The 72,089-nt window shown below is 35.0% G+C and overlaps 1 protein-coding gene across 1 annotated transcript; it reads left to right on the top strand.

Moving 5' to 3' along the window:
• Positions 1-14,451: 14,451 nt before the first annotated feature.
• ZBTB41 (zinc finger and BTB domain containing 41) lies at positions 14,452-67,392 on the top strand. Its single transcript, XM_023203391.2, has 11 exons — positions 14,452-14,535; positions 15,168-16,404; positions 24,048-24,255; positions 25,188-25,257; positions 27,922-28,069; positions 35,212-35,341; positions 40,196-40,291; positions 42,054-42,160; positions 43,597-43,702; positions 48,715-48,803; positions 61,001-67,392. Exons 2-11 carry the CDS (start codon positions 15,285-15,287, stop codon positions 61,654-61,656), a joined length of 2,730 nt encoding a protein of 909 aa, XP_023059159.1. The 5' UTR covers positions 14,452-14,535; positions 15,168-15,284; the 3' UTR covers positions 61,657-67,392.
• The last annotated feature ends 4,697 nt before the right edge of the window (positions 67,393-72,089 follow it).

The following is a 72,089-nucleotide window of genomic DNA, read 5'->3' as shown; positions in this document are numbered from 1 at the left end:
GAGTTCTGAGATGCAATAACCTCTGGGGTCCTTTCAGCTTTTATTCAGAAAGAAGGTTTAATTGACTCACAGTTCTGCATGGCTAGGAAGGCCTCAGGAAACGTACAATCATGGTGGAAAGGAAGCAAACACGTTCTTCTTTACATGGTGGCAGGAGAAAGAAGTGCTGTGTAAAAGGGGGAAAAGTCCCTTATAAAATCATCAGATATCATGAGAACTCATTCACAATCAGGAAAGCAGCAGGGAGGTAACTGCCTTGCTGATTAAATTACCTCCCACCGGGCACAGTGGCTCATACCTGTAATTCTAGCACTTTGGGAGGCCACGGCCGGTGATCACTTGAGGTTGGGGCTTTGAGACCAGCCTGACCAACATGGAGAAACTGTCTCTTTCTACAAAATTAGACAGCATGGTGGCACATGCCTGTAATCCCAGCTACTCAGGAGGCTGAGGCAGGAAGACTGCTTGAACCCGGGAGGCAGAGGTTGTGGTGAGCCAAGATCACGCCATTGCACTACAGCCCGGGCAACAAGAGTGAAACTGTGTCTCAAAAAAACAAACAAACAAATAATTATCTCCTGCTGGGTCCCTCCCATGACACTTGGGGATTACGGGAACTACAATTCAAGATGAGATTTTGGTAGGCACACAACCAAACTATACACTATACCAATGGCCATTATTATGCTGATGTACATTCCTTCTGTACCTAATTTGTTGACAGTTTTTTTATCATTGCAGAATGTTGAGTTTTGTCAAATACTTTTTCTGCCTCTATTGAAATGATCATGCTTTTTCCTTCATTCTGTTAATGTATCACTTTTATGTTGAGCCATTCTTGAATCCCAGGAATAAATATCACTTGATCAAGGCTTGTGATCCTTTTAACATGTTTTTGAATTCAATTTGCCAGTCTTTTTGTTTTGTTTTTAGGATTTTTGTATCTATGTTCATCAGGGATATTAGCCTGTTACTGATTTTTTTTTTTTTTTTTTTTTTTTTCCTGCTGTATCCTGCCTGGTCTGGCTTTGGTATCAGGGTAATTTGGGCTCATGAAAAGAGTTCGGAGGTATTCCTTTCTCTTTGAGTTTTTGGAAGAATTTGAGAAGGATTAGTATTAATTGTTCTTTAAATATTGGTAGTATTTACTAGTGAAAGTTCTGGTCCTGGACTTTTCTTTGTTGTGAGGTTTTTCATTACTAATTCAACTCCTTACTTGTTTTTTATTTTAGTTCAGATCAGACTTTTTTACATGATTCAGCTTTGATTGGTTGTATGCTTATAGAAGTTTATCCATTTCTTCTAAGCTATCCAACTTATCAGTGTATAGTTGTTCACAGTATAGTCATCCCTCAGGATCCACAGGGGATTTGTTCCAGGACCACCCATGGATACCAAAATCCACACATACTCAAGTTCCGGAGTAGGCCGCGTGAACTTGTGAATATTAAAATTTGGTCCTTCATAAAAGAAGGTTTTGCATCCCATGAATGCTCTTATTTTAAATTCATGTGTGGTTTCAGATGCTGAACTCATGCATATGGAGGGCAGACTGTATTTATTGAAAAAAAAATCCACATGTAAGTGGACTCACGCAGTTCAAAGCCATGTTGTTTAAGGATCAACTGTAGTCTCTTGCAATCTTTTGTTTTTCTGTGGTGTCAAATGTAACGTTTCCTGTTTCATTTCTGGTTTTGAGTCTTCTCTATTGTTTTCTTAGTCTAGCTAAAGGTTTGCCAACTTTGTTTTTTGTCCCTCGGAAAAAAAAACAACAACAACAACAACAACAACAAAAAACACAACTTTTAGTTTCATTGCTTTTTTTCTAGCATCTATTTCATTTATTTTGGCTCTTATCTTTATCATCTTCTTCCTTCTGCTAGCCCAAACAATAACTTTAGGCTTAGCTTGTTCTTTCTTTTCTACTTCTTTGAGGTGGAAAGTTAGGTTGTTTGAGAGTTTTCTTTTTTCTTAATGTAGGTGTTTATAAGTTTTACTTTTAGAACTGCTTTTGCTGTATTCTGTAAGTTTTGGTGTGTTGTGTTTCCATTTTAGTTTGCATCAATATATTTTTAAATTTCCCTTTTGACTTTTCTTTTTTGAACCATTGGTTGTTCAGGAGTGTGTTGCTTAATCTCCATATGTTTGTAAATTTTTCAATATTCTCCCTGTTATTGATTTCTAGTTTCATACCATTTCAGTTGGAAAAAATACCTGGTATAACATCAAGCTTTTCAAATTTTAGAAGATTTGTTTGTGGCCAAATGTATGATCTATCCTAGAAAATGTTTTTAAAAAAGAGCTTCAGTCTTGTGGTTGGTGATTGAATTCTGGTATGCTTTTACTCAAGGCCAAGGCTTTCTGAGTCACATGAGATTTTTATTAGGACCCCTCCTTTTTTGAGGTCCTTATGACTTTAATTTTTATGTTTCTGTCTCATAAGTCTAGGGATCTGTTCTGCTCGTCTTATCAGCCTTTCAGCAGCTGCTTTCTAAGCAATAACTATTTTTAGGTAGAAGCTCGCCCAAATACCAGGATATCTTTTTGTGACTCTTTCTTCTTGCAGATCATGTCAACACAATTCCTTACACATAGACTTTGTAGTTCTTCTGTGAGGAGAGTTGGGTTGAATCACTTAATACACTATTACTTATACTGGAACTTCTCCATGCAAATTTATAAATTTTTTATATTGTTGATTTAACTTTTTTTTTGCCTTAATTACTTGTGAATTCTGATTCGTGAGAAATGCTATTTCCCATTTTACTGTTATTTAGAAGTCTGTTTGCATTTTCGAATAGTACTTACATAGTTTCAATTTTTACACTGAAACCTTTGATCCATTTGGAATTTCTCTAGATCTGTTAAGTTTATATGAAAATTTTATTTGTGATGTTCACCTCTTTATCCATTCTCATTTTCAGGATTGTCTATCTTTTTGCCATGGACTTGAAATTTTATCTTTTTATATAGTAAATTTGCATGTAAATTTGTATCAATTTCTGAATTTTCTATTGTTTTGTTTCATTGTGTGTCTCTGTTCATGTGTCTGGGTGACACTCTTTTTTAATGGCTTTATTTAGGCTTGTCATACAGTACTCTGTGTACATTTAAAGTGTATAATGTGTATAACTTGATCAGTTATGACATATGTACACCCTGATGAAACCATCACTATAATCAAAGTAATGAACAAAAGTTTTCTTGTGCCCTTTTGTAATTTATCACTCTTCCCCTACCCTTGTCCTCCAGCTATCTCCATACAACAAACTGATTTGCTTTCTGCTATTACAACTTGCAGTTTTTAGAATTTTGATCAGATAGAAGAGTCCTTTTGTATTTTACTCAACAAGTTATTTTGTGACTCACCTATGTTGTTACTTTTATCATCAATTTGCTCTATTTGTGTAGTAGTAATATTTTATTATACAAATATACAAATTATTTATCCATTTATCTGTTTTTGGACATTTGGGTTGTTTTCAATGTTTGGCTATTACAAGTAAATCTGTCATGATCTTTTGTGTATATAAGACTGTACAGATATACACTTTCATTTCTCTTCAGTAAGGATGGAATGGTTTGTATGTATGTGCAAGTTTAATGTTTTTGGAAATTGCTCAACTATTTTCCGAAGTGCTATAACAGTTTCCACTCCCACCAGAAATGTATAAGATTTTCAGTTTATCTATGCCCTCATAAACACTTGATATTGTTTGTCTTTATACTTTCAGTTATTCTAATGGATGTAGAGTGGTATCTCATTATGGTTTTAATTTACATTTTCCTTAAAATGCAAATTAAAGATAAAAAAGATCTTTCCCTGTGCTCATCTTCTTTGATGAAGTATCGATTTAAATATTTTGTCCATTTTATATTAGTATATATGTTTTGTCACATTGATTAGTTAAGAGTTCTTTTTATATTCTAGATACAAGTTCTTTGCCAGATATATGCTTGCCAAATGTCTTTTACCAATGTGTGGCTTGCCTTTTTATTTTCTTAACATTGTCTTTTGAAAAGAAAAAAATTTTAACATTGATGAATTTCAATTTACTGATGTCTTTAGATGTCTTTAAATCTACAGATTAATTTGATAACAATTAACATATTCATAATACTGATTTTTCCAATCTATGAATATGGTATACTATTGTCTGAAATGACCACCAAATTTGATGAGTTGAAACCTAATCCCCTTTGTGGTGGCATTAAGAGGCAGGGTCTTTTGGGAAGTGATTTTCATGAGAGGTCCACCTTATAAAAGAACCAGAGGTAACTAGTTTAGCCCTTCTGCCTTCTGCCACATGAGCACACAGTGTTCACCTCTTCTGCCATGTGAGGAAACAGCAAGAAAGCCCTCACCAGACACTGAATGCTGGCCCCTTGATCTTGGACTTCCCAGACTTCAGAACTGTGAGGAATAAATTTCTATTGTATGTAAGTTACCCATTTTGTGGTGTTTTGTTACAGTGGCACAGGAAGCACATTTCTTCAATTATTAAGTCTTCTTAATTTCTCTGAAGTCTGTTTTAGAGGTGGTGGTTAGGAAACAATGGCTGTTCATATGCCAAATCCAACCCATGGTTTATTTGGTGTGGTTCACAAAATAAGAATAATTTTTACGGTTTTAATGCATTGTTAGAATGCAGAAGAAAGTGGGATAAACACTAAAATATTTCATAGTTGCTTCTTATAAAAAGTTTTCCAGTTTCTGTCATAGAGAATTGTATATAAATCTTGAATATAATTCATCAGATTCATTTCCAGGTATCCTACATTTCTGATGCTACTGAAAAACATCTGTTTATGATTAAGCTTATTTAAAATGTAATATTTCTGGTACAAAGTATTTGCTCAATATATATTCTATTGAATAAATGAAGAAAAACATTTTCATCTTTAGAAATAAACTTGTGAAACAGCTTGTTAAAGATGTTAAGGCCATGAGAGATCAGCAAAAGGAAGACACTGGAAAGAGATTCTAGAGTATGTAGCTCCCCTTTCTTTCTTGACCTTCTGCAGACTATACTCTCTCCTATTGGCTCTTGTCTCATCTGTTACTTTCTCTGACAAAAACTTCTGGCATCTTAGAGACATGGTTGTTGGTGCTACATGAATGAAGAAATCCTATGACATTGTTTTCAAGTTTTATTTTCTTAATTTTCATTGCTGTTTTCTTAGTCATGTTTTTCCAGAGAAGCAGAAGCAATAGGCTAGATAGGTAGACTGATTGTTTGATAGACTGGAAGGAATTGGCTCACATGATTGTGGGGGTTGGCCAGTCTGAAATCCATGGGACAGGTCCACAGATGGGAAATCCTCGTAAGAGTTGATGTTCCAGTCTTGAGACTGAATTCCACAGGACAGCAAGCTGAAAACTCAGGTAGGGTTTCTACCTTGAATTCCTGGAGAGAATTTCTTTTTCTTCATGAAAACTGTGTTGCTCTTAAGACCTTCAACTGATTGAATGAGGTCTACCACATTATGGAGGGTAATTTTCTTTACTCAAAGTCTACTTATTTGCCTGTTAATCACATATAAAACACCCCTCCACAGCAACATACTCAGGATGTTTGACCCCATAATTGGGTACCACAGCCTAGCCAAGTTGACAAAATGAACCATCACAGTTGTTATAGGTAAATACTATTTTATTTTGTACTTCAATATTATATCCTGCAACTTCATTAACTAATAATTTCTCCATACGGAAAAAAAAATGGTGAATGGGGGCAGGACTAACTTACAGCTCCCACTTGGATAGACAGAGCAGTGTGTGGAGGCTCACATAGTGAACTTTTGCTCCAAGAACTACTATAGGAACATGCCAGGAAAGCTGAGAGAATCCACAGACCCTTTGAAGGAAGCAGATAGCTGCCCTGGGAGACAGTGGAAAAACTGTGAATCCCCAAAGTGCGAACGTGTAAAAGCGGGATCATCTGCCTCCAAATACCTATCCCTACTGGGGAACCTGAAGGTCCAGATCACAGGAGAAGGATTTGGACTTACATGGAGCTGAGACAAACTTAGAGAGCTGAGCAAAATACAGGAGTAGAAGACGCAGCCCTATGCACACTCTTGGTCCCCAGGGAAGCCATTTCTGACTTTGTCTCACAGGGGTTTTTGGAAAGGGCTGCCAGGGGGACTGGGAAAAGACCACAGGAGAAGTCAGGTGTTGTGGTTCACACCTGTAATCCCAGCACTTTGGGAGGCTGGGGCAGGCAGATAACCTGAGGTAAGGAGTTCAAGACTAGCCTGGCAAACATGGGGAAACCCTGTCCCTCCTAAAAATACAAAAAATTAGCCAGGCATTGTGGCACTTGCCTGTAGTCCCAGCTACTCAGGAGGCTGAAGCAGGAGAACTGCTTGAGCCTGGGAGGTGGAAGTTGCAGTGAGTCAAGATCGCCACCACTGTACTCCAGTCTGGGCGACAAAGCGAGACTCTGTCTCAAAAAAACCAAACCAAACCAAACCAAAACAAACCAAAACAAAAATTGCAAGAGAAGGAAACTTCCAGCTGAACAATTTTGATTGAATGCAAAGTTTCTGGACAGAACTTGGGAGAGGGAGCAAATCAGGAGTCTAGACACAGCACAGAAGCTGAGGCATGTGGGGAGGCATGAAACCTGAAAGCTCTGCTTGCTTTCTCAGTTGGGAGGCTGGTAGCCTAGGGCAAGTTCTCAGCCCTGCTCACATGCCGTCTGGAAATAAATTCAGTGCTGTTAGTGGGGCATGGTGGGAGTGAGACTGGCCTTTTGGGCTGTGTGGGAGCCGGGTAAGGTCTGTAAGTGCTGGCTTTCCCCCACTTTCTTGGTGACCTACATGCAGCAAAGGCAGCCATAATCCCCCTGGGAACGTAACTCCATAGGTGTGAGAACCACACCCCCATCCCTACAGCAGCCATGGCAAACCCTGCCCAAGGAGAGTCTGAGTTCAGACACACCTAACCCTGTACCCACCTGATAGTCTTTCTCTACCTGCCCTGGTAGCCAAAGACAAAGGACATAGTTCCTGAGGAACTCTATGGCCCCACCTAATACCTGAGTCTAGGGCAAGTTTATATCCTTCCTACACAACCGGAGGTGATGTAGTCTTGAAAGCATTATCTCCTGGCTAGAGGCCAACCAACAGAAAACCAGCACATTTAACAAAAATACAACCAAGTACCCTCACAGAATCCACTTCACTCCCCTGCTACTTACACTGGAGCAGGTGCTGGTATCCACAGCTGAGAAACCTGAAGAGAGTTCACATCACAGGACTCTGTGCAGACACTTCTGGAGCCTGGTAGCTCCACTGCGTGGCTCCATCCAGAAGAAAAATAAAAATCATTGCAGTCTGGCTCTCAGGAAACCACAAACCTAGGGGAAGGGGGAGAGCACCACATTAAGGGAGCAATCCATGGGATGGAGGAATCTGAACAGTAGCCTTTGAGCCCCAGATCTTCTCTCTAATGTAGTCTACCCAAAAGAGAAGTAACTAGAAAAACAATTCTGGTAGTATGACAAAAAAAAGTTCTTTAACAACACAAAAAGATCACACTAGCTCAACATCAATGGATCCAAACCAAGAAGAAAACTCTGAATTGCCAGAAAAAGAGTTCAGAAAGTTGATTATTAAGTAATAAAGGAGGTACCAGAGAAGGGTGAAGTCCATCTTAGTGCAATATAAAAAAAAGATACAAGATATCAAGGGAACAACCTTCAGTGAAATAGATAGCATAAATAAAAAAAAAAAATCACAACTTCTGGAAATGAAGGACATACTTAGAGAAATGCAAAATACAATGGAAAGTCTCAGCAACAGAATTGCACAGGTAAAAGAAAGAAATTCAGAGGTCAAAGACAAGGCTTTTGAATTAACTCAATCCAACCAAGACAAAGAAAAAATAATTTAAAAAAAGAACATAGGCCTCCAAGAAGTTTGGGATTATGTTAAATGACCAAACCTAGGAATAACTGGTGTTCCTAAGGAAGAAGAGAAATCTAAAAGTTTGGAAAACACATTTAAGAGACTAATTGAAAAAAAGTTTTCCCAGTCTTGCTAGAGATAGAGACATCCAAATACAAGAAGCTCAAAGAACACCTGGGAAATTTATTGCAAAACGATCATCACCTAGGCATACAGTCGTAAGGTTATCTAAAGTCAAGATGAAGGAAAGAATCTTAACAGCCATGAGGCAAAAGTATCAGGTAACTCATGAAGGAAAACCTATCAGAATAACAGTAGATTTCTCAGCAGAAACCCTACAAGCTAGAAGGGATTGGGGCCCTATCTTTACCCTCCTTAAACAAAATAACCAGCCAAGAATTTTGTATCCAGCAAAACTAAGCTTCAAAACTGAAGGAAAGATACAGTCGTTTTTTAGGCAAACAAATGCTGAGAGAATTCACCACTACCAAGCACTACAAGAACTGCTAAAAAGAGCTCTAAATCTTGGAACAAATCCTCAAAATACACCAAATAAAACCTCCTTAAAGCATAAATCTCACAGTACCTATAAAATAAAAACACAATGAAAAAACAAAAGCAAGGTATTCGGGCAACAAATAGCATAATGAATAGAATAGTACCTCACATCTCAATAGTACCGTTGAATGTAAATGGTCAAAATGCTCCACTTAAAAATATAGAATGGCAGAATGGATAAAAATTCATCAACCAAGTATCTGTTGTCTCCAAGAGACTCAACATATAAAGAAGGGGTGGAAAAAGATATTCCATGCAAACAGACACCAAAAGCAAGGAGGAATAGCTATTCTTATATCAGACAAAACAAACTTTAAAGCAACAGCAGTTAAAAAAGACAAAGAGGGAAATTATATAATGATAAAAGGCCTTGTCCAACAGGAAAATATCACAGTCCTAAATATATATACACCTAATACTGGAGCACCTACATTTATAAAACAATTACTACTAGACCTAAGAAATGAGATAGATGGCAACACAGTAATATTGGGGGACTTTAATACTCCACTGACAGCACTAAACAGGTTATCAAGACAGAAATTAAACAAAAAAAAAAAATGGATTTAAACTATACTTTAGAACAAATTGACTTAAAAGGTATTTACAGAACATTCTACCTGACAACTACAGAATATATCATCAGCACATGGAACATTCTCCAAGAAAGACCATATGATAGGCCACAAAATGAGTCTCAATAAATTTAAGAAAACTGAAATTATAACAAGTGCTCTTTCAGATCACAGTGGAATAAAATTAGAAATCAGCTTCAAAAGGAACCCTCAAAACCTTGGAAATTAAATAATCTGCTCCTGAATGATCATTAGGTCAACAATGAAATCAAGATGGGAATTTAAAAATTCTCTGAACTGAACAATAATAGTGACACAACCTATCCAAACCTCTGGGATACAGCAAAAGCAGTGCTAAGAGGAAAGTTCATAGCCTTAAATGCCTAAATCAAAAAGTCTGAAAGAGCACAAATAGACAATTTAAGGTCACAGCTCAAGGAACTAAAGAAACTAGAACAAACCAAATCTAAACCCAGCAGAAGAAAAGCAGTAACAAAGATCAGAGCAGAGCTAAATGATATTGAAACAAACAAACAAAAAAATACAAAAGATAAATAAAACAAAAGGCTGATTCTTTGAAAAGATAAATAAAATCGATAGACCACTAGTGAGGAGATTAAACAAGAAAAGGGAGAAAATCAAATTAAGCACAATTAGAGATGAAATGAGAGATATTACAACTGATACCATAGAAATGCAAAAGATTATTAAAGGCTACTGGGTACATCTTTATGTGCATAAATTAGAAAACCTAGAGGAGATAGATAAATTCCTGGAAATGCACAACCCTCCCAGCTTAAACCAGGAAAAGTTAGAAACTCTGAAGGGACAAATAACAAGCAGTGACATTGAAATGGTAATTAAAAAATTGCCTACCAAAACAAAACAAAACAAAAAGTCCAGGACCAGATGGATTTGCAGCTGGATTCTATCAGACATTGAACGAGAAATTGGTACCAATCCTATCGACACTATTCCACAAGACAGAGAAAGAGGGAATCTTCCCTAAATAATTCTATGAAGCCAGTATCACCCTAATACCAAAACCAGGAAAGGATATAACAAAAAAAGAACACTACAGATCAATATCCCTGATGAAAACAGATGCAAAAATCCTCTACAACAGCATATGGAAAAGATAATCAACCATGATCCAAAGGGTTTCATACCAGGGATGCAGGGATGGTTTAACATACACAAGTCAATAAATGTGATATACCACATAAACAGAATTAGAAACAAAAGTCACATGATCATCTTAATAGACACAGAAAATGCATTTTACAAAAATCCAGCATCCCTTTGTGGTTAAAACTTTCAGCAAAATCGGCATAGAAGGGACATACCTTAACAAAATAAAAGCCATCCACGACAAATTCACAGCCAACATTATACTGAATGGGGAAAAGTTGAAAGCATTCCCCCCGAGAACTGGAACAAAAAAACGATGCCCACTCTCACTATTTCTATTCAACATAGTACTGGAAGTCTGAGCCAGAGCAATCAGATGAGAAAAAATAAAGGGCATCAAAATCAGTGAAGAAGTCAAACTGTTGCTGTTTGCTGATGATATGATACCTGGAAATCCCTACACATTCCTCCAAAAAGCTCTTAGAATTGATAAATGAATTAAGCAAAATTTTAGGATATAAAATTAATGTACACAAATCAGTAACTTTGCTATACACCAACAGCGTCCAAGCTGAGAATCAAATCAATAACTCAACCACCTTTACAATAGCTGCAAAAAAATAAAATAAATTTCTTAGGAATACACCTAGCCAAGGAGGTGATCCTTATCTCTCACCTTATAAAAAAATCAACCCAAGATGGATCAAAGACTTAAATCTAAGATGTGAAACCATAAAAAGTCTAGAAGATAACATTGGAAAAACCCTTATAGACATTGGCTTAGGCAAAAACTTCATGACCAAGAGCCCAAAAATAAATGCAACAAAAACAAAGACAAATAGATGGGGCTTAATTAAATTAAAAGTCTCCGCACAGCAAAAGAAACAATCAGCAGAGTATACAGACAACCCACAGAGTGGGAAAAAAACCTCCAAAATGTCTACAGGAACTCAAACAAATCAGTAAGAAAAAAACAATTCCATCAAAAAGTGGGCTAAAGACATGTATAGATAACCCTCAAAAGAAGATATACAAATGGCCAACAAACATGAAAAAATGCTCAACATCACTAATGATCAGGGAAATACAAATCAAAACCACAATGTGATACCACCTTAATCCTGCAAGAATGGTTATAATCAAAAACTAAATAGATGTTGGCGGGAACATGGTGAAAAGGGAATACTTTTACACTATTGGTGGGAATGTAAACTAGTACAACCACTATGGAAAAACACTGTGGAGATTCCCTAAAGAATTACCAGTTAATCCAGCAATCCCACTCCTGAGTATCTACCCAGAGGAAAAGAAGTTGTTATATGAAAAATATATTTGCATACGCAGGCTTGTAGCAGCACAATTCGCAACTGCAAAAATATGGAACCAGCCTGAATGTCCATCAATCAACGAGTGGATAAAGAAATTGTGGTATACATATGTATTATGGACTACTACTCAGCCATAAAAAGGAACGAAATAATGGCATTTGCAGCAACCTGGATTGGAGACTATTATTCTAACTGAAGTAACTCAGGAATCGAAAATTAAGTATCAGATGTTCTCACTCATAAGTGGGAGCTAAACAATGAGGATGCAAAGGCATAAGAATAATACAATGGATTCTGGGAATTCAGGGAAAGGCTGGGAGGGGGGTGAGGGATGAAAGGCTACACATTGGGTATAGTGTACACTGCTTGAATGATGGGTGCACCAAAATCTCAGAAATCATCACTAAAGAACTTATTCATGTAACCAAACACCACCTGTTCCCCCAAACCTATTGAAATTAAAAAGTCAAAAATAATCCATAGGATTTAAAACAATTTTTCTAAATATCTAAATATGTCACCAACATACTTAAAACAAATAATGATAATTTTAATCTTCCTTTCTAAAACATACATTCTATTTCTTACTTATGCTTATTTCTCCTAGGTAAGGCCTCTATTAAAATATCAAGTAGGCCAGGCACCATGGCTCACACCTGTAATCCCAGCTCTTTGGGAGGCCGAGGTGGATCACCTGAAGTCGGAGTTCGAGACTAGCCTGGCCAACATAGTGAAATACCGTCTCTACTAAAAATACAAAAATTAGCCTAGTGTGGTGGCATGCACCTGTAGTCACAGCTACTCAGGAGGCTGAGGCAGGAGAATTGCTTAAACCTGGGAGGCAGAGGTTGCAATGAGCCAAGATAGCGCCATTGCACTCCAGCCTGGGAGACAGAGCGAGACTCTGTCTCAAAAAAGAAAAAAAAAAAAAGTCAAGTAATGATAGAAAGCATACTTGGCTTATTCTCAAATTCCATGGAAGTTTTCAATGTTTCATTGTGTGATATTTGCTCCATTTAAAATTTTTTCAGTAGCTTCTATTTATATTGACATTTTCTCTTCGTTGAGATTTTTAAAAAATCATGTGTTAAATTTATCAAATATTTTTCTGCATCTATTGAGATGATCAATGGTTTTTTACCTTTCATTCTGTTAATATGAAGAATTACACGTTTATTTTTAAGTGCTAACTAAATCTTCCATTCCTTTATTAAATCCAGTTTAGTTCAGTTGTATCTCTCTCTCTCTCTCTCTCTCTCTCTCTCTCACACACACACACACACTCACACACCACAAACACATCACTTGTAGGTCTACGATTTTTGCACCTAATTTATGAGTTTGACCTATGTTCATTTCCTGCAAAGTATTTTCAAGTTTGGGTATAATCATTACACTTGTCTCATAAAATGAAATGTGACCTGCTCCTGCTAACCATTTTAAATTCTTTGAAGAGTGGGGTAAACCTGGCAATACCAAATCTTTCCAAAAGTTTCTAAACCTTTTACATATCCCAATACCCAAATTTTTGTTCTATTGGTTCTCTTTATTGTATATTTCACTATATCATTATTTGCTCTTATCATAATTTTTTTCTATTTCTTTGCATTTATACTGTTCTATCTTGGATCAGCCCTTCTGTTTTAATAAAAAACTTTACACATTTCCATCAATGTTCTAAGTACTAAGATGATGACAGCTTTCACTTCTAAATTATTCTTTTAATCTGCTTATTTTTGATAATTTTTTCATTTTTCTTTATTTCTTTAAATATACTTGTTTCTGATAATTGCCATATCTGCAGACTACCATTCTTTTTCTATCTTAGTTTTACATTTTACTCTTTTTTCAGTGTGGCTAGTTTTTGCGGGATGAGTCTCACAGGTGATACGAATCTTTGTGCAAATCCATGTGAATGTGAGTTTTTGCTAGGAATTTTCATGAAAGGCTTAAAAATTTTATTTTTTCAATTCCCAAGAAAACCGGAGACGGGCAAGTTTCTTCAAAGCTTCCTCCGGTCTGCTGGTGGGGAGTCCACCTCTGCAGTTCTTCCATGGAGTGAGGCCCTTCTAGATGTCAGGCTATATGTGTATGGGAGGGACGAGCGGGTGGGGGAAAAAATTAGGCCACCCATCCTATTTTGTCTCAGCCTTCATCTTATATTCCTTATGCCTGTAAAATCAGACGCTCTAGGCCCTTGCTCTTCATAATACGGTCCTCAAATCATGATTATCAGCACCTCCTGGGACTCTCAGAAATCCAAAATCTCAGGCACTAGTTCCAAAAGTTGTCCTTGTGGATTTTTCTTTACTTTTTGTTTCGGCTTCCCTTCCTGTCCTATCAGCTTTACGCTTATATATACGTTTTATATTTTTTTTCTGTGTACAATGATAGGTATAAATTTTTTTTTCTTAGTAATCGCGTTTAGATTTAGCCATTTAAGTCAGAAAAATAACTAAACGAGATCAGCATCGCTGGGTTCTTTCCTACACGCCAGCAGGTTAGCTGGGACTGGCTTCCGGCAGTTGCTGTTTGGTTGATTACAAACTATTAAACACACCAGTGAGGATGAAATCCTTCCGTGCTACGGCACCTCCGCAAACTACTTCTAAACTCTGCGTCAATCCTCCCCTCTCCCATTGCCCTCCCTCAGCAAAGCCTCACGGTTTCGTTCGGAGTAGGCCACCGAGCCACTGCGAAAACCCGGAGTAACGGATTCGGGGTGCAGCTAGGGTCTCCAAGAGAGCACGGGGAACTTACAGAGCATGCGTAAAGCGCGGTGCGCGCACATGCGCACTCGTTCGCGCAGGGCCGCGCGCCGGTCTCTCAGGAGAGCTTGGAGGCTGCGCGAGCAGTTGACGTGTTCGGTGGCTGCGGAGGCGGCGGAGCTCTGGGAGGGGAAGGAGCGGAGGGGAGGGGAGGGGGTGGTGAGGTGGGGGGCTGAACCCGGAAGTGGGTAGGCGCAGGAGCGAGCGCGCCCAGAGTGGAGCTCAGCTGCTGGGAGCCAGCGGGGGAGCCTTGGGTTCCCGGTAATGGATCTGTGGGGCGTTTTCCCAGGGAAACTGGGTGGGAAGGGTAGCGGGATCACCGACTACAAGCGCATTCTCCGCCTCGCCAGGGCCTGGGAAAGCTCTTCTGCTTCCTTTAGTCGTCCCTCTGGTTGACCCCACTTCTTCTCTGCGCCCCTCCTGGGGCCGTCTCTCACCGGGTGGATTTGGCCGAGGGACGCTCTCTATTCCTGAAGAGCTGTGCCTTGCCCGCCCGAGGAAAACATGTTAATGGAGAGACTAGGATCTCGCGGCCGCCACGGCCTTATTGACACCATCCCAGCACCCCTAAACCACGACTACAGCCTCCTCAACCCGCACAGTCAACGATCTTGGAAGACCTGTCCCATTTCTGCCAGGGTATTTTCACCCTATTCGTGAATCAGGCCTGGAAGGTGTGCCTGGGTTCCTTTAAAATTATTCTTTTGTTGGCTGCCTTTTCTAAACCCGGCCCTCCTTGTTCTCCGCCCCAAAATCTTTGCCACGAATGAGTGTAAGCTGTGATTTTATCATCATTTAGTTATAATTAGAAGGAATTCGTTGATGATTGCCGTTGGCTGATCTAGCATTGCTTTGCCATGAAGTTATTTTACGTGGTTCTCACTCTTTTGCAGACCATGAAACCCTTGGGCACGCCCCTTCAGAAGCTGTTATCCAAGACAATCTAGTTTTCCTTTATAAATCACTTAAGACACTTATGAAGTTTCTTGTTCTGAAATTGCTGTACTGCAATGAAGAAGAGGAGAAAGGTTACTTCAAATCTTGAGAAGATCCATCTAGGCTATCATAAAGATTCTTCAGAAGGAAATGTTGCAGTGGAGTGTGACCAAGTGACCTATACTCATTCTGCAGAAAGACCAACTCCTGAAGCCCTTCACTGTTACCAGGAACTTCCTCCCTCTCCAGATCAGAGAAAGCTTTTGAGTTCTTTGCAGTATAATAAGAATTTGCTAAAATATTTAAATGATGATAGGCAGAAGCAACCATCTTTTTGTGATTTGCTTATCATAGTGGAAGGAAAAGAATTTAGTGCACATAAAGTAGTCGTTGCTGTTGGCAGTAGTTATTTTCATGCGTGTTTGAGCAAAAATCCAAGCACTGATGTTGTCACCCTGGATCATGTAACACATTCAGTTTTTCAGCATTTGCTTGAATTTCTTTACACATCAGAATTTTTTGTGTACAAATATGAAATACCTCTTGTTTTAGAGGCTGCAAAATTTTTGGACATTATCGATGCAGTGAAGTTATTAAATAACGAAAATGTTGCCTCTTTTCATTCAGAGCTAACTGAAAAGTCATCACCAGAAGAAACACTAAATGAATTAACTGGAAGACTATCAAATAATCATCAGTGCAAATTCTGTAGTAGACATTTTTGTTATAAAAAGTCTTTAGAGAATCATCTGGCTAAAACCCATAGGTCTCTTTTATTAGGGAAAAAACATGGGTTAAAAATGCTGGAGAGAAGTTTCTCCACAAGAAGATCAAAAAGGAATCGAAAGTGCCCTGTTAAGTTTGATGACACCAGCGATGATGAACAGGAAAGTGGCGATGGGTCAGACAATTTGAATCAAGAAAATTTTGATAAGGAAAAGTCAGATAGAAATGATTCTGAGGATCCTGGAAGTGAATATAATGCTGAAGAAGATGAGTTAGAGGAGGAGATGTCAGATGAATACTCTGACATTGAAGAACAAAGTGAAAAGGATCATAATGATGCAGAAGAAGAAACTGAGGCTGGTGATTCTGTAGGGAATATTCATGAGGGATTAACTCCAGTGGTCATTCAGAACAGCAACAAAAAAATATTGCAGTGTCCTAAATGTGATAAAACATTTGACCGAATAGGTAAGAAAAGAAAACTTGTTTTCTATCTCTAATCAAAAAGATCGCTTATAAAAAGACTACTTACATAGGGAGAATACTTTGGTTTTCAATAGTGTTTATCCTGTTACTTTAAATTTGTTGTGGTTCAGGAATTAAGTATTTATATTAGCCTTTACTTTTCTTCATGTCCCAGTGACACATCGTTAGATCATGTATTTGATATGAAAGACTCCAGAGTGTCAATAATTATCATGTAGAGCTCCCATGTATATGCCAGTTTAATTCCAGTGATAAGTACTACTTTTAAGTCATTAAAGAAAAGTAGATTATATTACATTTAGTAATTTGTATATTCTTTTCCCCTTGCATGGTAATATATGAGTTATAAATATCACTTTTCCAGTATCTAGCACTATTTAATAGAAAGGGGATGTTTTAGATTAAACTATGGTGAAGGATAAAATTGAAATGAATGTAATTTAATACTGTGGATAGAGACTTTAGGAAGTATCCTAGTTAGTAGCACTCTGGTTATGTTATACATGTGACCTTAGCCAAAAGGCCAAGAAGCTTCGGTTGTTATAATAATGAATAAATCAATTTTTCTTCTATTGGAAAAGAATTTGTAGGAAATGTAGTCTATCATTTTAAGTTTTATGTCAGTACATATTTAATTTCAAGTTGTCTAATATTTGCTAGGTAAAGTAATTCTTGGAAGTGTCTTATGTGAACTGTTCTAATATGAACTTTTCAGTTGCAATAGTTAAGCTTCCAGGTAAATTGAGGTTATGAAATCATGAAATATGTTCTACCACATATAATGATAAAAACATTAGTGCAATCTGACCTGGTAAAGTTACTTACCCAGTTTAATATATCCCCATATGTCTTACAGTGTTACCTTACTTATGTTACTGATATAGGTGGAAATTGGTTTTATAAAGAATTGGTGATAATTTGCTGTAAAAATATGTTGCATTATATGCTGACATAACAGTGGTGTCTACTTTTTGCTTTTTATAATGTTTTTTGGAATACTTTTCTCTCTGAATCATAACACTTTGGATAATCTAATTTAATAATTATTAATATTTTAACTGAGGCTGTGTGCAAACGAATAAAAAAACTTCTTCAGTAACAATTCCAAGAGCATATGTACACAAGTAAATTGTTAAAGTTAGACTGGATAAAATGCTGTTGTAGAGCTGTAAACAAATACTGTGAAGATGTGTATAGAGGTGAGAACAGCTTTTTGGGTTAAAGTATCTGAGAACATTACATCTTTCCAATAGACTTCTTAGACTTTGTACTCTTAGTGCACGCTTCCTGTATTCTGCTTTAATTGTCTTAATTTGACTTGGAGATGAGTGAATAGGGATGAGTTCGCAAATGGTATTGTAGGTGCAACACAAATATCTCAAACCATCCCATTGAACACTGATCCTGTGACATTCTGTATAAAAGAAGGGTTTTGTGTTCAAGTAAGATTGGGAACTATATAATTGACAATCTATTAACTGCCCGATTCTCTAGTAAAGAAACCTGTTGATTTTGCTTAACCCAGTATTTCCTTAAATCGTTTTACCACAAGATATTTTGGAGGTACTTCTTTGAGCGTCCTAGGAAACTACTGTTTTCTGCACAATTTGGGAAAACACTGTTCAAGATTGAGATGCTAATTTACTAAGAGGAGGACATTTGGCTCCTTCCTCCCTCCCTCCCTCCCTCCCTTCTGTCCCCTTCCTTTTCCCCTTCCTTTTTTTCCAAGTTCAGCCCAGATAATTGTGGGAGTCAGTAGGTCACATTGTAGGTTTATTTCCAACTGATCTTTCTGAATGTATTTTACATTATGCCACGCTTTTACCCATTCCTCTCTTTTGTTTAGCCCTGCTGCTTGCTTTTCAAGTTTCTCATCTCTATTACCTTAGTATATCTATATCTGTCTATATCTTATTCATATATTGCTAGTTAAAAAGCATGAGTTATAGTAATATAAGACTGCTTGGGTGTTTTGGAATCCTGTTCTTGGGTGAGATACTTAACGTGTCTGTGTTTTTGTTTCCTCATAAGTAAAGTGAGATGATGCTAATGTGATGCTAATAGTACCTTCTCATGAGGTAGGGAAAGGTTATTATGAGGATTAAATGGAGTAATTCTAGGGAATCACTTAAAGTATTGCACAAAATATAGGTGTTCTAACATATTTATTATCTCTAAGCTGCCAAACATTATTGAACAAATATGAAATGATATACTCTCTGTCATCAAGAATCTTAGAGTTTAATGGGTACATGAAAAAAACACAATCATGTTACAATAAAGATAATTTTATCAGGATAAGTACAGAAGACTAAGGAAATCAGGAGAAGTGTCTCAGAGCAGATAGTATTTGAGCTAAGACTCAAAGAATAGGGAACAGTTTACAAGACAGAAGGACCAGCATGTGTAAAGGCATTGAGGTGTGTTGTATTCTGGAAATTGCTTGAGTGTGAGTGGTTTCAAGGTGGTCAGGTGTTATTTTCATAGTGAAAATAACAGGAGATGAAGGTGGGCAAGAAAGTGGTGGTCAGATTTTGTATGTCTTGTATACTCTACAAAGGCATATACTTTGGACAATGTAACTTAACTAGACTGGACTTTATCCAGTAGGTGATAGGGACCGTTGAAAAGAATTTTAGAAAGGAAACCATGACGTATAAGAATTTTAGAAAGATCCTGGTGGCTTCAGTGTGGAGAAGAAAATTGGAAAAAGGGATGAAAAAAGAGCCAGGGAGATAAGAAGGAGCATATGACAAAGGACCAGAATGATAATATAGCTTAGACTTGGAAGATGAGTGGCATTGGGAGTGGTGTGTAGAATGAGAGTAAAGCAGAGAGTTATAATACATTGAATATAGACTAAGTGGACTGGTGATGGGTAGAATAAAAAGAGTATTTAGCAGAAGATCCATGTGTCTTAAGTGTCCTCTCTTACCATCTTTATTATTAGAAGTACAGTTTATTTAAAAAATAACACAGGAGTTCTAGCGCCACCGTCATTATTCTCATACCATCCGCATTCCTTTTGTAGAATTTTTAAATGCCACCCCAATTTTGGGTTATTTATCTGTCTTAGATTGTGAGTCTGGGAGTTATGTATCTTACTCTTGGCTAGTATTCTTTGTAACATCTCAGGTCATTTCAAATAAATTTTTAGTAAGCAGTTGTTTATTTGAACTAAGTTGAAAAGTTGGTATCTGACTTGACTTTGGGCTTACAGCCAATTAGCGTTCTTTAACCTTCTAACTTGGCTTCTTTGGGGTTGGTTTATGAGAGATGCATAAGCTTTGAGACCTTCTGCTGGAACCATTAGTTCCACAATATGTAATCTACTAATTGGATTCCATTACTTTGCATCTTTTATCCTTTCTTCTGGTTATATTTTTCCGTAGGTTACCTGTGGTCTTCTTCTCAGCAAATTATCATGCAAATAAGAGTCCTTTGACCTTTCCCCTTACATCAAAAATGTAGTGGATAAACAGGCAAAAACAGGGAGATGACAGATGGGGTGAGAGAGAAAATTTGGATAATTCATCTTTTTTATTGTTTCCACAGAGAACTAAAATCTTTCCTTAGATTAAATTCACAATCTCTTCTAGAGGTAGAACATGTTTTATACCTTTAAAAAAAAAAAATGTGACTAATGCATCCTGCAGATATTCCACTTAGTTCTTAATAGAAAAGGGTTATAACAATGGCACAACTCTCTAAGGCTAAGTATTTTAATTACATATTATTTAGAGTAACTCATATGACTATTTCAAGGTACATTTTAAGATGTAGCAATATCAGATATATAATAAACTCATCTGGTGATATTTCTCTTTGTAAAAACTGCATACAAAATCTAACATTGTTAATTTTATATGACCCATGTGGGAATAAATTCTGTATAAGGTCAAATTTGTTCATGTGAAAATATCTTTAATTTATGACTTCTGATTTGAGACATGATTCATATTGGGATTCAGTTCAGAAAAATGCTGTGGATAAAATTTCTTATGTTCTAAAATGTTATGTATTTTCTGTTCACGATCAGGAATGCTTGGGTGTAGTTTAATATTTTATGAAGAATTACTGTTTTTTAAATTGAAACTTTGATAAGTTTGAAGTGAACATTTTGATTTATACATTGTTATTGAATGCCTCACTCCGTAAACGTAGTGAAACAGTTGTAGATGTTTACTGTTTGTGCTAAGGAGTGCCCTCCCCCGGCAAAAAAAAAAAAAAAAAAAAACCTACCAAATGATTTAAACATGAAAATCAAAGATTAACATATATTTTCCCACTAGTCTCTAGAGATCTACCTAGCTCTTCTGGGTCCAGCATTCCCTCAAAAGTTCTCTCGCCTGTTCTTGTTCAGAAATTCAAATCCATGGCGTTAACAGGCCATGCAAAGCCTATGTGCATAAAATTTGAATTAATAACTAAAATATTATTTATTCAAATTTCTGTATTATCTTTGGTCTGCTTGATTTTGCTCAATTTATTTAAAATGATTTTTTTAAAAAAATCATGAGGTTTATCTAATTTTGGCTATTTCAGTTTAAATTCACAAACTTTCTTCTTCTTTTTTTTTTTTCCTTGCTTAAATCTTTATCTCTTCTGGTCTGTAGGGAAATGGCAATTTAATAGTCAAAGTGATTTAAATTTTTTTTTTTTTTTTTTGAGACAGAGTCTTGCCCTGTCGCGCAGGCTGGAGTGCCGTGGCCCGATCTCAGCTCACTGCAAGCTCCGCCTCCCGGGTTCCCGCCATTCTTCTGCCTCAGCCTCCCAAGTAGCTGGGACTACAGGCGCCCGCCACCTCGCCCGGCTAGTTTTTTGTATTTTTAGTAGAGACGGGGTTTCACCATGTTAGCCAGTATGGACCTCGATCTCCTGACCTCGTGATCCGCCCATCTCGGCCTCCCAAAGTGCTGGGATTACAGGCTTGAGCCACCGCGCCCGGCCAGTGATTTAAATTTTTAATTCAACTGCCATTTCAATGACTTCGTATTTAGCTATAAGTATCTTAATTTTTATTTGCATGTGTAGAAGAAATTCTCGATTTTAAATAGAGGGAAAATGCTGCTAATTGTTAATTAAACTCTTTTCAGCAAAGGCATTTCCAAGTAAATGATTTGTTGAAAAATTTTTCATACTTTAAGATTTTTATTATGCTGCTACTTTTGTAAGACATAAAAATGAGGGCTGGGCACAGTGGCTCATGCCTGTAATCCCAGCACTTTGGGAGGCCAAGGTGGGCGGATCACCTGAGGTCAGGAGTTCGAGACCAGCCTGATCAATATGATGAAACCCCATCTCTACTAAAAATACAAAAAATTAGCTGGGTGTGAAGGCATGTGCCTGTAATCCCTGCTGCTCAGGAGGCTGAGACAGGAGAATCGCTTGAAGCCAGGAGGCGGAGGTTGCAGTGAGCTGAGATCGCGTCAGTGCACTCCAGCCTGGACAACAAGAGCAAAACTCTGTCTCAAAAAAAAAAAAAAAAAGAAAGAAAAATGAGAAGATTTAAGCATTAGGAGGTTGATAAGTTGTTTCTGAATTTTGAGAATCTGTGCTAAACATGCACAGTCAATCCCCAGTTAAAAATGGACCTGTTCCAAACATCACAAGTTTAGTTATTAAAAAATCAGACTGTATACTTTTGATTTGTTTACAGTTTTTTAAATATCAGTATGATTATTTACATAATTCAAAAGTGAGTTAAAACTGAAATGTGAAAACCTTCACAATAAGGGAATATTAAAAAAAAAAAAATCCATAAAGTGACCTCTGTCTTTTCTCAGTATTTGATCTGATTCCTTGAACGCAGCAGGGGAGGTGGTGGTGGTAGGATGTGTATATGCATGTGTAAATGGTTGGGTATACTCTAGCAGTAGCAGAGAGGGAACAGAGATACTAAGCAATTTTAGCAGTGGCTAGGGGAAAGAGCCAAGTATATCCAACGTTATCAGAGCTGAAACCCCTGTTTGATTTGTTGTAACAGATATTCATAAATCGGATGCATCCATATTTATATTTGAGGTATACTTACATGTCCATATTATGACTAGTAACCCGTATGATAATAATGATAACAGTTAATATTTATTAGTGCTTACTGTGTGCTGGAAATTTTTTTTTTTTTGTAGACTTGGGGTTTTGCCAGGCTGGCCTCAAATTCATGACCTCAAGTGTTCGCCCACGTTGGCCTCCACAAGTGCCGAGATTACCGGCGTAAACCACCATGCCTGGCTCTGCCAGGATGTTTTAAGTGTTGTTGTGTGTATTTGTTAATGTATTTACTTCTCACAACCCCACGAAGTGTTACTAACTCAAGTAAAGAGAGGTTAAATTATTAGCTTGATTTAAATCACGTAGCTAATTTAGGAGATGCCTAAATATTGACTGAGTTTTCTGACTATATGCATATCAGGTATGCATATACCATTACTGTGTTCTACATCTAAATACCTAATTTTTCATTATACTTCTGTTTTCTTTGCTTGTGATTAATACCCTTCCCCTTACCTTAAGGAAAATACCTTGATTTCCTTTCCTCAGTTTTTTTTATTGTGATAAGTGCAATATAATTAATTTTTAGATAATATAATATTACTTGCTTAATAAAATCAGTTGTATATAGATATATTTACTAAATTAGTGAATTTATTTTATTTTATTAGGTAGGGCACATAATTATGATTATACCTTTTCCTCAGTGGCCTTGGAATATTTTGGATTCTTCATAATTTTCATGTTATACATAGGATGTATCCTTTTTAAAGTATATGACCGAAATGCTATACTTTCACATTAGTTTTCGCCTGAAGAAAAATTTATTTATACATTTATTTTTCAGGAAAGAGCAAAGCTAAGTTTTTAATTAAGAATTACCTTTCATGTTGAGTTTTTTTTCCTATTTTTATTGCCGTTTGCTTGGAAATATATTTTGAAATTTCTAATTCAAATTACCAGATGTGCACATTCACAGTACACAGATTACCCAGTAATAATAATAGACAACAGTAATTGATAACTTATGTGTTTGACACTGTTGTAAGTGCATTATGTGTATGAATTTGTTTATTATTACAGCAGTTCTATTAGGTAAATTCTGTTATTATCTCAGTTTTTCAGATGAGGAAGATTTGAGGTATATAGAGGTGACTTGTTCAAGGTCACATAACCCTCTATTTAGAGAGCCAGTATCCATATCCAGGTGTGTGGACCCACAGAGATACCGAAAATATGAACATAATAAATCTTAAATGATGAATTGATTTTTTGCTAAAAGTTAATTTTAAATTTTAAAATACATTTAAAAATTTAAGGTTCAGAGAATTTGCCAACAGTTTTCAGAAAATGTACCAAACCTCTTAATTTTTAAAATGTGTGATCATGAATAACTTTTTTTTAATGACTCAAGTTTTTGAGGAAAAGTATACTTTGAACAGTAAGCTCAAAATAGTAAGTCATTAGGTTTATCAGAGGTAGAGATTTAGGTAAACTTTTTTCTAGTTTTGTGTGTGGATTTAGGTGTGTATATTAAGTTTGCTAAACCATGAGATTTTATTCCACTGTCAAATTCCAATCACAGTATAGCAAATGTACTAAATTTAATTTTAATTTTTCTTTTTTTATAGGAAAATATGAGAGCCACACCCGTGTTCACACAGGTGAGAAGCCCTTTGAGTGTGATATTTGTCACCAACGCTATTCGACAAAGTCTAACCTAACTGTTCACAGAAAGAAGCACAGTAATGAAACAGAATTTCATAAGAAGGAGCACAAGTGCCCTTATTGTAATAAACTTCATGCAAGCAAGAAGACTTTAGCCAAGCATGTTAAGAGGCAAGTATTATCTTGCTTCCATAATATACTTTATTGTGCCTTTTAATTTAAATGTGTAGAAAGCTAAAAACATCTATAAAGTGCTTATCTCCAGTTCTTTCATTGGACATTCATTGAGATACAGCATTTTGATTATCCTGTTTTCTTTTTTAGGTTTTGGCAAGTATGTCTTCAGAAATATGTGGTTTTTATACTTATAAATTTCTTTCTCTGGTTTTTTTTTTTTTTTTTTTTTTTTTTTTTGAGGTAGGGTTTCACTTGTCGCCCAGGCTGGAATGCAGTGGTACAATCTCAGCTCATTGCAACCTCTACCTCCTGGGTTCAATCAGTCCTCCCATTTCAGCCTCCTGAGTAGCTGGAACTACATGCACGCACCATGCCCAGCTAATTTTTATATTTTTTGTAGAGACTGGGTTTCACTTTATTGCTCAGGCTGGTCTCAAACTCCTAGGCTCAAGTGATCTGCCTGCTTTGACCTCCCAAAGTGCTGGGATTACAGGTGTGAGCCACCACGCCTGGCCAAGAAATTTATTCTTATACTCAACATTGTGTTTAATGTGTAACAGTTTGTGAGATAAAGAATATTTAATAGAATATTATATATTTAACTCTAAAAATTAAATTTACTGAAATCCGGACTAAAAGAAAATCAGACATATTACATTGCAGTTTATGTATAAAGAACTAGGTTCCTAAATGTACTTAAAAGATGATTATACTTTTATTTCATTATTTCTGCATAAACGTAGGTATACATATACATTTATTAAAATGATAATGATACCTTCTTAAAGAGCTCACCTGTGCCTACTTGTCTCATTATGAAAGGAATCAATACTTGATCCTGGTAATTACTGTCAACATATTCACATGGAATATTGCTTTAACTAATATAACCTTTTCCTAATAACCCTTTTCTTTTCCTCTGATAGATTTCATCCAGAAAATGCACAAGAATTTATTTCCATTAAGAAGACTAAGAGTGAAAGTTGGAAATGTGATGTAAGAGTTTTTATTTAAAAGAAATTAGAAAACCAAAGTAAATGAAATGTCTTTTGGGGAAGTAAAGTAATTAGGTTTTAAAGTAATGTGACTTAGCTTATCTCACTTTTAGAATTTTCCTTTTATATAAAATTATTCTAATATATTTTGTAAATTAAGCCTGGTATAGGTTAGTTTTTAGATGATGGAACTAAGAAGTGGAAATCCTAGTTTTTATTTTCATTGTAATCACCATACCATGTGTTGTTTATGGTTATGTATCTAAACTGTGACATTACTGTTGCACAGAATATAAAATGTTAGACTTTCTCCCCCATTTCTGGGTATGTGTTGTTAACATAATAAACTATCTCAAAACTTAGTGGCCTTAAATAAGTATTTTGATATGTCTCACCCTTTTGTGTGTTAGGAATCCACATTTGGGACAGGGATTTGCTAGGTTAATTCTTCTGTTCCACTTGTTGTCAACTGGTCACTCAACAGTTTTCAGCTAGTGCATGGTCTGGTCTGGGGACACTTCCAAAGCGGCTCACTCAAGGCCGGATATGGTGGCTAACGCCTGTAATCCCAGCACTTTGGGAGGCCCAGGCTAGTAGATCACGTAAGGTCAGGAGTTCGAGACCAATCTGGCCAACATGGCAAAACCCCATCTCTACTTAAAAAAATAAAAAAAATAAACATTAGCTAGACATGGTGGCATATGCCTGTAATCCCAGTTGCTTGAGAGATTGAGGCAAGAGAATCACTTGAACTCGGGAGGTGGAGGTTGCAGTGAGCTGAGATCACACCACTGTACTCCAGCCTGGGTGACAGAGCCAGACTGTCAAACAAAACAAAGTGGCCCACTCATGTGACAGGTAACTTGGTGTTTGTTCCTGGCTAGAATCTCAGCAAGGACTGTTTACCAGGAACCTTAGTTCTTCTCTACTTTGGTCTCTTCTTGAGGCTTCTTGAGCTTCTTTCTATCATAGCAGCTAAGTTCCAAGAGTGAGTAAGTGTTCCAAGAAACCTAGATAAAAACTATTAGACTTTATGGCATAGCCTCAGAAGTCTCTGAAAATCACTTCTACCACATTTTGTTGGCCAAACAAATCACTCTAACCTGGGTATATTTAAAGAGAAGGGAATTAGATTCTATTTCTCTTTTCTTTCTTTTTGAGACAGAGTCTTGCTCTGCCGCCCAGGCTGGAGTGCAGTGGCCGGATCTCAGCTCACTGCAAGCTCCGCCTCCCGGGTTTAGGCCATTCTCCTGCCTCAGCCTCCCTAGTAGCTGGGACTACAGGCGCCCGCTACCTCGCCCGGCTAGTTTTTTGTATTCTTTTAGTAGAGAGGAGGTTTCACCATGTTAGCCAGGATGGTCTCGATCTCCTGACCGCGTGATCCGCCCGTCTCGGCCTCCCAAAGTGCTGGGATTACAGGCTTGAGCCACCGCGCCCGGCCGATTCCATTTTTCAATAGGAGGAGTACCATTGTACTTACGGACATCTTTATTCTACAGTACCTCTAAGTATTTTTTCAGTATTTACATTAATCTTTTCTTTTTTTTTTCTTTTTTGAGTTGGAGTCTTGCTTTGTCACCCAGGCTGGAGTGCAGTGGCCTGATCTTGACTCGCTGCAGCCTCCTCCTCCTGGGTTCAAGTGATTCTTGTGCCTCAGCCCCCCCAGTAGCTAGGACTACAGGTGCACACCACCACGCCCAGCTAATTTTTATATTTTTAGTAGTGATGGGGTTTCACCAGGTTGGCCAGGCTGATCTTGAACTCCTGACCCCAAGTGATCCACCCGTCTCGGCCTCCCAAAGTGCTTCCCGGGATTGTACGTGTGAACTGCTGTGCCCAGCCTAGGCGAATCATTTTTAAAGGCAACGCTAGCTGTTACTTTTGCCTTCTTTAATCCAAGATTCAATTTATATATACAGCAAAATTCTCACAATTTCTCTGATTTCAGCTTCTGGAAATTGAAAGTAATTATTAATTACAATATTTGAGTCTGCATAAGATAGTGTCTTCCCCTTACTAAGTTTCATCATTCTTGGCTATAAAACATTAATAATAATGCCAATTGCATCTGTCTCACAGGATTATTCTGAGAATTAAGAGAAATAATCCATGAATTACTTAGCATTGTGCCTGGTATATATAGTATGTGCTATGTCATTATTGTTGGTGCTTTTACTATAGCAGCCTACCTCTCTTAAAAAACCTGATGAATGTCAAATTTTTAAAGACTGACCACTTCAAGAGATACACTTTAAAATACTTTTTCTGTGGCTTCTTATTCAGATTTTTATTCAAATATACAGCAACACTGAAAAAAAAGAACCTTTTATTTCTGACATATAAATGACTAAAAAATAATATATTTCATGGATTTAGAAATTCTGACTAGAATTAAGAGAGTATGATTATTCTATATTCCTACTAGAAATGTAAAGAGTTGAAATTCAGCTACCTTTAGTGCTAATTTAAAATCATTCCTTACTTCCTCTAGAGCATTTTTTTCTGCACAATTAGAATTTAGTTTTACTTTTTGTAAGTTTACTGTTGGGAGAAAAGTGTGTTTATTGAATTTACCTGTTTTTTTTTTTTTTTTTTCTCATTACAAGCTTAGTATTACAATTTTTAATTTAGGTTCTTTTAACATTTTGTTTGCATTTTAATTTAGATTTGTAAGAAATCTTTTACTCGAAGACCACACTTGGAGGAACATATGATTCTACATTCTCAAGATAAACCTTTTAAGTGTACCTATTGTGAAGAACATTTTAAATCACGGTTTGCTCGGTTAAAGCATCAAGAAAAGTTCCATCTGGGTAAGCAAGTTACTTTTTCTTAAGGCGGCCATGACAATTTTAATTATCACATCATGTTGGAGGAGGCTTCTACAGCTGAATTACTCTTTTTCTTCTAAAAGACTTTTTAAGAGCGGTTTTAGGTTCACAGCAAAATTGAGAGGAAGGAATAGATAGTTCCCATATACCCTCTGCCTCCACATATGCACAGCCTCCCCCATTATCAGCAGTTCTTTACCAGAGTGGTACATTTGTTACAATCGAAGAACCTACATTGACACATCATAATCACCCAAAGACTCTAGTTTAGACTAGGGTTCACTCTCAGTATTGTATATTCTGTTGTTTTAAACAAATCTATAATGACATATATCAATATAGTATCACACAGAATAGTTTCACTGCCCCGCAATTTCCCTGTGCTTCTCCATTTGTCTCCCACACCAACCCCTGGCAACCACTGACCTTTGTACTTTATTGGATAGTTCATTTTTTTTAGATACCTCATCTACTACTTGATGATCTTTTTACTGTCTCCATAGTTTTACCTTTTCCAGAATATCATATGGTTGGAATCATACACTGTGTTGCGTTTTCAGGTTGGCTTCTTCCACTTAGTATAGTGCTAAATGATATAATTGGCACTCCATATCTATGAATTCCATGTCTGTGGATTCAACCAACTGTGGATCGGAGATATTAAAAAAGAAATAACAAAACATAATAATACCACAATAAAAAAATACACACTTTAAAATATAGTATAACAGTGATTTACATCACACTTCCATCGTATTAGTATTAAGTAATCAAGAGGTGATTTAAAGTGTATGGTAGGATGTGCATAGTTTGCATGTAAATACTACACCACCTTATATAACGGAATGGAGCATCCATGGATTTTGGTATCCCAGGCCATCCTGGAACCAGTCCCTCACGGATACCTAGGGAGAACTTTATTCCATTGTCTGGATATACCACAGTTTGTCCATTCACCCACTGAAAGATATCTTGGTTGCTTCCAAGTTTTGGCAGTTATAAATAAAATTGCTGTAAACATCTTGTGTAGGCTTTTTTGTAGACTTAGGTTTTCAATTGCTTTGGTTAAATACCTAGGAGAACAAGGGCTGGATCAGATGGTAAAAGTATAATTAATTTATAAGAAACTGTGAAATTGTCTTCCAAAGTAGCTGTATCATTTTGCATTCCCATGAGAATGTCTGTCACTTCATGTTCTTGCCAGCATTTGGTACTTTCTGTGTTCCAAATTTTGGCCATTGTAATAGGTTTGTAATGGTATCTCATTGCATTAATTTGCATTTTCCTGATGGCATATAATGTGGAGCATCGTTTCATATGTTTATTTACATCTATATATCTTCTTTGGTGTGGTGTCTGTTAGTTCTTTGGCCCAATTTTTTTTTGAGACAGAATCTTGGTCTGTCGCCCAGGCTGGAGTGTAATGGCGCAATCCTGGCTCACTGCAACCTCCACCTCCTGGGTTCAAGTGATTCTCCTGCCTTAGCCTCCAGAGTAGCTGGGATTACAGGTGCCAGCCACCACGCCCAGCTAAGTTTTTTGTATTTTTAATAGAGACGGAGTTTCACCAGGTTACCCAGACTGGTCTCAAACTCCTGACCTCAGGTGATCCACCTGCCTCGGCCTCCCAAAGTGCTGGGATTATAGGCGTGAGCCACCACGCCCAGCTGGCCCATTTTTTCATCAAGTTGTTTACTTATTGTTGAGTTTTGAGAGTTCTTTGTATGTTTTGGATAACACCAGATATTTCTTTTCAAGTATTTCCTTTCAATCTGTGAATTTTCATCATCTTGACAATTTCTGTGACAGAGGAAAATTTTAATTTTAATTAAGTCCAATTTATCTATTGTTTTTTTCATGGATTGTGCAGTTATTGCAAAACCTAAGGTCATCTACATTTTTGTGATCCATTTTGAGTTTACTTTTGCAAAGGATGTAAACTCTATGTCTAGATTCTTTTTTTTTTTTTTTTTTTTGGTCTGGATATCCATTTGCACTAGGACCATTTCTTAAAAAGACTGTCTTTGCTGTATTGTATTGGTTTTGCTTCTTTGTGAAAGATTAGTTGACCATATTTATGTAGGTCTGTTTCTGGGCTCTGTGTTCTGTTCTATTGATCTATTTTTTTAATTTTTATTTTTGCCAATAATATACTGTCTTGATTACTGTAACTTTATAGTAAGTTTTAAAGCCAAGTAATGTCAGCCCTCCAACCTTACTCTTCTCCTTCAATGTTGTGTTGGCTCTTCTGGATCTTTTGCCTTTCCATATTAACTTTAGAATCAGTTTGTTGATATCTACAAAATGACTTTCTGGGATTTTGATTGAGATTGCATTGAATGTATAGATCATGTTGTGAAGTTGAGTCTTTCCATGAACATGGGATATCTTTTCACGTGTTTAGTTTTTTTTTTTTTTATTTCTTTCATCTGAGTTTTGTAGTTTTCTCATATAGATCTTGTACTTATGTTGTTAGATTTATTCCTAAATGTTTCATTTTGGGGGATTGTTGAACTACCATTGGTGAACCTTGAGTATTGACTTAGGCAAAGAAAATCATATAAATTGGAAGGAGTACTGTATATGTCACAGTTCTTGGAGATGTGTAAATGTGTTTTTTTGTGTGTTGGGTTTTTTTTTTTTGGTTGTTCCTTTTTTTGGTGACAAATGTGCCAGTGGGCGTAAGCTGTGCATTTATTCATAGTTGACATTGCATAGGTTTGTGAGTGCTTAGGATGAGACATTCTTATTTTGGAAAAAGATAATTTTTCAAGGAATAGAATAAACTTAATATATTTGGAATTCACTATAGTATTTAATGAAATACCTCCCTAATGCTTACAGCCAAGGTGGAGAGTTGTGGTCTAGATAGCAGTATACTTTGGTAAATTTATGACTGTTAATCCCACTAATGAATTTTGTCATTACAGGTAGAGGCCCTCTCCATGTTCAATTCATTACTTTTGTTAACAACTTAAATAAAAATATATACTTCATTGCTTATGAAATGTATAGATGTCATAAAGCTGGCAAGGATATTTAATATACTAGAAAATAAACATATTTTAAAAATCTGTATGTTATACAATAGGTCAAAACAAATTACATTAAAATTAATTAAGAATAAATACAAAGCTAGGTTGCATGCAGTGACTCATGCCTGTAATGCCAGCATTTTGGGAGGCTGAAGCTGGCAGATCACCTGAGGTCGGGAGTTCAAAACTAGCCTGACCAACATGGAGAAACCTTGACTCTACTAAAAATACAAAATTAGCTGGTCATGGTGGCAGATGCCTGTAATACCAGCTACTCAGGAGGCTGAGGCAGGAGAATCTCTTGAACCCAGAAGGCAGAGGTTGCAGTGAGCCGAGATCACACTATTGCACTCCAGCCTGGGCAACAAGAGCGAAATTCTGTCTCAAAAATATAAATAAAATAAATAAATAAATACATAAATAAAAAAATAAAAAAATAAATAAATGAAAGTTGTAAACTTAAGGGAGTGATCTTTTAGTCATTAAGTCTTTAAGAACTATAAAATAGTTTATCATCCAAAGTACTTACTTTACGATCAAAAAGGCAGAGGCTTTTTGGACACAGTGTGAACCAATAATGTGATATGATTTACAAAACCAATGTAGTTTTAAACTGTATTAATAAAAGTCTATTTTTCAGAATTAGGGAAATAATAGTCTGATTTTGAATCGATCTGGAAAATTGCATTCATTTCTGTATACCACATTTAAGATGGATATTGACAAATATATATTTTAGAGATGGGTAATTTTGGTGATGTAGAGTCTTGAAATCATATCATGTGAAAAACATGGTCCTTGAAATATTTTATCCGGGAAAGGAAGATAGAGCAGCTGTCTTCAAATACTTTCAAGGCACTATTGTGCAACAAGGGAGTCTAAATCTTTGTGAGTTTAGTATATAAGATTAGTATATGCTGGAAGATTATTTACCTGAAGCTTAATCTCTCCAAATTGCCTTTACTAAGTTGTTTCCTTTCACAGTATTCAGTTTCAGCATTTCTAAGAAGCCATCATGTAGAAACAGTTTTTATAGTTACCAAACTGTAGTGGACATGTTCTTGATTTTGTTTCATGGGAGAAATTTCTTTAGTTTAGTTCCAAAAAAAGTAGTTTGTATTGGAGAATTGGTGCACTTCTTTCTTTTTGATATGAAAATTTTTAGGTAATCTTTTTGGTCCCACCTTGTAGAAACATCAGAGGGAAATATAATAATTTTTTAAGTGTTGGAACTTACAAACTAACTTGTCTTATACAATAGTTACTTTCCCATCAGTGAAATTATACAAGTATACAAGCATATGCTGAACTTACCTTACTAGCTGTTAGAGTTGTTGAAGATGGCATTCTTTAGAAGTGGTTGAACTAGAAGATTTTTATGACTTGTTAAGAGATTCTTCTATCATGCTGCAGCATACCAATAATGAGAGGTGTTCCAGAAATGTTAGTCAGAAAGGCTTAGCTAACCTACTGTCTAATATTTATGGCAGAAAATACACAAGGAAAGTACATTCAACATTCAAAATAGTAAATATTTATGGAACAATTGCTAACTGTATGATCAGCTCAGTGTTAGAACCTGGGGATACTATTTCTGCCAAATTAAATTATAGTGCAATAGGTAATCTAACCAATAAATAAATCATTACATTTTAGTGCTGTGTACACACGAATATTTTACAACTGATTAGGTAATTTGTATAATTTTTAATAAGAGTTGACATTTACTGGGTTAAGCTGACATTTACTAGAAGAAAAAGTTTAGTAAGTGTGGCATGATGTGGAAGTGGAAGTAGAAGACTTTCTAGCCAGGCTTGTTTTCTGAGTCTGACTTAGCCACTTACTATGTGATCTGGAACAGCCTCTCAGACTTCCAACTTCCTCTTTTGTTAAAATGAAGTTAATACGTACTTCTTAGATACTATTGTGAGGATTAAATGAGTTACTGTATAAATGCCAAATGTAGAACCAGGCATAGTTTTCATTCTCTTTCTCTGAACATGTTGTCATTTCTAGCATTATAATTTTCAGTCTTTCCAAGACCTTTGAGAAACATGGCTTATGACATAGTAGCTTTGCATTTTGGGCCACTATTATTTCAGAAAATAAACCGAATAGAGTATTGTTATGAGTATTTTCTGTGTTTGTGTGCGTGTACATACGTTTACATATGTATGTATACATGCAAATATAAAATACACAAAGCAATATTATATATATAGAGAGAGAGCTTCTTCTTTTACATTCCATCTCTATGCTTCTGTTCCCTTGAATCACTGTATACTTTAGATAAGTGCATCATGCAATTTGGTGTATATCACTTGGAGACCTTATTAAAACGAATTTCCCAGAGTGTCTGATTCAGATAGTTCTAGAGTATGGCCCCAAATTTGTATTTGCATTTGGAACTTGTACAATTTGCATTTTGTACAAGTTCCCAGGTAGTGCTGGTGCAAATGATCTAGATATCACATTTTGATAACTACTGCTTTAGGTTATTCAAAGCAATACTCATACTGTCTACATTAGGAATATATATTCTGTTAAATCAAGGGGAAAGATATGTAAGAAATGCCATCTGAACAGTTAAAGGAGAAGAATTTTTAATATATATGAATATATATGTGTAAAAGTTGTAGTTTGGCTTTTAAAAGTCAGATCTTGGCCAGGCATGGTGACTCACGTCTGTAATCCCAGCACTTTAGGAGACAGAGGTGGGAGGATCACTTGAGCCCAGGAGTTTGAGACCAGCCTGGGCAACCTAGTGAGATGTCATCTATAAAAATAAATAAATAAATAAAAGAGGAGAGGCTGAAGTGGAAGGATTGCTTGAGCCCGGGAGGTTGTTTAAATAGGCTTAGCTGCATGCAAAACTGGATATCCAGTATAGCAAAAAAATGTAGTTGTTGTTTTCTTTGAAGAATCCCCATAAGTAACTGAACATTAAAGAGAATGCTTCATTTCTTCCTTTGCCCAGCTGAAACCTCCAGCTATACATATAGTCATATTTTATTAAAAGTTTTACTAGTAGATATCTCATTCTTTGACTAACCACATATTTTGCATAATAACCTTATTTTGGCACTTATTTTTATTTGGCACTTATATTTACTTCACCTTTATTTTTCAGCTATGCAAATACTGACTTTCCTTTTCTCAATGTCTTAGAGCCTTTTTTTGGTTTCGAAGAAGTGGAGAGATTTTCCATAATACTTAACACAGTGCTTGATGTGAATTAAGAATCAATAAATACTTGTTGAATGAGTTAATAAATTAGTAAAATATTTAGAGCCATGAAAAATGAAATGTTAGAGATTTTAAATGAGAATACATTAAAGATACTAATGTGTAAAACACATGGAAATTTACCCAGAGCTACTGTGGCTACCAAGCAATTTTGCTTATTGTTATGTTTCTGAATTTCAGTGTCTTAATTCTGTTTTCTTTCTATTGTGCTATTATGATTAATTCATTAGAATTCTTTCTTCAGTTTGTCCTTCCATATACTGAGACATCTTTTTGCAAATATATAGCTTCTGTATTTACTAAACTTCTTTTTTATGCATTCTTTGTCCTTCTTAGATGTTGTCAGTCAGTAGAACACTGTCTTGTCTCCAGTTGTTTATTTGGTAAAATCATAGTGAAATTCCAAATCCAACTAATGTCAGTATTACTATGAGAGGCTTGGGCTTAATTTTGTACCACCAAATAGAAATATTTCCAAACTATAAACTCTCTTAAGTCCTCCATTTGTTCTTTCAAAGATTTTTATTACCCACTTTTCCAAAAACTTTAGTATGCAGCCATTTCTACTTTGTTCCAGTCTGATTTCAAACAAGGAATTGGCCGTTTCAATTTGTTAACTCATTAGTTTGTTCAACATTTATTCTGTCTGTTAGATGCTGAGCCCTATACTTGGTTGTAGGGATATGGAAATGTTATTCTAGGAATAAACAACCTAGAAGAGAAATTGCAGTGTATTATGACATATGTGCCAACAGGATAGGCATGAACTTACAGCATACCTATTAAATTTAACTTAGTATCTCCTCTTTAAACTTTAAATGCACACTCTTTTTTCCTTTTTAGGGCCTTTTCCATGTGATATATGTGGTCGCCAGTTTAATGACACTGGAAATCTGAAACGTCATATAGAATGTACTCATGGTGGAAAGAGAAAATGGACTTGCTTTATCTGTGGAAAATCAGTACGAGAAAGGTGAAGAATTATCTGCACACCCAGAAACATCCTAGTACTATCAATGAATATGATTTGTAAGAGTTAGGGCAACGTAAGACACAACATGCATGAATTGTGCTTTAGTTTGAAATATAAGGAAAAAAGGGATTACACAAATGTTATGGAAGATGATATGGAGTCAAGATTTGCAGGATTTAGATGGATGATTTAATGTACATATTTTATGTCTTTCTAAAACCCCACTAAAACTAGATTAAGGGTTTTTGTTTGTTTTTTAAAAAGAATAAGCTGCAAAGATAGGGACAACAGAAATGTAACAAGAATGACACAGGTTTGGAAGCTATAAAACAGATGGATCAGTGGCAGTTGACTTAGCAGATCTAAGAAAGACAAACCCCAAAGTGGAAACGCAGACATGTGAGAACATAGTTTACATCACAGAATCTGTGGCAGTATTAGGTACCTCGGAACTGGGTTGAAGGAGAGGCAGAACAAGGAGCACTAGATTAAAAACTTTAGAAGTTTTAGAACTAATATCATTGGATTCTTTTCCACCATCTACTCATGCCATTGCTACTAGACACCTGACCCTCTCCCAAGAGTATTGCTAGACCAAAGTATGCCACATAGCTACATGATGGGGTATATTCTACATGCTGAAAGCAGTGATCCTCAGGCCTTATCTCTGCAAATATCTTGGCTTTTAGATTTTATTCTCTAGGCAGCAGATCTGAAGTCTGTTTCCTGAAAATCTGAGCACCTAAGGGCAAATGCATTCCCTAACAAGTGGTACATCCAGATCACCTACAGTGAAGGCTAAGTTACCAAGACCATCTATGTCCTTTGCCCTTCTCATCAACTTTTTAGCCTATCATACTTAATCAAGAGCGGATAGTCAAGGATCATGATACATAAGAGGAAAACTTTTAACATAGAAAATAGATTCCAACACAGAGAAACAGAAAAAAAAAAAAAAAGTTTAAGGAAACACATTATTAAGGTAGAAGAAAATTTCAAAAGAAGCAAACAATTACTTTTCTGTCTCAGTTGAAGATACAGAATCCATTAAATGAGAAAAGCATGATATATAAAAGGATCACTCAAGGAATAATTTAGAGCTCTTAGAAATTCAAAGCATGATGGCCAAAGTATAGACTCAACGGGAGGGTTAAAGGACAAAAAGTAGAGCAAAAGCCAGCAATATAAAATAAGGCCTAGAACACTAGAGGATCAGGCAAGTCTAGCATCTGAAAAATAGGAATTTTAGAAAGAAATAACAGAGAAAATAGAGGGGGGAAATCACCATTGAAATAATTCAAGATGATTTCCAGAACTGAAAGGTATGAGTTTGCCAGATAGAAATGACACATCATATGCTTAGATGAAAATAGACCTGTACCAAGGTACATCACTATGATATTTCAGACATGAGTAGCAAAGGGAAGGTTTTCTGTGCTTCTGGAGAGGGAGAAAAGTCACGTACATTGATTAGAACTACTTGGACTTTTAGAAACATCAACACTAGAAGTAGGACCATAAAGTAGTGCCTGTAAAATTCTGAATGAAAATAATCTCCAGCCTAGAGCTCTGTTCTCAACTAACCAATAAAATCTCAAGATAGAATAAAGATATTTTCATGGTGCCAAAAAATAAGCTTTTAATGTACTCTTTCTCATAAAGCTACTGGGTGTGCTCCACCATTTGGGTATGCTCTGCCAAAGTGAGGGAATAAACTCATAAACAGGAAGACAAGGGGAATAGCTATAACATGGGAGAGAAGCAAAGACAGAACACTGGAGGATGGTGAAAGAAGATCCCAGTATGTCAGGGGTACAGCATATGTAATGGGTGGACCATACTGTTAGTAGTATGACCCAAGACATGATGGAGATTTATTGCCACTGTCCCTGCTAGCATGTTTCTTCTTTTAACTAGGGAACAGAATGCTAGAAAGGTCTGACTTCTTACCTGTACTGTGCCTCTGTCTAGTACCTCTGTGTGCTAATGAGTTTCCTACTCTTATACTTTATGCCCTTTACCTTGATTTAACTGAGGATACTCATTTCATAGAAATGTCTTTTTTCGAGCTCTCCATCAGAATTAGAGGTAGGTCATGGTAAGCTTAGAAGGAAAATATATAGAGCAGCCTACTTATTTTGACTCTATTTCTGCCAGACTTTCAGTAGCTGGTCTATTCTAGCTCTGCCAGATACTCCAAGTATGGTGAAACCTTTGTTTTCCAGTACTTTTCATCACTTTAATTACTGACATGCCAGAAGGAGCTAGACTCTGATCTGGAGATCCTGTTCATACTATCTTCTAGGCCCTTTATCTAATAGTGGCAATATTGTTAGGTTTGTGCTTGTTACTCAGGTTTTCAAAAGCATATGATATCTTGTTTAGTTTTTTATTCTTTATATATATATTATTTCTGAGGGGGGTGGTAAGGAGGATGAGATCAGGGAGGAGTAGGGGTAGACATTCTAAGGTACTAGTAATGTTCCTACTCTGCATATAAGTGTTTACTATTCTTTAAACAGTACTTATAAAGTTTTTACACTCTGCAGTATATAAGAGTTTTATAATTAAAAAATGAGAAATGCTATTTTCTTAAAATAGCAGATACTATGGTCAAATAGGAAAATCAGTATACTATATGAAAACATTTACACATTGATAAATTATAAAGTTCATTATATATATTATACATTCATTTTTCCCCTTAAAGATCTTTCTGTAAAAAGAAAAAGCAAACAAGGCAAAACAAGAATCCCCAAAGATAACCTTTCTATCTTTTACTACAACTATTTAATAGGTAGAGATCTGGGGATATCTTTAGGGATATTTTCCACAAAGCTGGGTATAGCTACAGACTGTCATATTGGTGGACCTTGTAGAAGAGCACCATCTACTGGCAAAACTCTACTTTTATTTCAGATTCATCCTTTAAACTTACTAGGTATGAGATTGAAAGAAAAATCAAGTACAGTCATGCGCTGCTTAATGATAGGGCTATGTTCGGAGAAAAGCATTGTTAAGCAGTTTTGTCATCACGCAAATATAGAGTGTACTTATGCAAACCTAGATGGTATAGCCTACTACACATGTAGGCTATGTGGTTTAGCCAGCCTATTGCTCCCAGGCTACAAACCTGTGTAGCATGTTACTGTACTGAATATTGTAGACAATTGTAACACAGTGGTAAGTATTGATATATTTAAACATACTTAAGCATAGAAAAAGCACTGTAAAAATGGTATAAAATATAAAAAAGAATATATGTATTTGTGTAGGTACCAATCATGAGTGGAGCTTGCAGGACCAGCAGTTTCTCTAGGGGAGTCAGTGAGTGAGTGGTGAGTGAATGTGAAGGCCTCAGGCATTACTGTACACTAATGTAGACTTTATAAACACTGTACATTTAGGTTTCACTAAATGTATTAAAATTTCTCTCCCTCAAATTAACAGCAGCTTACTGTAACATTTTTATTTTATAAACTTTTGATTTTTTCAACTTTCTTATTTATAGTAACACTTAGCTTAAAACACAATTGTACAGCTGCATAAAGATATTTTATTTTATATAAGCTTTTCTGTGTTTAAAAAAAATTTTTTTGTTTTACTTTTTAACCTTTTTTTGATTAAAAACAAAAGACACATACACAAACATTAGTCTAGGCCTACACAGGGTCAGGATTATCAATATTACTGTCTTCCACCTGCACATCTTGTCCCACTGGAAGGTCTTCAGGAGCAGTACATGCATGGAGCTGTCATGTCCTATGGTAACAATGCCTTCTTAGAGAATACCTCTTGAAGGACTTGCCTGAGGCTGTTTTACAGTTAGCTTTCTTTTTTTTAATTAGTAGAAGAAGTACACTCTAAATAATGATAAAAAGTATAGGAAATACATACCAGTAACATAGTCGCTTATCATTATCAAGAATTATGTACTGGACACAATTGTATTTGCTATACTTACATATAATTGGCAATGTAGTAGGTTTGTCTACAACAGCATCACCACAAACATGTGAGTAACGTATTGTGCTATGATGCCACTAGGTTATAGAAATTGTGTAGCTCTGTTGTAATCTTATGGGACAACATTGTTTATGTGGTCTGTCATTGATTGAAATGTCATTATGCAGTACATGACTATAGTAGTGATAGCTAAAAGCCTGCAGAGGTCAGTCATATTTCCCTTTTGCTTTATTTTCCCTTAAAATAACTTTGTCCATTATTACTCAGCACTTTAGATATGTGGGGAAGCTCTGAAAGTTAGAACTATAGGAATTGCTAGTGATGTACTTTGAGGAGTAATGGTTTCATAGTAGCCCATCCAGGGCCAGTGGGGCTGGAAGACTTAGAAACAGCAATAATTATATTCTGTATATAGGTTCCTTTTTCACATCAGCACCTGGAAGTTAGAAATACAACATTTTATTTACTTTACAACGTTTTTTCAACAAATACAAAGCACATATTTGGAAGAAATAGTAATGATAAACTGGATTACTTCAATATTATTAAGCCCTCTCTATCAAAATTCATATCAATTTAATTCAGTGTCATAATGAGCATTTTAAAATTATACTTCTTGAAAGTCTACTTTAGTTGTATAATTAAATCTCTGAGCAAACCAATGGCAAATGAGGCTGAAGTATTTTTTGTTTTTAAGGAGAGAGAGCTATAACAAGCATGTTTGTATACTAGTGAGAATAGTAAAGGACAAAATTATTATAGGAGAAAGAGGAGAGAATTGTCATAATATCAGTTAGCTTGAATACCTTTCTAGTAAGTTTTCCACAAATCTATTTACTGTATACATTGGCATTTTAAAAATCTTTGAATATACATATTTTAATGCAGAACTACTTTGAAAGAACATTTGAGAATCCATAGTGGAGAAAAGCCTCACCTTTGTAGTATTTGTGGGCAAAGTTTTCGTCATGGAAGTTCATATAGGTAAGTAAAACCATTTTTTCCCTTTATTAAGTAAGATGGAATTATATCTCTATGTTAGTTCTATTTTCTTATTACTTTGTTGAATTGAAACATTTCTTAGTCCTTATGATATGCAAGGTTGTGCAGAAACTTTACTGTGTGGATTTTTTTTTTTCTAAACATTTTATTATGTTTATTCTGTGGTAAAAAATATTATAAATATTTTCTCACACCAAGTTTGCAGAAGGCTTTACTAAGGCATTATTTAAATATTTATTTCATTACTTTTCTCTGAATGAAAATTCAGTTAAACTTAGTGCATTTCTCCACTCTTTACTATCAAAGAATATTTTAATATAAAAGTAAGGCAAAATAAACAACTCCCTATGCTCAATTTTCAAAAGTCTTTTGTGCATTAATAGTGATTATAACTTATTTAGTTATTTTTATGATTGAATCCTTGACCATATTTGCAGTTTATGAAAAGTTTTTTCTAAATAAATAATAATGTAACTAATTCTGAAATATGTGTACAATTTTAATTTTTATTAAAATGTTCTTATATATAAGGCTTTAATGTATACACTTTCATTTATTGTTTATCTTGTTTTAAGTTTAAATTGAATACTTCTCCTTTAGAGGTAGTCTAGTCAGTTGGTCTTGGTAAAATCAACACTTATTTTGGCAATTTGCAAGGGAAAGCTATTCCTTTCATTAGAATATGTAGAGAGATGGAGGCTCCAGAGATAAAATTAATTCAAGTTAAACTAATCTTAATAATCTAAGCCTTTTATACTGTCTTTATACTGTCTTTGGGTGACTATAAAATGGGCCCTATTTTGTTCTATTGGTATGAAGAAAAGCAGTAAAATGTAATTTTCGTAAAGTTGAGCTCTTATAAAAGGTAGAAAATGATTAAATATCAGTTTGTGGTTGATAACAATTATCCAGAGTAGGGCAAATTCTCCATTATTTGCTGTATTATTCTGTTTTCACACTGCTATAAATACATACCTGAGACTGGGTAACTTATAAAGAAAAAAGGTTTAATTGACTCACAGTTCCGCATGGCTGGGGAGGCCTCGGGAAACTTACAATCATGGGGGAATATGAAGGGCAAGCAAGGCACGTCTTACCTAGGCGAAGCAGGAGAAAGAGAGAGTGGGGGCAACTACTAACACTTTTAAAGCATCAGACCTTGTGAGAACTCACTGACTGTCACAAGAACAGCATGGGGAAACTGCCCCCATGATCCAGTTGCCTGCCACCAAGGTCCCTACTTCAATATGTGGGGATTACAATTTGAGATGAGATTTGGGTGGGAACACAGAGCCAAACCATATCATTTACTGCATCATTTGCTATCATGATATACTTAGTCACTTGTACACTTACTTCATTTGTCTGATTCTAATTCCTTTGTGATTACTCCTACTTTTGATATTTTTGAGTCTTGGTCAGTCAGCTAAATAATAACCTTAGACATTTGATAGATTCAGTGAACCAGATTTAGGATCTAATATGATGGGAAGGAATAATGTTGAGAAGTGGTTTGAGCATATACAAATGTTGAAATGCTTTCTTGAAAGAGATGAGTAGGGACCTGGGGTCAGGTGGTAAAAGACTGAAAAGGACTCTGAAGGTCATAGAAATAAAGCCAATAACGTATAAGTGGTTGAGTAGACAGCCCAGTTTTCATTGTTTATTTATCATTTATTCATTATTGAGCTTTTCCCTTCTGTGTCACCAGTTTTAATGGTGTTCAATTTTTTTTTCTTTACAGACTTCACTTACGAGTACATCATGATGATAAAAGATATGAGTGCGATGAATGTGGAAAAACATTTATCCGTCATGATCACCTTACAAAGCACAAAAAAATACATTCAGGTATACTGTGTTTTGTAATGCTAGTTCCAAAATCCTTTTTAAATACCTGAAAAGAACATAATATGATGTTATGTTTATGTTGGCTATAAGTTTAAAATTTTGGTTTATGCTCGTCACTTCTTTGTAATTCTGGTTCTAAAAACATTTTTTAAAAGCATCCAAAAGGGACATAATTTTATGACATATTCACTGTAATTTTAATTATTTGGTCACCCTTTGTGACTGTAAAGTGTAGTTTAAAGTTTAATTTTAAATAAATTCTCAAAATTTGCATTTTGCATATTACATGGATATATCTAATAATTGTTATTGACACTTCCCTAAAGGGAGAAGCTGTGATAATATTTCTCATTTTGATTGGATTTGAGAAGAAGTTGGTGAAACTTACATGTTAAAAGGGAAATGATTAAAATTGGGTGTTAAAAGTGTATGTTACAGTGAATTTTGAAACTCTGTATTTGGAGAAGAGTACCTTAATAATCCTGACCAATTTCAGATCTTTATACTGTATAATTTTTATATTCTGGGGATTTCTTTCGTATTTTCCTCTCAGATTGATGTTCAGGAAGTGCTAAGAGAGCCAACTCTGTGAGCACAATAATGGGAAAGAGCCATCTCTATGAGCACGGTAGAACAGGTGATTATTATTATTATTTTAAACATAATTTTTGAATATAAAGTATGCAACAGATAGTAATTATTTTCTGAAATGATCTCACTGAGGTAGGTTGCAGTTGTTATCACCACTTATAAGATATACTAAAAATCTGATGACTTTTTCCATTGCAATTATGCCTTTTTTTTTAGGAGGAGAATTCTTAATTTCTAAGTCAGAGGCCACATGCTTTAATTGCACACTGGTATTGAGACAGTGATTGTTTTTTTAAAACCAAGCCTTTGTAAGTAAATGTAAGAATAGAGATGAGAAATTGGACTTATGTAGAATTTTTCATTATATTTATATTTTGGCTCATCGCAAACATAAGAAATCCTCACAGATGAAAAATCTTTTAAAAGTACAAAGATCTGAAAATGTTTGGGTCCTTTTTATAAACAGTAAGACAGCCTCATCTTAATGTATATCAATTTGAGGTGTTGGAGATATATATATATGTATATATTTAAAATTCCTAAGTTTTGAAGCAGTTTCATTTATCTTGCTCTGTTCCGTTGAAAGGTATGATTTGAATTGTACAGCAAGAGGCTATTGATTCCTTTTCCAAGTGGGGAAAAGATTCACATCCATGAAATTAAGCATAAATTTTTTGAAGAAAGTTATTTGAGTAAGGAATATAGAGCAAATAGTGCAGAATAAAATGTGGCTTTACTTTCCTGTTATATTTGACATCATGTGATCTTACTGTTTGATAGTTTGTTTCTGGGAATAAAAACCTGAAAGGTAATTATAATCAAAATATTTGGGTCTTTATTTTAAGGTGAAAAAGCTCATCAGTGTGAAGAATGTGGAAAATGTTTTGGTCGTAGGGATCATCTCACTGTTCATTACAAAAGTGTACACCTTGGAGAGAAAGTGTGGCAAAAGTAAGTGAAAAAGCAAAATGTTTCATAATTTACGTTGGCTAAGTCTCTGAGGAAAGTTGTAACTTTTTAAATTTACTTTGTTTAAATTGAAGTTAGGTTAACCAGTTGTCTTTCTCTACATTCTGTAGCATCTCTATGGACCTAAAAGAATTCAGCAAGCATATTTTTTTCTCCTTGTTTTCAGTTAATTCAAAGGCCAGGGAGGTGACATGCAAGTTAACAATAATTAATAAAAAATCTTGGCATTTGGTTGCTGAGGCTCTTTGAGAGCTAAATATACTGACTATGTGTTATACTTAATAAGACAGCAATTGTTAGGAAATGTTTGCAGTCAGAATTTAAACTTGTTTCTAATCATACTAAGCATTTAAAATATTATTTTATTTAAAGGTGCTATGTGCCATCTTGAACATCAGCTTTTTAATATAATTTAGATATCCAAGTTTAACTGAGGTTAGTCGCTAAGTGTAAAATGTTCAAGTAATTCATGTTTTTGGATTAGGCATTTGGGCAAATGATAAACAACAGACATGTTCTAAAGTGCCAAGAGACTTAACTTAATAGTCCTGAGCATGATTAGCAAAATGTACATAGTATATATAAATGTAGTAAATCAAAGACCAATTTAAAGAGTAGTAGAAAGTGTTGATGTGTAATCATTTTTTACGTTTTCATGTATTGGTTTATTTATTATTTATTTCATTAATTTTGTTCGATGATTCACTCATTGAATCAATGTATTCATTGAACTCTTGTATTTTGTATATGTAAGGAATGCTAGTATTGCTGGGATATAAAGATATGCTGTTTAAAAAAGGAAATAGTAACTTCAATTCATTGTGCGAATAGACTTAAAAATACAGGCTCACTTACTCCAAAGGTCCTGTAACTTTTTTTTCTTCATGATTTCTTTATAACCTTACAAATTATTTGGCACAGGAGCTTTTAGATATATAAATTATATAATAATATAATATGAATATATTTTAATATATTAATATATCTTAATATAAATTATAAATGTAAGATAATATAAAAATATAACTTATTATTTAAATAAATAATTTGAATCATTAGAAATAAGAAATTTTCAAAGATTCATTTGCTACCATATGCTAACATAAATAGCGATTTTTTAAGAAATAACTACAAAACAAAATATTAAAAGAGCAACATTACTTTACATTTTTATAAATCTCTCATGGCTTAATAGAAGACTGCAGCATTGTCATAGCTGTTGTGATATGTTATTTTGGTTGAAGCAATGAAGAAAACCCAGCATTACATAGATATGTAGTTCAAAAAAAGAGGAATATTGTTAATAGTCTTCTCAGGTAATTATAGATATTCCTCTTTATTACTACACTAAAGCTAAACAAGTGGTAGTTTCCTAAAGGTAGTTGTAAGGTGGAATGTGAAATAGGATTAATGAGGTTTTCACACTCTATTACATTCAATCTCTTGGTCTCTTGTACATTGAATGGATTTTTTTTACCATGGATAATTTTGTAAGATCATGTGTTTATTATTGAGAAAATATGGGCTCACTGAGTTATGCAGATTTTCCAAATATTAGCACATTTCACAGCATACTATTAACAGATCACATTTGCTAATATTGCCTCCAGTCTCTCAGAAAGGAGTACTGGAAAGCTGTCAAGATCACAGTGGTAAATACAAGTATTCCAAAGTTCTTATATTAGCTTGAAAGCTCAGATTTTATCATTGATAGCAAACATTGTTGGTTGTTTGTCTTGAAGTGACCAGCTCACTTCATTTCATTTTTGAGAGGTGCTTTTCCTTGAGACAACCATCATGTTTTGGTATGTGTACTTCTCATTTTATCAGAGAATATTTAAAAGGCCAAGGCCTGAAAGGGCAAAATATAATAAAATCAATAATCTTACTCCTTTATTACATTTTTTTCTTTCTGTGAATATATGGTAGTAAAGAATACAACTATTAGTAAATTTTAATACTACTGCTTTATTTAGAGCTAAGTAAGATACTAGCAGTGTACCAGCAGTTTACCCACTGTTCCATTTGCATCATAGTGTCAATGTCAGCATAGTAAAAAAGGCAGATAATGTCTTATTATTTTGAAAAAAATGTTGATCTTGTGGGAGTTTTGGGACCTACCATCACCTTTTATTTAACAGGCCTGTGGCCCTATCGGCTGGCCTAGATAATTGAGGTACTAGAATCTGTAGACTCTACTTTTTTGCAAAGGCTGGTTAATGATGGTAGATCTGGAATATGGAGCCCTATGTATCATGTTGTGGAACTTGTGCTTCATTCTACATGTTAACAAGCCAATGAAAATTTTAAACAAAGGAGTGACACTGCTGGATTTGTATTTTAGGTATATCGCTTTTACTGATGTATGGAGGTTGGATTTGTGATGGATAAGTCTGGAGGCAAGTATATCAACCAGTTAGACAGCTGTTTATAATCTGAGAAAAAGATAATGAGGGACTAAACTCAGGAGTTGCATTAGTAATGAAAAGTAATATTTATTTGAAAAATATTTAGGCCCTTGTTAGCAATACTTCATGATTGACTTTGGGGAGTAAGGGAATAAGGGCAGTCATGGATGATTTCTATTTCCAAGCCTGGGTGGATGATTCCAGCCACTGAGATAAGAGAATAGAAGAGATGATTAATTTATAGAGGGAAATGATGAATTGTTTGGTATTTATTGACTTTGAAATGCTCAATATAAATTGTCAACATAAAATTTGATGGATAGTAGTCTAAATCTCAGGAATGAAGTTTGGGCTATGGATAAAGATTAAAGGTTGGGAGCATATCAAAGAGTGCTAAGGATTAACACCCCTCCAACCAATTATTTTTCTAATCTTTGCTTCTAAACTTTTTTATGGTGACTACCTCAGTAACCACTTCTTCACATTCCAGTCAATGTTGCAATCTGACCTCTGATCTTATTCTGCTCAGTTACCAGTATGACTTCCTTGTTGCCAAATCCAATAGGCATTTTTAAGTTCTTTTTTTACTGACATCTCTGCTTCAGTTGGAATTGTTTATCCTCTCCTTCCTTGAAAATCTGTATGGCTTAGCATCCATGTGATAATGACAAGGTATGTTTTCATAGGGTCTTAGCCATGCAAGGCCCTACAGAATTTATCCTAAGTCCACTGTGAGGAAGTTAAAGTGTTTTGTGCATATTTGTGTTGAAAATATCACTTCGTTCATAGTATAGAGCAAGGTTTCTCAGCCCAAACACTGTTGACATTTTGGACCAAGTAATTCTTTTCCTGTGTGTTGTAGGATATTTGTCAATATTCCTGACTTCTACCCATTATATGCCAGTAGCACTTATTCTCCTATCCCCAGTTGTGGAAAACAAAAACGTCTTCAGGCATTGCCACATGTTTTATGGTGGCAAAACTGCCCCCACTCGAGTACTGCTTCCTCTTTCTCTGTGTGCCCATGTATCTTTGTTTATATTTACCATGGATATGAATGGAATAAGGTAAACTAAGCATACTGGTTAGGAGTCTTTTGCCAGGGTTATTACTGACAACCTCAATTCACAAAATCCAAATTATCTGTGTAAATGTTTGTTTCAGGAGTTTGATACCAGCCTGGGCAACAAAGTGAGACCCTGTCTCTACAAAACAATAAAAGAAAATAAATTATCTGGGTGTGGTGGCATGTACCTGTAGTCTCAGCTACTCAGGAGGCTGAGGCAAAAGGATAGCTTGAGCCCAGGAGTTCAAGGCTGCAGTGAGCTATTATGATGCCACTGCACTGCAGTCTGGGTGACAGAACAAGACCCTGTCTCTAACGAAAATAAAAACAACCATCTGTTTCATCAAGTAGAATTCAGTTCCTATAGGAGAGTCCTTTGCATGTTGTCTTACAAATGTGGGGTTGGATAAATTGAAAAATGAGGGACATTTGAAATCCTAGGCATAGTATGTTGCTATTTCGTATTGGTAACAATGTTCTAAACATTTCCAGTAAAACTCAATGGGTATGTTAAGAGCAAACTGTTTTACAGAAGATTAAGTGGCCCAGGTTTGATTTAATTATTTTGCCGTATATTCATTCCATATGAATTGCTTCCAAGGTGAGATAATGTGGCTTTCTCAATAACTGCCACTTAAATAATAATTATTTTATAAATATCTCAAATTATCACAATAAAATTTTCAGTTGAGAACTATTAATTCAGACACTTCTTAGGCACTATGCTGTGGTGCTTACTAAGTTAATTTTTTGGTAACATTGCTTTATTTCTGTCTAATATTTTATAATAAAAATAAAGGACTAATTTCATTTTTAAATTTAGGTATAAAATTTATTTTATTTATAAGTTCAAATTTACAATTTTTTGTTAGGACACAAACCGATGAGAGCAATTTCACCCTTTTGATAAATGCGGGTTTTGAAATTGCTGCAGATGCTTTTTAATCAGCCTGAGCATCTATTTTTTAAATTTAGTTAAGGTGTAATTTACAGAAAGTGAAATTCATTCTTTTTAGTGTATAATTCTGCAAGTCATGTAATCATCACCACAATTAATGTGATTGGAATAAATCCAATCACATTAGATTTATTGTGATAAAGATATGGAATAGTTTCATCACCACAAAATTTCTGCCATGTCCCTTTCTAGATAGCTCTTCATTTCCCCTTTATGCCACTCTTGATCTGTTTCTATCCTTACAATTTTTCTTTTTGTATATTTGGATAGCTAGTAATAATAAAAGTTCAGTGACTTAAAGCAGTTGAAAATCTACGGACCTCTTTTTATAGATTCGTTTGTTGGATGTAACTGGAAGAGGAAGAACCAGAGGCAAGCTCAACACATTAAAAGTATTTCCATGTTTCTTTGGAGTTCTTTACTTTGTTAATGTGAGAATAATATATACAGTTGTAAATGAATTTGCAACTTATTTTCATTATGTTAGTTATTAATATAATTGTTAATATTGTCATAGTTATTAAAATTATATTGAAAAACTCAAATCTTCTTATTTTCTTAGATATAAAGCAACATTTCATCAATGTGATGTTTGTAAGAAAATTTTTAAAGGCAAATCAAGTCTGGAAATGCATTTTCGAACGCATTCAGGTAAATTTTAATGGGTAGTTCATATATATATATATATAAAATGTGTAATCAGAAGTAAAATATAGATATTTAAATTTTGTTGTTCTTGGTTAAATTTCTTTGGTTTTCCCCATTAAGAGTTTTACTTATTATGTTGAAGTTCATGCCCTGATTGAACAATATACTCATCTTCTATTCTCTATTATGTAAGCTTCAATACTTTTAAATATTTTATAAAACTTGAGAAAAATTTATCCATAGGATATTTAATTTTTGTAATTTTCCCTTTTCTGATTGTCTTATGGTTCTTTATTTCGCTTTCTGAAGGCTTTCCTTAAGTCTTCAGATTAAATTCCTTGTTATCTTTTATTCTCTTCTCTTTTCAAAGAGTAATGCAAATATGACCTCATTGTCTTGTTTACAAAGTTACCATCGTGTCATTTTCCTTTTTACATAGCCAGTCATGATGTATAGGTAGTTATAGTAGAATGCTTTGCATCAGCTGCTTTCCAGAAGTTGTCATTTTCAAAATCTTTCTTTTTTCTCCCTTGGGAATGTTACTACAGTTTGAAATACAGAATACGTTATATTCTTTCTTATATATTGTCTGAAGCCTTGTTTGCCTTTACATGTAAATTAACATTTTCAAAACCTTGTTTTCCTTAAGAAACAAACCCATTTATGTATTTATGCCTGCTTTGTTTTATATTCAATTCGGATTGTCAAGCTGCTATTCTGGAAGAGAAAAATAAGTGATTTTGTAAATATTAGAATAGTAAATAACTGAATTTGGGCAATATTAGTAGCAAATAGTTGCAGTAAAGGATTTACTACTGATACAGTGCTACTGTTAAAAGCAAAGTTAGACCCCCCTCCAAATGAAAAAAAAGGCATAATTTGGGGGAGCATAAATAAACATGTAAAATGAGGAAACAAACTTAATGGTATCTTCCATATCTTTTGTAAATAATTAACCTAAAGAACTCATGACTTGAAAGAGATGGTGAACTTATAGAAAGTTAATTTCAAACCATTGATGATTTAAGAATTGTACAACTTCAAGAATTTTTCCAGAGTAGAAATTTATTGCTGGCTAGGTTGCATCAAAATTTTTAAAAACACTGATTTATAATGATTGGTTGGTAGCCAGTGACAATGTGGAACATCAATCTCTGGATATTTCACAGTTAATTGGAATTAGAAGACAAGTCTCTCTGTCCTTTGAAAATTGAGGACATGACCGGGCGCGGTGGCTCATGCCTGTAATCCCAGCACTTTGGGAGGCCGAGATGGGCAGATCACGAGGTCAGGAGACCAAGACCATCCTGGCTAACACGGTGAAACCTGTCTCTACTAAAATTACAAAAAAATTAGCCGGGCGTGGTGGCGGGCGCCTGTAATCCCAGCTACTCTGGAGGCTGAGGCAGGAGAATGGCGTGAACCCGGGAGGCGGAGCTTACAGTGAGTCTAGATCCCGCCACTGCACTCCAGCCTGGGCGGCAGAGCGAGACTCGGTCTCAAAAAAGAAAAGAAAAGAAAAAAAAAATTGAGGACATGAGCTCTGTGATGGAATAAGACAAAGATTATGGCTGTTATGAAATGAGAGGGAACAATATTAGAAGGCAAGACTCAGCAAATACTTGTTGAGGGCTGCTAGATAGTAAATGTTTTAGGCTTTGCAAGCTAATGGTCTCTGTCACAATCCTTCAGCTCTGCTGTTGTGGTGTGAAAGCAGCCACAGACATTGTGTAAGCAGATGAAGCATGCCTGTGTTCCAATAAAATTTTATTTACTAACTCCCAATCTAAAGTGACCAACAGTCTACCCAGACAGGACTTCACAGAGTGGCTTTTGCAAGAAATGGTCGCCATGTTTCCAAGTCCATTTTTGAGATTTATAGGTTCAGAAACTCAATTTTATCTGTGCATTGAGAGTTGTAAGTATTGTGAGTAATTCTTCACAGTAAACACTGGGAATAGATTAGCCAGAATGTCATTAATTTACATTCTAGAAAATGAGATATTAATGTTTACTAGCTAGGGTGTCTTTATCAAGGAAGCAGAATTGCTGAGTTTATTAATCAGAAGGAAAATTGCCAAATGTAGAATTAGAGTAAAATTAGGTAGTAATTTTATGGAATAGTTCATCTAGGAAATGGTGAAGGATTTTGAACCATCCTTACCCTCATAGCAGGTGACCAGAAAAATTTTGTTCTTCAGATTGTTTTTCCTTAGTTAGGATACCCTTAGTTCGTTATTTATATATATTGCTAAATTTTTGGTTTTTAGAATTTACTTAACTAGACTTCCTCTATATCTTTTTTTCTTCTGTTAGTATGTCTTTTCTCCATATGCTCATCTGGAGAAACAATAAGATGTATTTGTTTCAGTTTTGGCCAGTTCAGTACACCTAATTGCTTCATATGAGTATGTACAATCAGTGCATATCCTAGGGCTTGTGAAGAGTTTGGCACTCAATAAATATTTGTTGAGAAAAATAAATTTATTATGTTCTCCTATGACTCTTCTCTAATTTCTTTGATTTTTAAACCACACAGTTAGATAAATTAGTTGGAAAATATATATAAGATTTTCTTCTACAGATAGCTTTTTCTAATCATGAGTTTTGTTTGTTCAATCCTCAGAATGTAGTGATTACATCTATTCTTTAACAGTTGTCTTGATGAAACATATTCATTAAATTGGCGTAAAGATGACCACAAATTTAGGACTTGATTTTAATGTTGACTGATTTCTTTATTCAAGGTGAATTTTCTTTCTAAGCTTTTTTTTTAATGGAAGCATAGCACACAAGTGCACAAATCTCAAACAGCTCAGTTAATTTTTATGAATGAATCCATCAATGTAGCCACTACTCAGATCAAGATATAAAATACTACCAAGATTTCAGAAGGATTCTCTATAGCTCCTCCCAGTCAGTAACCTCCTTGCAAAGATAATGACTATTTTGATTTATATTAATAGCACCAAAAATTAATTTTGTCTATTTGAACTTCATGTAAATGGAATCATGTAGTATGTAATCTTTTTTTCTGGATTCTTTACTTAATATTAAGTATGGATTCTGTTATGACAGTAATGTGTTTCTTCTCATTTTCATCTTCATATGACTGTTACAATTTATTCATTCTACTTTTATGGATACTTGGTTTATATTTGCTTGGTTCTCTTATGAATAAAGCTGCTGTGAACATCGTTGTCCATGTGTTTTCATACACATATGCATTCTTTTCTCTTGTATATATTCATGGCCCTAGGATTCCTGGCTCATAGGATATGCATATGTTCTACTTCAGTAGATACTACTAAGTAGGTTTTCAAAGTAATTATGTCAGTTTACACCACCACCAGCCATGTATGAAAATCTCAGTTGCTTCACATTTTCACCAACATTTGATACTGTTTTGTTTTTGCTTTTGTTTTTTGTTGTTTTTGAATCCATCTGATAGATACGTAGCACTGTCTGAGAGTGGCTTCAAGTTGCACTTCTGTGATGAGTATTGATGTTGAGGACCTGTTGTTGTGCTCATTGACCATTTGGGTATCTACTTTTATGGAATACTAAATTATTCTTCTACTCATTTTTAAAAATTGGAGTGTCTGTCTTTTTCTAATGGATTTGTAGGTATTCTTTGTACATTCCGGATACATATATAGTATAGATATCTTCTCTGTGACTTACCTTTTCACTCTTAATGATGTCTTTTGATGAACAAAGGTTTTGAATTTTAAAGACGTCATGTATCATTTTTTCTTTATAGTTCTTTTGTGTCCTCTTTAAGAAACTTTTGCTCAACCCAAGGTCATTAATATTTTTTGCTGTTACCTTATAGAAGATTTATTTTAACTTTCATATCTAGATCCATGAACTTTCTATAATTTATTTTTGTGTTATTAGGTAAAGGTGAAAGTTCTTTTTTTAACATATGGTTATCCAGTTGCTTTAGCACTATTTTTTGGAAAGACAATCCTTTCTCACTACATTTCATTGGCATATTGTTGTAAATTAAGTGATCATATATGTGTGCTTTGTTTGCCAACTTGTTATTTTCAAATGTGTTTATTTTTGTCCGTTTGTATTTTTATATAAATTTATAAATAGTCTGTTAATTTCCACACACAAAAATACTTGCTGGGAATTATTGGAATTTCATTGAACCTGTGGTCAACCTTTCCTTAATTGATTTTCTTTACAACATCATAACATCCAGTCTGTGAACACCTCCATTAATTTGTTTAGATTTTTTTCAAAGACATTTTGTGGTTTCTAGTGTAGCTATCTTACACATTTTGCATTACATTTATACCTAGGCATTTGATATTTTTGTATCACATTTTGACCTTTTTTTAATTTTATTTTTTGTTTCTGGTATATAGGAATAGAATTGAATTCATTTATTGACTTTTTATCCAGTGACCTTGCTAAATTTCTCATTAAATTTTATAGTTTGCCTCTAGCTTTTTTTGAATTTTCAAAGTATGCAAACAGGTCATCTGTGAATAATGACAGGTTCGTTTTCCCCTTTTTAGTCTTTATAACACACTTTCTCTCTCTCTGTCTCTCTCTCTGTCTTTTGGGGTTGGGAAGTAAAACCTTATTACTTTGGTCACATCTCCAGTAGAAATGTTGACAGTAGACATTATTTTCTTATTCTCATCTTCAAGGGAAAAGCTTTCAATAATTCACAATTAAGTATGATAAATTTATAGGTTTTTTGTAGATAGATAAGGAAATTACTATCCCTAGTTTATTTAGAGTTTTTGTCATGAATAGTTGTTGAATTTTATGTTTTTTCTATATTGATTGAGGGATTGAGGTGATCATATTTTTTTATTTTATTTATGTGGTAAATTATACTGATTGATTTTTGAATATTAAACCTCATTTCTGGAATAAACCCAGATTGGTTTGATATAGTATCTTGCTAATGATATATTATCTTGTTCATCCTGTTCATTGTGTACTGAAGATAGAATATATCTTGTTCATGCTGGGTGCAATGGCTCACAAGCCCCTAACCTCAGCACTTTGGGAAGTCGAGGTGGATGGTTTGCTTGAGCCCAGGAGTACAAGACCAGCCTGGGCAACATGGCAAAACCCCTTCTCTACAAAAAATCCAAAAATTAGCCAGGTATGGTGGCGCATGCCTGTAGTCTGAGTTACTCTAAAGGCAGAGGCAGGAGGATCGCCTAGCCTGGGAGATTGAGGCTGCAGTGAGCTGGGATGGCACCACTGCACTCCAGCCTGGGCAATGGAGTGAGAACTTGATTCAAAAACAAACAAACAAATACACAAACAAATGTACAGACATGCATGTATCCTGTTCATGATATATTATCCTGTATAATTGAATGCAATTTGCTTATATTTTGTACATTTTTTTGGTTCACAAGACATATTGCCTATATCTTTTCCCTTGTAATGTCCCTGACAGGCTGTATTATAACTATGCTGGTCTCTAAACATGATTTGGGAAATAATTTATCTTTTTCAGTTATCTGGAGGAGTTTGTGTAAAATTGGCATCATTTCCTCATTAGTGTTTGGAAGAATTGACAGAATACATTCCTGAGTTTGTTTTCTGTAGGGAAAGGTTTTAATTAATGTTTTTTTCTTTTTTTTTTTTATTTTGAGACTGAGTCTCACTCTGTCGCCCAGGCTGGAGTGCAATACTATGATCTCGGCTCACTGCAACCTCCGCCTCACGGGTTCAAGTGATTCTCCTGCCTCAGCCTCCTGAGTAGCTGGGATTACAGGCGCCCACCACCACACCTGGCTAATTTTTTTTATTTTTAGTAGAGATGGGGTTTCACCATCTTGGCCAGGCTGATCTCCAACTCCTGACCTCGTGATCCACCCACCTCGGCCTCCCAAAGTGCTGGGATTACAGGCGTGAGCCACCATGCTGGGCCTAATTGAAGATTTTTTTAAATGTGTTTTTTAATTTGTGTTTTAGTATGACCGTTAAAGAGCCGTCATATTTTCAATTTATTTATTCACTTTAAAGGTATTCTATTTAACTAAAATGTAAAATCTATTGGCAGAATTTGGGCTATTTTGTTATTTATCTTTTTAGTGATGATAGTGTCTTTAGTGATAAGCTTTTTGTCATTCCCGTTACTAGTAATATATCTTTTCATGCTAAGGATTTAGTGATTTTATTACTCTTTTGAAAGAACCACTAGGTTTTGCTGATTTTTCTCTTTGTTGATTTATTTTATTTTTCATATCTGCTTTCTCTTTTGTATTTCTCCCATTTTGTTTGTATTTCTTCTTTTTTTTTAAATTATACTTTAAGTTCTGGGATACATGTGCAGAATGTGCAGATTTGTTACATAGATATACACGTGCTGTGGTGGTTTGCTGCACCTATCAACCCATCACCTACATTAGGTATTTCTACTTATGCTATCCCTCCCCAGGCCCCCCATCCTCCGACAGGCCCCAGTGTGTGTTATTCCCCTCCCTGGGTCCATGTGTTCTCATTGTTCAGCCTCAGTGAGGCAACGCCCTACCCTGGTTCGGCTCACCCTCCATGGGCTGCACCCACTGTCTAGCCAGTCCCAGTGAGATGAGTTGGGTACCTCAGTTGGAAATGCTGAAATCATCCGCCTTCTGCGTTGATCTTACTGGGAGCTGCAGACTGGAGCTGTTCCTGTTTAATCATCAGCCACCAGCTTGTATTTTTTTAAATTTAATTTGCCTTTCCCTACCTTTTTTATATAGATGCCTAAGTTGTTAAATTTTAGTATTTTTTATTGTTTATTGATGTGTTTGAAAGCCATGTTGTCCTCTGAATACTGCTTTAGTTATAATCCATACGTCATTTTTAATTTCATATTTCCATTATAATTCAGTTAAAAATATTTTCTACTGTCTGTTCTAAATTATTCTCTCATTAATGGTTTACTTCAAATTGTATTATCCAATTCCTAAATATTTGGGGATTCTCTAAGCAAGTTTATGTTACTGATACCTAGCGTAATTCTACTCTTGTCAGAGAAGCTATTCCATTCAAATATTCTACATTCTTCATTTTTTACCACTTATTTTGTAAGTTACCAAGAGATTTATGTGAAAGTGTCTGCTATAACCATGATTGTAAATTGTTTATTTCTTTTGATGTTTTTCATTTTTTGCTTTATGTAATTTGAGGTTATATTATTAGATATATGTAATATATGTTATATATTAAAATATGTATTATCTGTGTAATATAATACATGTATTAGATATATATTATTAGTCAAATCTTTCTATTGAACGGTCTTTTATATAATTATAAAATGTTGCTGTTTATTATGGTAAAGATTACCAGCACTCTTTTGGGTACTTTCATATTAAATATATATTTTTTTTACTTCCAAGCCTTCTTTGGACTTATGATATGTATCTTTTGGTATTGTTTAATTATCTATTTTGATCATCTTTATCCTTTAATTTGTATGTTTAGTTCATTTAAATTATATGTGATTTCTCACTTACTTGGGCTTGAATATATCGTCATGCTGTTTACACAATTGATTCCTTGATGCTTTTTTTCTCTTGTCTTCACTTTGTTTATAATCATTAAGTATTTTTGTTGTCATTTTACCCTCAATTAGCTTCTTAATTTTGTGTTCTTTCATTATGTTTTTAGTGGTTACCCAGGATAACAATGTGCATTCTGAAATTGTTACAGTCTACCTTACCTTCTAGAAAAGATAAATAAAATAATTGAAATTATTCGTCACTTTCCAGAAACTGCAAATCCTTATACCACCCTTATCTTTCTTATCTCGTATGTATTGTATGTATTTTAATTCTTCATGTCTCTTAAAACCCAAAGACATTGCTTTTTTGTTTTAAATATTTAATATTGTTTAGATTTAACCATGTATTTATTCTTTACTGTTGACTGTTCTTCCACCTGGGGTCATTTTCCTTATGCATGAAAAGTTCTCTTTCATGCAGTCAGCTGGCACCATATTGTCTGTTTGAAAATGTTTTTATTTTACCACATAAGTAATATTTTTTCTGACTGTAGAATTTACGTTAGCAGCTTTTTTTCATTTGGCACTTTAGATAGGTTATTTTTTGGTTTTGGAACTTGTTTTGCTTTTGTTGAAAAAAAATATACTATCAGTCTTATTGTTGCTCATTTGAAGGAAATGTCTGTTTTTAATTGGCTACTTTTTTAGATTTTTCTGTTTTTGATTTTCAGAAGTTTTACTATAGTGTGCCTTGATTTGAGTATGTGTGTGTGTGTGTTTTTTATTTTGCGAGGTTTGTAGTGTTTATTGAATCTGTGACTTGATGTCTTTCTTTTATTTAGAAAGATTCTTAGCCATTTTCTTTTTAAATATTGCTGTTGCCTACTCTCTGTCTTCCTTCTGAGACTTCAATTACATGTACATTAGACATCTTCACTTTGCCTCTTCTAGAGTTGCCTTTGTTTCCCATAGATTCCAATCTCTGGTAAAATTTACTTTTCCTATTTTTTCCTGTACATATTAATCATATTGATTTTTATGTCCCAGTCTTTTATATATAATATTTGCTTTGGGCGTATGTATTGCATTTTTTCCCCTCTTGGCATTTGATCATTTGATTCTGTTTCTTGGCATACCTGGTCACTTTGTATTGAACTTTAGATTTTGTGAGTTAAAAATTACAGAAGCTCTTGAAGATGTGTTCCTTCCCGATAGATTTAAATTTTTTCTCACTAGCAAATAGAATATGAAAGGACTGTGTTCTCTTTCTGGCTACTTCTGATCTGCCTTTCTCCTAGTTCATCATTGTATTGGGGTCTCTACTGACAGCATGGTGTTTTTACTAGAGTTCCTCACTTTGGTGAGTCCTGAACTTCAATCTCTGTCTCCCATATTCTTGGGATTGCTGAATATTGGTCAACCCTGTAGCCTTCTGACTCTTGGTTTCCAGCTGTCTCACCCAGCAAATGTTTCTTTTAATAGTTGGCAATTATAGATACTTTTGTTCATTTCTCTGTTGTTCCTTCTTTTTCAGGCTCCTGACCCTTCACTTCTTTGGTAGTCCCAAACTCCAACTTTTATCTTCCCATTCCAGTGAGATTTTCTCAAGTGCTGGGCTGCAGCTTGGCCTCTATTTCCCCCTAGACTGAATCTGAAAGTGCACTGAGGAGAAAATAAAGCACCTCTATACTTCCTGTGTCACCAGACCTTGCCCCCTTAGGTCCTGGCTGACTTGGCTGTGCTTTGATGCCTGCAAAGAGTAATTTGGGGGTGGGGGTTATTTTTTAAAAATCTTTTATCTTTCCCCCTCATCAGTAAGAGGCATGATATGATATAAACTACTTATCAAGTCTGAAATAAGTCTCTTAATGTACATTTTTCACATATCAATTTTTAATATCTAAAGAAAGGTGATTCTGTGGATGACAATTTTAAATTCTAAAGGCTTATAGATTCTATGATTTTAGCTATTAGTTTACATCTCTTTGAGTATTGTTTATTTCCTTCTACTCTTAATGCTCCTTTTTGTACGTCATGAAAGAGACCTTTTGGTTGCTGTATGTCTCTGATTTATGATCTTGAGATGCACTCCACTTGCATTATTGTTGTTAAATACATAATCTTACTATAGAAACTCTCACTGCAGAAAGCTTATTTCCTTAATTTGTATTTTTTCATCAAGTTGATAGTTTTCACCTTTTCTGCTATGTATCTTTAAGCACTCTAGGTTTGCTTTTTACATTTAATAATGTTAACATTTTCTGTATGAATTTTCATCTTTTTAAAAACCTAAATTGATTTTTCTATTGAAAATGATAGTTGTTTAAAATAATAATCGAAACTTCTCAAAGGAATATGCCCATTTGGATTACAGTTTTCTAAAAGTATTTGTTATTCACTAGAACTGATTGAATATTATTCTAAGTTTTAAAACATCATTGCATTTATAAAACTTTTTTAATGAAGATACTCAAGGACCATCATGCTGATCCTGTGCCAGAGAACACTCAAAACTTAAACTTTTGTCTTTAAAAGTAAATTCTGTACTTCTTGATGGTTGTTAGTATTGCTGTGGTCGTGTTCTTATTTAAAAACAAATTATAGAATGCTCCTTGCATGGCAAGTATTGATGCCAGGGATTTATAGAAAGCACTTAAGAGTTCTTGTGTTTTGGAAGTATAAGTTTTGTTGTTTTCAAAGCACTCTCCTCTGAGCTTTTCCATATTGTCTCTGATTATAGGCATTCACTTGTAAAATCAAATGTTAGATGCTATGTGTTCTATACACAGTTAAAAATACTTTTTTCTGAAAAGTTAATTATCTATATAATGTGTTGCTTCATGTCTCACTACCTCTGTAATGACATCAGTAATAATGTTAGTCCAGAAACAAGTAAAAATTCAATAGTACTAGGTACTCAGCCTCCCAGTCTGTCTTAAATTTTCTGGTAGTGGGATTTGAAGGTTCCAATGGGCTACAAAATATTTAACAATAATATTTAACAAATAATAGTTTGATATTAGTGATTCAACTTGAAGATGTAATTATCTTTTAATTTACTAGGAGAATGGATGATGTTTCAAATGGAGAAATGAGAAGAAAATATCAACAAACTCATGTGACAATCAATATATAATTTTCTAATTTGACTTTAAAATAATGCCTTTGTGTCTACCACAGTATTAGTGTTTCTGTATGTATTAGTTTTCTGTTGCTGCGGTTAACAAACCACCACAAATTTGGTGGCTTAAACAATACAAATTTATTACCATATAGTTCTTTAGGTCAGAAATCTGACACCAAGCTGAAACCTAAGTGTTTGGTAGGACTGTATTTCTTTCCAGGGGCTATAGGAAATAATGAGTTTCCTGCTCATTCAGGTTACTGACAGGAATCAATTATTGGAATTGTAGGACCAGGACTGAGATTCTCGTTTTCTTGCCTATTGTACACTGAGAGCCTTTCTCAGCTTAGAGTGGCCACAGTATTTCTTATGTTCTAGTTCTAGCTTCCTCCTTCCTTTTTTTTTTTTTTTTTTTTTTTTGAGACGGGGTCTTGCTCTGTCGCCCAGGCTGGAGTGCAGTGGCCGGATCTCACCTCCCGGGTTCACGCCATTCTCCTGCCTCAGCCTCCGGAGTTGGGACTACAGGCGCCCGCCACCACGCCTGGCTAGTTTTTTTTGTATTTTTTAGTAGAGACGGGGGGTTTCACTGTGTTAGCCAGGATGGTCTCGATCTCCTGACCTCATGGTCCGCCCGTCTTGGCCTCCCAAAGTGCTGGGATTACAGGCTTGAGCCACCTCCTTCCATTTTCAAAGCTAACAATTAGTGACTGAGTTCTCATGTTACATCTGTCTGACCCATTCTTCCTCAGTTATTGGCCATATTCTATGATGCCTATGATTATATTTGACTCACCTGTGTACGCCTGTTGGCCTCCCCATTTCAAGGTCTTATCTTAATCTGATCTTCAAAGTCTCTTTTACCATATAAGTATCTACAGCTTCCTGGGACCAGAGTGTGTACATCTTTGATAGGCCATCATTCTGCCTACCACACTGGCTAACCTAGGAATTTATAATGTTTTATATAAAACAAAACAAAACTATAGTGTGAGAACCTGACTGAGGGGGAGCTAAAAACAGGTCCAACTTCTTTGTTCTTTCCACTGAACAGCTCTTGTTATTTTGACCTCAGGCCAGAGATAACTACTTCTCATCTAATCCAAGGAACCAGGTTAATTAGAATTGCTGTTTTAGTTTTTATCCTCCTTGCGTGGGGGAGGAAATCAGATGTTTTGGTTTAACTTTTTGAGGGCTATGGGAATAAAAGTAAGCAATAATAATAGTTTACAAGCACTTATTATATACTAGGTGCAGTGCTAAGCCCTATTACTCCACTTTCTCTTTTATTCCATTTACCAACTCTGTGAGGTAGATATCATTATTATTCCACATTACAGATGATAAAACTAGGCATAGAAGTTGGGTAGCTTGCTCAAATGTTTGACTAGTAAGTGTTATAACCAGAATTCAAACCCAGATCTTTTTGATGTTTAAGCTTCTTATTTTTACCAGTTTACTATACTGTCTGCATTTTGTGACAGTATACAGTATTATTGCTATTATCAAGTTCTTGCAAGTATTCACACTGAAGTTTGCTACTTAAAGTCATTGTCTTATCAAGTTGAGTACATTTTACATTTAATTATATTCTTGTTCATACAGGTGAAAAACCATACAAGTGTCAAATTTGCAATCAGTCTTTTAGAATTAAGAAGACATTAACAAAACACCTGGTTATTCATTCTGATGCCCGACCTTTCAACTGTCAGCACTGTAATGCAACATTTAAGCGGAAAGACAAGCTGAAATACCATATTGACCATGTTCATGAAATAAAATCTCCTGATGATCCTCTCAGTACTTCTGAGGAAAAACTTGTATCCTTGCCAGTTGAGTACTCATCCGATGACAAAATCTTTCAAACAGAAACAAAACAATATATGGACCAGCCCAAAGTTTATCAATCGGAAGCCAAGACAATGTTACAGAATGTATCTACGGAAGTATGTGTTCCAGTAACACTGGTTCCAGTTCAGATGCCTGACACTCCGAGTGACCTAGTGCGTCATACTACCACACTCCCACCATCTTCTCATGAGATTCTGTCACCACAACCACAGTCAACTGATTATCCACGAGCAGCGGATTTAGCTTTTCTGGAAAAATATACTCTTACTCCTCAACCTGCAAATATAGTTCACCCAGTTCGACCTGAACAAATGCTAGATCCCAGAGAACAATCTTACCTTGGAACATTACTGGGCCTTGATAACACTACTGGTGTTCAAAATATTTCTACTAATGAGCATCATTCATGAGTAAATCTAAACATTCCACAGATTTTTGGATGGTTATATGCTAATGGTAGAGCTGATAGCTTTTAAATTTGTGGGGCTGCTATTTTCTCCTTTTCTCTAGTTTCTCAAGTCCTCAGAACAGTTTCAAATCAAGAAAACTATGTGTCTCTATTTACTGAACATGAATATTTGGACAAAATTTCTGGCATAAAATTTCTGTGCACATTTTTGTGATTTTTAAAGATTATTCAGTGCTAACTTTTAATGGTTTCTTAAATTTTTTGCAATTATTAGCTGCTGATATTATGGAAGTATTTTTTTTAATCATCAGTGGAAATTTTTATTCTTCTTTAATCTCATTCCTCCCCTTCTTCTTCCTTCCCCACCTTACAAACAAGTTTGAGGACCATATAGCCTTTAAGAAGGAATTAAGAGTATACTGATAATTACAACTGTTTCTTATCCTAACTTAAGATTCATTATTACTTTATACAAATTTTTAAAATTGAAATTAGGAATTTGAATTTACAAGAATGTCTTGGATATTTCTGTGTTGTCTTTCCATTCATCTGTAATTTTAGGTTATCATTATCCTTTGGACTTTGGACTTTGGATATACTCAAAGCCGGAAAGCTTAACTGATGTAAGATTAGCTGTTAAATGTAGGACTGAAATAATAATCCAGATAATTGGTTTTTGCCTATACTTCAATTGTTATGAATAAGAAAGGCAAACATAGGTCTGGGCATTAAATTATACAAACTGAAAATGTGTTACATGAAAAATATGAGAGTTTTAACTAGATGTTTTTCAAGGTAAGTTCACCTTTTGTACTTTACTATTTATTTCAGAAATGTTAATATAATATAGCATATATCTTCATCTCACTGAGGAAAGAGCAGTTTTAACTAAATGAAATTTAATTAAACATGCTACTTTTAGTTTCATTTACTTGGCTGGTAGAAACTCTGGGAAACAGAACCTAGATATTTTGTGTTCAATTGTTAGAAAAGGTGCCAAACAAATTATGAAATTTGTGCCTAATTTAACTGAACATTGTTTAATTAAATGGAACCACTACTTATATACACATTTACATGCAATCCAGATCTTTAATTTTGCCTTCACAAAAGCCTAATGTCTGTAATTAACCTTTAATTTTTATTTCTGTATGAGACAAAAGTTGAGGACTTGGTGAAAGGAAATAGCAGTTACAGCAAAACCTCAGTAATTAAAATTGAGGACAAAATCAAAATTATAAAATACCTTTAAAGACATGCACTTTCCATATTTTCAAGTCAATTTTAACTAAAAACTAAGATAATATTTCCTAATAGAGTTGCTTGAAGATTAGACTAGACAGGGTTGATTTATTATTAGCATGTCATTTGTACATAAACTACTAGAAAATAGCAGTTTTAAAAGTTTTCTATTTCAGTTTTGTTTACACTCCTAATTGCTTTAAGCACTTTTTTGTGTGTGTAAACTGTAAAGTCTAGCCCAGCCCTTGTGAAAAAAAAAATCACAAATAAAATAATGAAGTTTTAATGAATAAAGTTTAACCAATTAGTAGTGGTGGAAACTGTTGCTGAAGCACTTAAGAAATAAAGGTACTTTACAGCAACGTTTGCCATACTAGCAAAGATAAAACAAAAGAAATGTTGAAAATTGAGGCAGTTAACCAAAGTAGCTCATATAAATAATAAAACCAGTCTGAGTTTAGCCTCATTTATCAAGGTTTGGTTGTAATTGTCTTAAGACTAGTGGACATACTTACTAAGTTCTCCTTTTTAAAGCATTCTTCTTTGTGTGGAAATGTTATATCTGGGGTACTTACATGATTGAGCTTGACTATATGAGGTACTGTTAGTCTGTTAGTCTTTCAAATTGACTTTTAAAAATACATATCTTTATGATTTTCATCATAAAGACTGACAATATTATAACTAAAAATCTTACTATAATGAAAGAAATCATACATAAAAATGTAGCCTGCCTTACATATAAGCTAATGTAGAAAAGTTTAGACTTATAAAAAGGCAGATAGTATATATATATTTATATACATGTATGTATATGGTATGTTATACATTTGGTGGCAGAAAAAGAAGATATTTCATTTTCACATTGAAAAGAATACTTTGATTTTTGAAGGTATTTACTTTAGAGTTCTTTTAATAATAATGTCCGAATGCTTTAAATATATAATTTAATTGTAGGAATTGGTTTACATAGAACTTTTTTGGAATACATCTCTTAGTAAAATGAAATATAATTATATAATTGTATTTAGTTACTATTGTAGATAACTTAAACTTGAGTAGTGATTTACTGTTTTATAAAATGCTTTCATATATGTTATCTTATTTGAACCTCATAACCAGCCCTGAAATAGAAAGAACAAGCTATATTCCCACTTTATAGGTAAAGAATTTGAGGTTAAAATAAAAGGACTCATTTAAGCTCACATGGTCAGTAAGTGGCAGAGCTACTAGTAGGGAAAGAAGAAAGCTAGCATTAATGAATGCTTACTATGTGCCAGGTACTATATCCTGTCATTTAATCTTAACCTAGTCTGGGAGATGTGTAATATAATTCTGATAAAGAAATAGTTTCAGTAGATGATTGAAAACAACGACGACAAAAACAAAATGAAACTAATCTGCTGCCTCTAATTTCCAAAAATGTAAAAAATTGTACAATTGTGAAAACCTTATGGATTTGGGCAAACTGAATGTATATAGGCTTTTGACAAAAGTTGGCACAAAAAGTATAAAAGGAGGCCTATTCTTTTCAGTTGACCTTTTGTAATATTTGATTTAAGAGTATTTTGGACAAATGCTCTCTAATTCTAATCCATTTATTTTGTAACTGTACTTAAAATTTTGAATCTTGCAACTAAGTTTAGCCTCATTCAAAATTTTTTTTTATTTTGCGAGCATAATTTATTGTTTTAAATTAATTTTTAGCAGATAGCAGTTAGCACTTAATCTGTAAACTGAATAATTTATCAAGTGCAGAAATGTGTTAATCTAATGGGTTTTGACTTAAATGCACCAAAGATTTTTAGTAGGTATTAAATAGTTTAAAAGAATTTAAATTCTTTCTTGTTTCAATAACTATTTGTCCAAAGAAGCACAGTTGAAGTCCTAGAATAATGGATTTTTTTTTTTTTTAAAGTCGTTAGTTTGAATACTGAGATTGATTATTGTTTGTGTTTATATGTATAAAAATAGGAGCAGAAGAAAATACTCTGGGAATAGTAATACTGACAAACCAATTGTAAGTGAGAATACTGTTTTCCTTAGTTTAATTAATACAATGTTACTTTTTTAGTGAACACTACTAAAGGCTAAACAAGCCTATTTTTTACACTATGCTATCAAAATAATTTTTGCCTTTGAATTTTTTTTAAGTCAGGTTGAAGTTATTTTTGTAAGAAACCCCACCTATTTTTTTTTTTTTTTTTTTTTTTTTTGCAGCCTAAAATCCCATTTAACGTTAGGGATTGGTCCTTATGCCAGCAAGATTTAACCAACTGTAAAGGTAGTAGTAGTCTTTGCATACATTTAAGTAATTAAGGCATTTATTGCTGGGAGAATAGGAGTAGCAAAAATATGGTTTTAAATTGGTGCTTTATTAAGTGACTTCCTTTTAGGCAATGGCAGGTAATGAAATAGGTACACTAATAATTTTCTATCATCCTTAAAAAGTGTCAAAGCATCTTTGTAGGGTGACTCTAAACTGCTAATTAAGGGTTAATAATAATAAGTAATTATCATTGGTTGCTTTTCAATATAATTGCAAACAAATTAAAAACACAGTTAGACTGATAATGTTTATAAGCTTGAGTTTTCTTCCTACCATATCATTCTCATATATCAGTGATGAATCATCAGATTTTGAGCAGTAGCTCTTTGACAGTGTCCTTTTATACCCAGTCTTTTCTTCATTGAATGCTTTGTGCCTTTTCAATGTGTGTAGTTGCTTAGAGTTGATTCTGCTAGATTGTACTGATTAATAGATTTTTATTTTTATTTTTTATTTTTTTGGTTATGGGTGTTATGATTATGTTGCCTGCTGGTTGGGCAACTTTTCTTTTTTTTAGGTTGCTTTATGTTTATATAGGCAAATTGGCACTAAGTGTTAGTGTGAATATTTGTTTTTATGATTTATATATCATTTAAAAAATCTGTTGTGGCCTTTATAGTTACTGTGAAGCCACTCTTAGGCCTGTCTCTGTATGCTTATTAGAGGAATCTGACAAGTGAAATAAAATGAGTAGTGTGTCTGTATCTGTGTCTCAGTTTCTCTCTCTTTTAAATAACCAGTAACCATAACTACACAGCTCTGCACTGAATGACCTTATTTCAGTTTGCCTAAAACTGAACAAGAGGTGATGGTTTGAGATGAGTTTCTTATTAGGAGCAGGAACATCCCAACCAATATATAACGAGTTGATAAACTCAGGAAAAATTAGGACTTTAAAGAAAGTTGTATTTGGATATTCTAAGATTCAGTGCCAAATTTAAAATGCTTAGAAATACACTCTACAAGTAGCATTTCTAAAACTTTAAGTAGTGTTATAGTAAATGCTACTTGCTCTTAGAGTGCATAAGGGATAATGTGAGAATAATTTTCTAAACAACTTCTAGAAACTAGAGAGTTCTTCCTTATATCCTACCCTTTTACACATTTCTCTAGTGTGGGGTTTTTTGTTTGTTTTTTTTGTTTTGTTTTTTTTGTTTGTTTGTTTTTTGAGGGTAGAGGGAATCCCCTCCTTATTTCCTGTAAAATTACTTTTACTTAAGATATCTTTTCCCTATAATCTTAGCATGCTTTCTGCTCTTTCTCTTCGGAAGTAGCATTAATAAGATAGATGTAATAGGATTAAGATGTGTGGAAGATGAGAAAAAGAAGGTTTTTGTAGAGGGAGTGCTTATGTTTTGTTTACTCTTCATGTTTCAACTTGCTGTGTATGATCATAAATCTATGATCTTGAGAAAAATCCTAAAACAATTTTAATTTAGCCTATGCAGCCAATTACATAAAGAGAAATTAAGGATTATATTCAGAGGAGAAATTAACGATTATATTTGGAGCATAGAGGTTATACAAAGAATGTAACCTTGTCTGGTCAAATTCTTAGGTAAAGAAAAGTAATCAATGCTTGCATTGCTGTTGGAGATTCTAAAAGATGTATTGAATGAAGAGGATATATCTCATTATTACTGCGCATTTTTTTGCTTGGTATTCCTGCTTGCGTTAAAGCTGGACAATGTACTGTGATGTAATTACAAAATTTTGATTCCTTCCAACAATTGGACTCTTCTTATCCCTATTGATAAAACTGTATTACAATTGATGAGTGTGGCTGCCAGAAAATAATACAAAACTGGGCATTTAGCTGTTCCACATTGTGTAGTAAATGTTTTGATTATGGGGATTTACAATGTACATTAAAGTAGAAATGCTTTTGAACTTGTTTTCAGTCTCAAATAATAATTTTTGTTTTTAATTAAGGATACTTTAAAAGCAATGACAGAAAAATCTAAAATATCAGAATTAATTATTGTGAACTGTGTGTAAAATATCTTGTGAGTTTTATACATACTTTGGTTGTCTAATGTTCCTAAGTATAAATGTCTTTATAGAAAATTTCAGTTCTCTGTGAAGAGTAGGAAGTGTACTGTATATTGAACTAGTTCTTTGTGTTATTTTGATATTTAAAATAAACATGAAGTTCTTTGGTCCTAATACAGCATATCTAGGTTTTATTGAATCACATTTTCACAGGATGGGAATGCAGTACTCTGAAACCAAGTAACCTGCAGCACATTTTAAAATATTTTCTCATAAGCTATATATTTTGAAATATTTTATATATTAAATTATAAACCATTAAACTAATGAATTTTAAGTGTAATATAAATTCAAATAGTAGTAATGAGTTCTATGCTTGAAGTAGTCATATTATGCTGTTTTTTAGACAGAAATCTGAAGTGTAGTAAAATTCATTAGTGAAATGAGTTATTCTGTATAATATTGAGAGAGGCCACTCTTACCTCTAATCCCCCTCACTTCCAGAAACATACATTCTGGCTATGGGAGAAATGGTTGTTGGTTGAAGGTGTAAACTGTAGGCTATAGGATGATACCCCCAAACTTGCAAGTTATTTATCCCCATCTGGCACCATAACTGAGCCTCCAATAGACTCTCTGTTTTATCTCAGCAGCTGCTTCTCAGTGTTAGAAGACCAGTAAATTCTATAGGCATGAGCACATTTCTGCAAAATGAGTCTTCTGATTATAGCCAATGTTGTGTGTGATACTTAGTTTACTATTGCTGTCTAATAAATTATACCAAACTTAGTGGCTTAAAACAACAAATATTTATTACCTCCCAGTTTCTGTGGGTAAGGAATCTAGGCTGGGTTTAGCTGGGTGGTTTTAGCTCAGGGTCTCTCATGAGATTGAAATCAATCTGTTAAGTCAGAGTTGCCATCTCTAGAGGCTTCACTGGGGATGGCTTTACTTCCAAGCTCACTCATGTGGTCCTTGGCCTCAGTTCATCACATGGCCTCTCCACAGAGCTGCCTAGTGATATGGCAACTGCCCGCCCCTGCTTCCCCCCACCCCTCCACACACACACCACTTTCCCGAAAGCAATCCAAAAAAGAGAGCGTACCCAGGATTTAAGTTGTTGTCTTTTTATAACCTAATCTTGGAAGTGATATAGTATCACTTCTGTTGTCACTAATTCTAGTCCACATGCAAGGGACACAAATTAAACTCCCTGTCTTGAAGAGAGGATAGCAACAAATTTTTGGACATATGTGAAAACCATCACATATTCATTGGTTTATAGATAAAGCTTTCTATAAATCTATAGATAATGGGGGCAGGTATAGTAATCTATACTCAGAAAAATACGTTTATCCCAGAGAGGCAAAATATTGCTCCTTCCACAATAGAAAGGGTTTAATGTAACAACATGCCACAGGTAGTTAGCTGGTCCCACTGGAGAACAGAATGATTGGATGTTCAGCATCAGCCTCTTTCAGCAGGTTAGGCACTCCACAGGGGCTTATCACATCAGCTTTGGCCAAGGAAACCACCTTGAGCCCATTCTTAGCCTCCACCACTGCTGCCATAGCCACTTTCTAAATGAGTTCAATGTGCAAGCAAATGGATCCCTGGGGGAAGAAGCTGACCTCCACAGGATAGATTGTCCTTTTTACCTGATTTTTGAGCTCCTTCTCAGCCATGGATATTCTCTGATGAGCATTTACATGGAACACAAATTTAACTTTCTATACCTATTTTGAGAGGCCCTTTTATATAACTCTCCTCCCCAGACCAAGCTGTCACCAATTTTCCATTTTGTTTTCTCCAAAAGTTTGATCAGCTGGCCAAACTGTCAGCCATTGTCCATGAATCAGCACAGAGCTTTACCTTAGGCCATGTTCTCTTCCTTATGAAGTAGACTACCAGACGTACCATCCAGAATTCTCACTGAGCATATTTCCATCCACCCTTAAGGAGAGGCTGTAGTGCAAGTCTGTTTATTTCTGACCTACCATATAGCTTCATCCACAAATCAGGCCTTTTTCTTGTGAAATCATCATTAGGAAATACCCAGTTTTTTCTGTGTAGTTTGAGAGAGAGAAGTGGCAAAGTAGTAAAAGATACTAAAATCTGAGTCACCTATTTGTGTAAATACACAAGTAAAATGCACTTAACTTGTGTATTTGGGGCCTGCTTAGCCCTGGGTTTGTAGATTCTGCTTTTTTTGATAGCTCAATGTTGCTTTTCACATCAAGTGTTATGGACCTTTAGATTAGATCCCAGGTTTGCAAATATTTTGTAAAGGGCCAGACACTAAATATTTTAGGCTATACAGGCTATATGTTTTCTATCACAGCTATTCTGCCATTGCAGTGTGAAGGCAGTCATAGACAATATGTAAATAAATGGGTGTGGCCTTGCTCCAATAAAACTTTATTTACAACGACAACAAAAAAAATAGCCAATGGGTCAGATTCAGCCCTTTAGGCCATAGTTTGCTGATCCCTGGATTAGGTAATAGTTGATAATAAACAGTTTGTATCACAGTCACTTACAGTCCTTTGATGAGGCATTCAGTCTCTACCATAACCTCGTAGCATAATTAGGATTTGCTTTTCAAATGATAGATGATTTTCTGCAGAGGAAGGCATAGTCTTATTCTCCAAACCTGGAATTTTGTACTATGATACTTCTTTGGAAACTTGCCAGAGCTTCTATTCCACATCTTGGATTGTCATGGAATGAGTGTTTTCGGCCATTGCAGCCCAGACCTGCTGCAGAGATCTTACTTGTTCCAGGCCTCACTCAAAAATGTCAGTCTTAGAGTTTACTAGGTTAATGGTTTGGTGAGATGTATCTTAATAATGCATGCATTGCCTCCAAAATCTAAAGAGGCTTTCCAAATGATACAAAGTACAAGTTGCCTCTTATTTTAGAAGAGATAGCCTGACATGTCTCAGACCATTGGATCCCTAAAAACTTTACAGATGTGATAGGACCCTAAACTTTGTCCCATCTGGGTTACAGTTTTTTATTATTGGCATCTAGAGTGCTTGCTCCTGTTGAGAGATGCAACTGACCATGGGCTCTGAGCAGGCCTACACATTCTTGCTGGCTATGCTAAGAATATGAAGCCCTTATTAATTTTTACATAGGCCATTTCTCAGGATTGTGTTTGTATAAATCTTGAAGGATGATAGGATGCCTCCCTGCCCAGGCATAGTACTATAAAAACAGTCAAATCTCCAATTCACTCTTCCTTTCCTGTAATACAACCCACTGTGTGTGCAGGCATCCATCATGGGCCCTTTGTATGGTCCCATGAGACTTAAGAAGCAGGAGGAATCAATGTGAATGAACATGCTGACACTCTAGCTACTGTTTTTTCTGTGAATAATGAAGTCTTGTCTCTAACCCAAAACTATCATATTTTCTGCTGGCATTTATGAAACTAGCATGCTAACGCTTTAGCTTGCAAGAGGGGTAAAATCTCAGACTCTCACAATTCTTGACAAGTACTTCTTGCTCACCAGGTTTAATTAGCAAATGTCATCAATATAATGGACCAGTGTGATACTAAGATCCAGGTCCCTCTGAACAATATTACAGTATAGGTAGAAAATTTTTCTAGCCCTGAGGCAGGACAGTAATGCTACAGCATTGTACTAGTACTAAAGTACAAAGTGCTTCCATTTTTCAATACTGGATGAATGGGGAAAAACAAGAAAAATGCATTTTGCTTGATTCATAGCTGCAAACCAGCTGACAAAGGTGTGTTGTTTTGTGTATAAAAATAACACACCTGAAACTGTAGTGTAGTAATTGGCATCATCACATAATTGTTATAATCTACTATCATTTTCCAGAACCCATCTGGCTTTTGCACTGGCCAAATAAGTAGAGAAAGTGGGTATATGGACGAAATCACTATCCCAGCATCTCTCAGGTATTCAGAATAATCTCTGAATTGGAGGAGTGGGGAAATGGGCATTTTCAGGGGCTTCCACTTGGTCCTTTCTCCAATAATTGCCCTCGTTCCTTGGATCTAGGAACCAGTGTGAGAATGTGGTCAGTAAGTATTCCTATTTTATATTCTGGAAATGGGTGGATACAAAGGACAATTGGTAAGACAGATTCTGACTTAGATGCCATCTGTCACCTGTTCTTGAGAAGCTCCCACTATGTCTGGTGGTCCACAGTGACATTTTAGGATTCTGTAGTATAGCAGAAAGGCAGAGCTATTATCTCATTATCTAATAACCCTTAGGAGGTCAAGTTCCTATCCCCAATCCATATTCATGTTGGTAAATGACTGCAGTTCCCTCTGGGGAATCGTTGAGAGAAGATTTATGGTATTCATGTTGCAAGGTTCTTTTTAGTCAAGGAGCTTTGGGTGTATGAACTGTCTTAAGTTTGGAAAGTGGGTAAAAGGCATAATTGCCACAACATTGGCTTCAGTTAGGTTTTTTGCTTTGCATATGTGGTATTTCTCTGCCTATATATGTTAGGCAGCACCATAGTATATAGCTCATCTTATTTATAGGGCCCTTGAGAAACTGGCCATTGCCACAGATCCCTGCCTCTAATTACAATTCTGCCATTAGCACACTGTGGTAAGAACTATACCACCTTGTCTATTAAGTGCCAATCAGCTTTGACCACTTGTGGATTCGATAATTCACATGGAGATCAGAGAACCAATTTTCATTATTGCATCCTCTATCATCATTTCTGGCCTGTAAAAAATAGTCACCCAGATCTTTTCATGGATGCTGGACGTCCTTATTATTAATTAATGTGTTTATCAACACCTTGGTAAAGGGAGAATGGGTGGAGGGTGTGCATGTTTAGAGGTGACTTGACTAAGTAGGTTGCACATGCAGATT

This window comes from Piliocolobus tephrosceles, chromosome 1 (assembly GCF_002776525.5).
Source record: "Piliocolobus tephrosceles isolate RC106 chromosome 1, ASM277652v3, whole genome shotgun sequence".
NCBI classification, from domain to species: domain Eukaryota; kingdom Metazoa; phylum Chordata; class Mammalia; order Primates; family Cercopithecidae; genus Piliocolobus; species Piliocolobus tephrosceles.
Note: the sequence above shows the minus strand (reverse complement) of the source record. Positions and strands in the feature narration are given on the sequence as shown.

What these genes read in the sequence shown, in the direction of transcription:
- ZBTB41 (XM_023203391.2), top strand. Translation starts at nt 15,285, where the DNA reads ATGAAGAAGAGGAGAAAGGTTACTTCAAATCTTGAGAAGATCCATCTA. An exon ending in GGAAAATCAGTACGAGAAAG is followed by an intron (nt 35,342 to 40,195) that starts GTGAAGAATTAT and finishes ATTTTAATGCAG; the next exon opens with AACTACTTTGAAAGAACATT. An exon ending in GGAGAGAAAGTGTGGCAAAA is followed by an intron (nt 43,703 to 48,714) that starts GTAAGTGAAAAA and finishes TTATTTTCTTAG; the next exon opens with ATATAAAGCAACATTTCATC.